Source organism: Aphelocoma coerulescens, chromosome 8 (assembly GCF_041296385.1).
Source record: "Aphelocoma coerulescens isolate FSJ_1873_10779 chromosome 8, UR_Acoe_1.0, whole genome shotgun sequence".
Lineage (NCBI taxonomy): Eukaryota > Metazoa > Chordata > Aves > Passeriformes > Corvidae > Aphelocoma > Aphelocoma coerulescens.
Genome location: NC_091022.1, coordinates 8,784,993 through 8,845,940, shown reverse-complemented (window position 1 = coordinate 8,845,940; position 60,948 = coordinate 8,784,993). Strand labels below are relative to the sequence as shown.

The 60,948-nt window shown below is 51.5% G+C and overlaps 1 protein-coding gene across 3 annotated transcripts; it reads right to left on the bottom strand.

Moving 5' to 3' along the window:
- Window positions 1–6,618: 6,618 nt before the first annotated feature.
- TMEM121 (transmembrane protein 121) lies at window positions 6,619–41,047 on the bottom strand. Of its 3 annotated transcripts, none has more exons than XM_069022843.1 (2): window positions 40,949–41,047; window positions 6,619–8,607 (listed from the first exon to the last, which is right to left on the bottom strand). In XM_069022843.1, exon 2 carries the CDS (start codon window positions 7,970–7,972, stop codon window positions 7,034–7,036), a length of 939 nt encoding a protein of 312 aa, XP_068878944.1. In that variant the 5' UTR covers window positions 7,973–8,607; window positions 40,949–41,047; the 3' UTR covers window positions 6,619–7,033. The 3 variants fall into 3 exon arrangements, with proteins under 3 accessions (XP_068878944.1, XP_068878945.1, XP_068878946.1); XM_069022844.1 differs by lacking the exon at window positions 40,949–41,047 and adding an exon at window positions 15,387–15,610; XM_069022845.1 differs by lacking the exon at window positions 40,949–41,047 and adding an exon at window positions 14,092–14,279.
- Between the last annotated feature and the right edge of the window lie 19,901 nt (window positions 41,048–60,948).

Genomic DNA, 60,948 nt, shown 5'->3' with positions numbered 1-60,948 from the left:
TCTGCTGCACCAAAGCAAGGAATGCCCAAATAAATTTCAAAATCCCCTGCCAGGAAGGACACTCTGGATGCTATTTCTACATCAAGCTGTTCAAGACTTGCTAAATCATCCTTCTCCTTTCCAAACATTTTTCAGAGCTGTCCTGCCTCAGGGAGGTGGCTTTGGTGGCTGTGTCCCACTTGTAGGAGTGTGATGGTACATGCTGGAGCTTCACGGTGCTCCTGCACAGCCGGTCCAGCTTCTTCTGGGAGAAGAATGAAACAGAAACCACACCGTGTCCAAAGCAGCTGGCTGGGATCAGGCAGGGATCTGCAAGCTGGCAGTTCTTGTGAACCAGTTTGCTCCTGAGCAGGCAGCACCATTTAAAGTTTTTGGACATTTCCTGAGATGTCCAATGGAAAGGCGGTTCCCCCATAACACCTGCAGACTGCTGAAGGCCCTTGTGCTGCCCCATCTCCTGCTGAAATCTCTTCCACCAAGGATCCATCTCCTCCAAAAGTTGATGTCCTCTTACCAGGAGAGATCAGGAGGAAAATTTTATGAGGATTTCTTCTTTATTTGCTGTTTGTGACTCTCCCATTATAACATGCTTTCTGATGATGGCCTGTTCCTGTTTCCTACTATGTGCAGGTAAAGATTTATGCAATTCCAGGTGCCAGCCTCACTTGAGAGATTAATGAGAGATAATGTCTTACAAAGAGGTTTATTGAGTTCTCCGAGTTCATTCACCAGCTGTGAAGTGAAACATCTGAAAACAGTTTTTGAATACTAAGTTCTCCCTGGCACCAGCACAGGAAAGGGAAACAGTGCCTTTTTCTGCTCGAGGTACTTACTCTGCTGAGCAGAGGTGGCTTCACATGCAGAGCCCTGGGAGCTGGGATGCTGGGTTATTATCTGCCTGCTGGCCTGGCCCACCTGGGGTGCAGGAGGATGTGCCTGACGTGCTCAAGGTGCTGCACTCTGGTTCTCAGCATCCTCAGCCTTGTGAGCGATGAGGTGCTATTTTCATGGCAGATTTGAAGAAGCAGGGGAGCCCAGAGAGCAAGGCAAGGGTGATCACTCACCTACAGCCATGTAAAGGCACTAGGAAATGCATTTGTGGCTACAGAACCCTGCAGACCTCGTGTCTGCTGGCTTTATGGCACGGAATTGATTTGCTGTCATGGAAATATCTCTTCAAGGGTGGAGAAGGAAGGTCCTTCCCTGGACCTCACTCAGTGCAGGTCACCCCATTGGATGTGTTTTGTTGACTTGCTTCTTGCAACACCAGGAAGCTTCTTGGCCCTTCCCTCTGCCCTACCCAAAAGCCAAGCAGGAGCCCAGTGCTGGCTTGTGCACCTGCACACTGGGCTGGTGCATCATCCAGCAGCACATCTCGTGGCCATGCAGGTAGAGGTGCTGCTGCTTTGCTGCAGCTGGTTTTCTTCCTTGGTGCATGGCTTCTTTGAACAGAAGGCACCCCTGCCTGGGCTGGAGGAAATGGGTTGCAATTACTCTCCAAAAAAAATCCTCCCATCAGCTGTTGGGCAGGTGGCTGTGCAGGGGCCTCCTGGGGGCATCTCTGTATGCAAATGTTGGCCATGAGGAGATAATTATGCTGCTCTCCCATCTCAAGAACATTTCTACCTTGCCAATGGATTATTCAACTAATTTTTATCTCTGTTTCACTTAGCATAACATGCCCACAATGCGTTTGTGTTTTCACACAGACACTGGGGTACATTAGCTCTCCATGGGGAAACCCACAGCTCTGAGGACAGATTTTGGCAAATGATTTACCCTTTCCTTCAACATGTTACAGCGAGGCATGAGGGCTTTTCCTCTGGGGTACACCAGTGGGAAGACCTGGGCATCTTCATCACTTATTTATTTATTTACACTTTGACATCCCTTCCTTGGAGGTGACTTTTCTGCTATCTGCAGAATTTTTCCTTTAAAATCACCCCCCTAACAACAACCCAGCAACATGACTGCTGCTTCTTCATGTCCTGATGAAGAGCTTGCAGAGATTTGTTTGCAAATGCCTTTTGTTGTAACATCGGGGAAGCTCACATAAAAACAAAATACAGTATTCGCTCTTCCCTGTGGCTGGTCTTTGTCTTCAAGCAGCTATAAAAGAGGGCAATCAATAAACCTTGCCAGGGTCTTTTTAATGCTTTTTGAGCCATTATGGTCATAATGTTTCTTCAGGCTGCCGTGTCAATACACTGAAGACACTGAATATGTCAAAACCACATAAAATCTTTATTAAGATGAAATTAAATGAGCAAGCCCAAATCAGTAATTTAAATTGATATTATACTTCAAGGATGCCAGACCTAAAAACCAGACACAACTGAAGAATTCAGGGCATCCAGTTAGGATTAAATTGGTGTGAAACTCAAACTTTTGCCACTTTTTCCTGGGCAGGAGGAATTTGGGAGGATGGGAATTGCTGTCAAGGTGGTCTGGACACCTGCCCTTTGTTTTCTGTTGCAGCATTGGCCTGAGCTAAAAAAGTGCAGGAAATCTGGGGCAGGTGGGAGGAAAACAGTTATTGGCGTGAAAGTTCAGTCTGTCTCTGCTCATCAAACTAACCCAGACTGATTAAAAGGAAAATAAATCCCTTATTTATTTATGGTTCCAGGTTACAGTGCATGGAGCTGCAGTGGATGGCACTGCAGAGGGTCTTGCATGGCCATCCTTGTGCTGCATTGCCCTGCTGGGTGTATTTCTTCTCCCAAATCCTCCCAAGCACTTCTGGACCCTGCAAGGCCACCAGTGCCATGCTCACATGGAGAATCTGGCGGCAGGAACGGAGGGCGCTTTCAGCTTGGTGACTGCCACTCTCCCCCAGTCCTGTACAGAGGCTGCAGCACCAGACACTTTCACCTGCCAAAAGGAGGTGAGGACAAGCAGGACTTGTGAGAGCTGCCAGGACCTTGGGAAAGGAAAGCTACAGCTCGAGCCCCACTCAGCACCCTTGGCTGTGGAGCAGGCCAGCGCACAGGTGAATGCAGCAGCAAGAGGCTTGGGCTGCTGTGGGCTGGATGTGAGCTCCCAGGAGGGTAAAATATCTGTGAATCAGCCCAGAGCAGGAAGGAGGTACTGCAGGTACCATGAGGCTCTTGGGGCACAAGAGCTGGGTCCAGGCTCTTCTCACAGAGGGTGTCAGGCACACAGCAGTTCAAGCCCATTGCTGCATCTTCGTCCAAATTTTTGACAGGGGGACAGAACCCAGATGGATTTGTCTGGGCTTGATGCATTCTAGCAGCCTGCATGGCTTACTTTGCTCCACTTGTGATCTCCTGCTTCACAGCTCCACAATGCCTGGGACACGAGTGAGTACAGCCAGCCCTTTGCTGCTGCCCAGCAAACGATCAGAGATCTTCTGTGCCCATGCAAGACTGGGGCAATTTGCTGACCCTCGGGACCCGCCTGACAGAAGGACTCAGAAGGGCTCGGGTTTTGCATCTCCAGAGGCTGCCATGACTCTGATGTTCCCTGCAAGCTACAGGGTGGAGCTGGCTCCTCCAGGGCTGGTCACTCAAAAGGAGGCGTAGCGTCAGCACTGCCCAGTGGGTTGGGAATAGGTAGGACAGCACCAGTTGGGTCCCTGAAGCACCACCAGCCTTCCCCTGCCAAGGGCACGGGCTCCCTTGTGCTCGTGGCCTGGTTCCGAATGGCAGCAAGGGATACCACCTCCATGGATTTTCCACTGGAGCACAGAGAATTTGCATCCCTTCTGCATTTTAATTGTGCAGCTTTTGCTTCATCAGGTGGGATTCTACAGCTTGCCAGGAGGATTTCACTGTTCACAAAGGAGCTCTTTTTCTTCTCAGCAGAAAGCTGAAAAATTGCTCGGTTCCAGCCTATTTAGTTCTAATTGTTTCCTTTAGTTCTCATTGCCCACAGCAAAATATCACCTTCCCCTAACAACCAGCCAGGCTGGGAGCCAGTCACCCTGCCCAGCCACTGTGCCATCCCTCCTGCTGCTCCCATGGCTCCCAGGGGTCTTTGCTGGATTTTAGGGCAGAGGCATCACCCTCAGCAAGCCCCGGGCAGGGAACAGCTGCAGTGCTGCCACTGCTGGGCTGTCCCCATGGCCCCAAGGTCTTCGCTGGCTGCTCTGGTTCTCCCCTCTGCTTGCAGACACCCGCCTTTCCCAGCTAGCTCAGCTCTCCCCTGCTTCCCAGCCTTCCTCTGGCAGCTGCTGAGGAGGGGCCAGCTCATAATTCTTGCCTCCAAGGTGGCTTTGAAGAGAAAGGGCTGCATTGCTGAGGCCTGCACGCTGAGCCCTGAGGATGATGAACAGCAGAAGATGAGAAAAGCCTCTTCTCCCTCCCTTCACCAGAGTGGGCTTTGAGCACCTGTGGCTTTTTGGGAATGATGTGGTGCACTGCATCCCAGGTGAGCATCACCTCCAGGACCTCTGCTCCTGCTCCAGCTCCTAATGCAGCCCTTCCACAGGGACACCCCACTCCACAAAGACAAAAACCTCATGTCAGCAGTGGAAAGCAGGGTCTTGCAACCTCAAGAAAAACTTGTGGGGACTCCTAAACCTTCTTGGAAGTTATGAGACCAGGAGGACAAAGCAATATTCCCTTCCCATGCCGCCTGTGTTCAGGGAGCACAGCCAGACATCCCCCAAGCAACCTTAGCAATAGATCTGGCTCAAGGGAATATTAACTTATTCCAACATAAGGTAAGGATGCAGAGCTAGTTATGAGGGTGAGCCAGAACAAAAACACACCCAACCTGTCAGAGTAACCCACAAAATCACTGATTTTATCCCCAGGATAAAAGATCTCTGCATCAGCATTCAGCCTGATGCTGGGCACTGCCTCAGCTGGCACATCCCAGCCCCCAGGGTTCACAGCACCATGCCAGAGGTTTTCCTGAAGGTTTTCGTGAAGGTTTTCCTCTGCTCAGTCCTGGGGAAGAACTATAAAACAAAGGCTCATAAATTAATTACCTAAAAGAGCAGCAGAATGTTATTAGATACTTGGGAGTTAATTGCACTGATGCTAATCGCATGTATTTTAAAGGCACCAGCAGAGATGTAATATGTAATTCCATAGGTATTCCAGAATAATTTAGCATTTTAATTAATTTCTGCTAATACCTTTTAAATCACCTGCCCACTTCCTCTCATGTTCCCTGAGGGCAAGGGGGAAGAAACTTTTCCAGTTGGCTAAATCTGTTGCAAACTCACTTTTGTTGGCAAAGATACTGTTTTATTTCTCAGTGGATTTAATTAACATTAGAGTTATCACTGGGTGACAGGGTGGCCAAGCAAGACTGCGAGTGCCTGGTCCTAAAATTGGAAGTCTGGAGCAGGGATGGCTGAAATGTTTTGAACAGATTGTGATGGGCTGAGAAGATGAAAACTGAAATGATTTGTGGATTTAGGTCAAATTCGGTGAGCAGAACCAGAGGAAAATGTGGAAGAGAAATGTAAACAGCACCAGGCATTTTATTCCATCTCCTCAAAATGAAATATTTTGTTTAAAAAAAGCAAAAAATACCCAGTTTCAGCATGTTTGAGATGCAGGTTTTCTGCTTGTCTCCTTGTGCCTCCCTCCAGGGTCAGGCAGCAGAGGCGCACCCAGCCCTGGGGCAGCATTTCGGCTGGAACAATGATTTATTTCCTTTCTGCGCCCACAGCTCAGTGACTGCAGGGCACAGAACCTCGGGACGGCACTTGCGAGTCCAGGCGAGGTGGATAGAAGAGGAGACAAGTGATTTGGGCTGTATGAGAGCTGATCCCCTCGCTCCCCACGCTGGCAGAAAAGAGACCACCAGAAGCCATTGCTCTCACGGGGCTTTTATTGTCCGGCTGGCCCTCGCCTCCACCCCTGCTGCCCGTGGCTGAGCCCCTCACCACCACCCACGCCTGCAGAGGAGACCCCAGCCCAGCTCAAAGCCCAGCCACCTGCCCAGGGCAGCACATCCTTCCCAGTTCAGCCCAGCTGCCTACCCAGGGCAGCACATTCTTCCCGGCTCTTTTGGGGGGTTGTTCCCCCCCCCCCCCCCCCCCCCGTTTTTTTTTTGGTTTTTTGTTTTTTTTTTTAATATTTATTTTAAAAATATAGTAGCTGTGGAAAGCAGCCCTCTTTATAAACGCTCGATGCCGGAGTGAAATGCATCATCGCCATCCTTGTTCCTAATCCCTCCTGGGGGCCCGTGCCTGCCAGCAGCAGTGCCAGGGGCTGGGGAGGCTGCTCCGGCTGCTGCAGGCAGGGAGGCTCTCGATGGCAGGGAGAGAGGGAGAGAGAGGGACCCTTCTAAAAATAGAAACATTGTGCTGAGTCGTTTGGAGTGAACGAATTACGTAAAACACCAGCATTAGATTAGCTTTAGCTTGTCAAATATTGCTCCCGGCAGAGTCGGCGCAGTGCGCTGGTGGAGGCTCAGTCCCCCTCGGCCCGGGGCAGGGCAGCCACGCCATCCCCCAGCCCTGCTCCCCACTGCAGGGCTCCCTACTCTTGCCCACCACAAGGACATCGGTCCCCAGGGCAGCCTGAGAGTCCCCGGAGCCGATATAAATAGGAAACTGTAAACACAACCATTGGGGATAAGAGACATCCACGATCACAGGGTTTACTGCTTCAAACGTCCCACCCTCCCCCCCCCCAGTCCACACCCCTGTGCCCCTGTCCCTGCTCCGTAAAAAGGTCTCCAGTAACAAAATCTTCGATCCAGGCTTGGAGTAAAGGTGAGGTGCTCGGGGAGTAAAAAGGGACATTGCAACCTTAGCAGTCTTTGCTCGGGAGGGGAGACGGTGGCAGGACAGGGAGAGAGGGTCAGCTGGTTCAGGTCCTTTGCAAGTCCATTTGGTTTGTCTGGAGGACTCCTAGGGCTATACCTGAGATGAAGACGTCTAGAGGACACTCCATAGCTCAATTAAAACGCGGTTGGTGTTTTTGTGCCTAGAAGAGCCCTCACTGCCGGGATTTGTCTGTCGCGCTTGCACCGGGCAGCAAGAAAGCAGCATCATCCCTCTTCCACTCGGCACGGGGCCGTCTGAACCAATGCTTGGCTGGAGGATCCCTCATGTGTCCAGGATCTCGCTGGTGGGCGACGGCTCGTGGGGGATGCCCTGTGCGCTGTGGATGGTCTGGTTGTGCGAGAGGGAGTTCTGCTGGAGCTCCAGGGCGATGGCGTTCTGCGGGAACTCCTTCACCTGCCGCTTGTACTCCAGGAAGGTGCACGCCTTGGTGGCGATCGCGATGATGTTCTTGCCAATAAAGATGGTGGAGACCCTGCTGTCCTGGAACAAGATCATGTTGATGGCCCGGATGAAGATGGTGACGATGTTAATGGTGACCAGGCTGAGGACAGGGTAGAGCATCATTTTTTGTGGGGCAATGTGCTCCCCTTGCATGCTGATCTCACTGAGGGACACGCAAGGCAGGATCAGGAGGAGTATGTAGCAGTAGAAGAACATGAGCCCCTCTGCCCAGATGGGCAGGCCGGTCCTGTGTGGCTCCCACAGGTTGGCCTGGATGTCCAAGATATCCAGCAGGTCGAGGGCCACCCAGAAGAGGCGTCCCCGCAAGTCCTCTTTCTTCCGAAAGGTCCGTATGTACTCCATGCTGTCCAAGGCCACCAGCACCAGGTAGAGCCCCGGCACACAGATGGAGAGCAGGAGGGTCAGAGCTTTCCTGGCCACTGTCTCCAGATTCTTCTTGTCTGCTTTGTAATTCTGAAAGATGAAATACAGCTTGATCTCCAGCACGAAGATGTAGAGAAACCACAGGATCATGGCGTAGCCCCGCTTGGCCGTCTTCACCTCGGCCCCCACCCACACGGCCACGTAGCGCAGCACGATGAGGAAGCAGATGTCCCCCACCAGCACGATGATGCAGACGCCGATCTTGCGGGGCCCCTGGTTCTGCTCCACCAGGTAGGCATCCATGAAGGCCATGCTGGTCATGATGACGATGGTGGTCAGGCAGACGTGGCGCTTGTCGGGCGGCGGCAGCACCATGGTGAGACGGGCGGCCCTCCGTGCCTCCGCGCCGGCACTAGGGGAGCGGTCCCGCCGGCGCTGCGCGGGGGCACATCCGCGGCGAGCCCAGGTACCGAGGGCCGCTCTGTCCCCCACTGCCACCCCAGGAAGAGGTGCCTGGAGGAGCAGTGGCTCAGCTGGCAGCCCCGCTGTCCCAGGGCTCGGGGCTGCCCCTGCAGCCCCCGCCCCAGCCCTTCGCCCCTCAGTGGCTGTGCCCTGCAAGCACCGCGGCTCTGCCCCCAGCCCAGGGCTGGCTGAGCAGCCCAGCCCCAGGCACCCTCCACCACCAGCAGCCAGGGCTCACGGGTGTGCAGGGCCTCCTGGAGGAATGTCCCTCCTCTGTGGCGGGTCCCCCATCGCTGCCAGGCTCTCCAGCAATCCTATGGCACTAATACGCCTCCAGGCACCAAGCCCCAAATCCTGGTATAGATCCCTGGAAACACGGCAGGTGACAGGGCAGCAGGGGAGCTTTCCCTCTTCCCAGCGAGACCCTACGTTCCTCCAGGGTCTGGGGGGCTCCTGCTGTGTCCTCACAGGGAATCACCTTCACGCCTATCCCCACAGGGCTGTGCTGGTCTCCTGCTGCTGCCAGCTGTACATGCATCCCTCCATTCCTGGAACAGATAGCAGAGAACAAGTGTTAGGGTCCCTCTGTGTGCTCACCATGGAATGGTGGCAGTGACAGCCCCCTCAGCTCCCAGCACACATGAGCTGGGCTCCCACCAGGTACCATCCCACCCCTGGGGTATCCATCACCACGCCCTGTGCATGACGATGCAAGAAGAGCTTTTTACGGAGTACAAACACAGCACGGGGTGTCCCACACGGAAACACAGCCTGCTGCCCTTACACGGGTGCTCCCTGTCCAGAACTCCTCAGCAAGCTCATGCCCTGGGTGCTTCTGCTCTTTCTGCAGCACAGACACAAAACCACAGCCCCGGTGGGGACACAGAGTTCACAGCATTCCCAGCTCCAGGTATCCCAGCCTAGCTGGTGTCTCGGCTCCAGCAGGGAGACAGACCCATGTGCTCTGCAGAGGTCCCAGCCTGGGGAAGGTTCTGCTTAACTATGGCCATGAGATTTCACCAGTTACAGAGCAGCTCACAGGGTGTGGGGTACGTCCCTCTTCAAGTAGGGTGAGGTTAGGACTGGCACAGCTGTCCCCAGGGCGTCATGAGGTCCCAGCAGCTTTCTGGACTGGTTCAGCTGCTCATGGCCACAGCTCCTCCTCACCATGCTGTGCTTGCCTAATTAATTTGTTAATCTTTTCTGGGCGGGGAATGCACTCCCAGAAACGAACAGGTAGGTCCCAGTGCACTCAAAAACGTCATTGAACTGCTTACATGGAGACAGACCGTGATCGCAGCCACAGAGGCTGAGGGGAAGAAGCCAAGCCCAAGGAGGTGTAAGCCGTTAAAAACCTGCCCTACTTTGCAGCTGTTTATGTTTATAGGGCCTCGTTTAAATAAAAGCTGGATTCTCTCCTGGTTCAGGGAGACAAGAAGAACAAAGAAGAGAAAGTGGGAAGCAGATGAGTCAGAGCCAGCCCTGCCTTGTGCCTGAGTAGGTGGACAGCAGGGATGCGTGTACCTGTGCCCTGGTTTCCAAAGGATGTGGCAGGCAAGGATGTGGTGCTCAGCAAACGTTAGCAAGGGACTTAAAGGTGCTGCCCCACCCAGGACCCTCAGGATGCTCTTCTGAGTCTGCTGCCAGCAAGGAAAACTGGCATGTTAAAATAATTTCTCAAGCAGGAGTTGCTCAGAAAGAAACCAAGAAGGTGTGGTGGGAACTCATGAGAACTGCTACATGGTGCTTCCCAGGCAAGGCAGTCCCTGCAGCCCGGCTCTCACCAGTGTGGCTCTCTGCAACAACTCAGAGCTGCCGTTTGGGGCTTCAATTTGTTCTTTCTCGAGGTTTTGGATAAAAATATACAGTCATTGCTGTAACTGCCTTAAAACTCGTGCCAAGTTTTGCAGGGGATTTATAGCCAAGGATAGATAATTCCAGATAAATTAGGTCTTTCAGGAGAGAATGGTGGCTTTTTTTCTTTCACCCTGTAAGTATTTATGCCTTCAAAAGACAGCGGTTATTTAAAGGGCAGTGGGTTGCATCACAGCACAGTAAGGTTAGGAAGCAGCTTGCTTGTAAATCCTGCCCCCCTGCCCTGTAAGTTAATCGTGTGGTCAGGGGAGCTTGGGGAAGGCACAGCTCCCAGCCCAGGCTCTCCTCACGCCTGCGTGAAACCAGACAGAAAACCCTTTCCTGCCTCCTGGTGAACACCCGGGGCACCGAAAGGTGTTAACTCACGGTGTTTACAACAGCAGCCAACAAGTCTTTAACCACCGGTGCTGAGCAGATCGTTTTCAGCAAAAGAAATGTGCCCAAAGGGCAGATCCTTCCCTGGCACCTGCCCCTGAAGGGCTCACGGCAGCCCGGGCTGGGTTTGACAGATGTGTTCATTTGCTCTGACCTTTCAGAGTGGAGGAAGGGGACTGCGGGGCTGAATCACACGGCTCGAGCTCTGCGTCCTCCCAGGTCAAATCACGCATTACCCACGGTGAGTACCTCTCTTGCCTTTTGGAAATTGTTTCCAAGCACTTGCTGCAGTGCAAGCGCTTTTCCTTATGTTCCAATAGCTGGTGTTTTCCCTACCCATTGCAGCCCCGCTGCTGTATGGAAATACGGAGTTCTTTGCAGATCCACGGAGCAGAGCTTGCCAATTTGAGTGATCCCTGACCATCCTATCAGGGAGAGGGCACATAAAACTCTCCTTGGAGGACTATTAGAGAAATGCAGGTAGTTTTTAAACAACCATTACTTCATAACTTTTAAATGACCGCATCTGACAGTACTTTCAGAAACTGCCTGAGAACTGTGCTGAGTAAACAACACAATAAGCATGTCAGAGAGCCACAAGTGCACACCTGAGGCAAATATTTGTTTTGACAAGTATTCACAAAACTTTCTTCCTGCAGGAATTCTTGTAAATAAAAGGCAGCCCACCTGAACACAATGAGCTTGGAGCGTTATGGATGTCAGTGAGCCAGGCTGGCAGTTTCCTATGGGAAGGGATCTAACAGCGTTTGCATCCCTTTTGGTGCCAGGACTCCCACGAGTAAGTACTGAAGCGATGCTTCAGTCTTGGCAACTCCGGGCCTCCTTACCAGGACAAAATGCAATCCCTAATTGCTTATTCTCCTCTACTTCTGCCCTACACAAACAGCTCCTTTGCACTGGAGTGAGCGAATGCCCTTGGTAATGCCCGCAGCACCATGTCCCCTCTGCATCTCTGGGGTGTGCTTGGGGATACCCCATTTCCCAGCCCAGCCTGCCCTTTCCCAGCTTCCCTGCAGGATGGGAGAGGCTTCAGTGGGAATGGAGGGGGCTGCTGATTTCCTGGAGAGATTCAGGGGTCTTGCAGATGAGTCCAAACCCAACTGAAGGGCAGGGTTTGCACTCTCACCTCTGCCCTGCTTCCTCTGGTACCGAGGGAAAGGGAGCAGCTCTGGTGCAGCCAGCCCTTGCCCTGTTCCTCTGGTGCCTCTTCTCTGTCTGAGAAGTTATTTCTTGGTCTTGCACCTCTTCTTCTGGCCCTCCCAGATGCTATAAAGCACTTGTGGTTACCCAAGGATGTGTGGTCACAGCCTTGCTCCACCACCAGCCCAGGCAGTTTAGAAGAAAATTAAACAGTGTTTTTCCCTGTGCCTGAGTGATGCCGGTGGCTCGTTTCCATAATTAGCACTAGCTCTGCCCTTTCCGGCGCCTGCAGCCCGCAGCCACCCATCACAGTGCCCTCCTGCCCCTCTCCTGCCTCTGCTCAGCGCCTGTGCCCGGCACCTCCTGGCACAGCAGCTGGCACCACACCCAGGAGCCGTGCGGATGCAGGAGCTGCCGGTACCCCCCCCACACCCCATCGCCCACGCCTGCGGACCCAGCGGCTGCAGACAAACCTGGAGGGCTCGTGGAGCCATTGGCAAAACACAGCCTCATTAACGCCAGCAGGCGCTTCCCAAAGCCCAGCTCTACCTGGCAAATTAATTTAAATTATTTATGTAATTTGAACTCTGTCTATTTAAAAAAAGGGAGTGAGGCAGAAGCATACACAACGCGCTTCCCAGGTAATTAGGATGCCTCATTGTTTAAAGCTTCATTTGCACTTTAATTGCTTTGATTTATTCCAGTTTTCCTGAGTGTAAATCCAAAGCTCCCCCTCACTTAGTCCTTCAGCCCCTCAGGAGCTGCTGCTCCACCAAGCAGTGCCCACACTGTCTCCAGTGTGGGGACACCCACCTTTGCTGGGGACTTCAGGGCAGCTGTGGCAGAGCCACCCAGGTGATGGCATCACTCCCTGGCAGCTGGCTGTGCTCCATGGAGCCACTGAAGTGCAGCCAAGTGACCTGCTCTTGGCAGAGGCCAGGGACAGCAAGTGGCTGTTCATTGCTTACATGATTTGTGACCCCTGGAATTACCTGTGACTGTGCACCACATAAGGATGGGGCTTGCAGGCAGGGCAAACTCTGCTTTGACTGAGAAAAGCTCTAAATCAGGTCATCTCCAAGCCATTGCACGTTCCTGCCTCACTTCAGTGTCAGTCGGTGCCTGTGTGTGTCCAGCTCAGCCTCACTGACCTGCAGGCTGAGGTTTCACCTTCCCTGCCCCGGGCAGTCCCTGGGGGCTAAGGAGGGAGGGAGGATGCTCCTACCCTGTGGAATAGGGAAGGTTGCTCTGGGCAGGGGCTGTGCCCTGCCTCCTCCAAGGCAGTACCGGGCTCTCAAGTGCATCCTGTCAAGGAAATGAGATTGAGGAAGATTTTTCCGGACCCTGCCCACTAATTGTGTCTGAAGGAGGAAGCAGCCCACTTGCTAATGATTACAGATAATTTACTGTGTAGGCACATCAAGAAACGGGGAAAGAGATGCAAACTCTTCCTAGAACCTGCTCAAAATAAACAATGCAATGTCAGATGAAACCAGCTCCTGCTTATACCAGTGAGCGCATCAACTGCACTCACATGCTGCAAACCCCCTCAGTCTCCTCTGGGGTTCATTTCAGCCCCCTTTCCCAGGAACAAACACAGGCAGAAGGTATCAGAACTGTTGCCAGAATAGGAAAAAAAATAAAACCACCTCCTCAGTTACATCACTTTGGTGATAGGGTGGGGAAAGGCTGCTTGCCCAAAGCACAGTCCTGCATGGGCTGGCTGGCTGGCCTTTTTGTTCCCAGTCCTGTCCCCCACAGCCATCCTGGTCAGGGTTTTCCTGCTGGCGCAGGCAGCTGCAGCTGCCGGGAATATCTCCCCATTCACAAACACACTGAGTTTGATGATATTTGACAGACGTGTCAAAAAGAAAAAAAAAGCCTCTTCAGATGTTTCGGGTGTTTAAAAATAGTTAAAGAAGGTAAATGATTCATTTTGACTTGTACATAAAACGTGAAATTATAATACTACATTTTGATTCTACCAAAACAATTCACCATTTTCCCAGCAAACTGTTTCTGCAGAGGAATTTCTTGGCGTTTCCAAGTCGGGTGCATTTTCAAGATTTTGATCTAATCTGGACCAAACCCCAGATATAAAAGCATTAAAATCCCCCACAGTTTGTTGCCAAAAAGAGCACATTTGGCAAACATCTGTCTGAATGTATGTTTGCCACGGTGGGAGATGCATGTGGAACTCCATGGAATGTAGGTTCTGCTCACAGAGCTCTATCCCCACCCTCCTCTCACTATTGCAGGCTCCTTGCACCCTTTATCACTCTTCAGCAGAGCTTTCCCCACTGGTCCTGGGGCATTTCTCTCTCTGCTACCTCGGGGGTCCTCCTGGGCCTGCTGCTCCTCTGCCAGATCATCAGCATTTTCCCTATCCCCCTGTCCTCCCAGTCCCAGTGGTCCTGCAAGTGCTGGGCTCAGCACCGGCTCTCCCAGCTGTGTCAGGACCTGCCCCTGCTAGGGGAATTTCACCCAACTATACTCTCCTTTTTGTTTGTTGCTTTGGGGTTTTTTTTGGTTGCTTTGTTTTGTTTTCCAGGATTTCCCCCCCCCTTCTTTGGACATGCTGTTGGATTTTATGTGTTTCCTCCAGCATGCTCCCAGCTCACCCCAAAGCGTGCTGTCAGTAGGTATAACCAACATCCTCACTGGTCCCGTCTGCTGCCTAGGAAACTGTTTTGCTTTCATCTGAAGGAGTTGTGCCGTCCTTGTGCTGGGAACAAAAGTACTTCCTGCCCCAGGCACGGCAGGGCTGACAGCGCACCTGCAACTCGCAGTTGAGCAAGTCATCTCACTAAAATACAGCAGCACACCACCAGCTCTGACCTCTGCTGGTCCTTCCTGGAGAGGAAGGCCTCACACAAGTGGTCAACAAGTTTCACCTGCACACAAAGACCACAGCTTGGATTTTTCCTGTGCCATCAATAGGCATGAATGCAAACACCAGGAGCAAGCCAGGCCAGGAGCATAAAACTTGGATCTGACTTCAGTAGCCTGAGGATGTACTTTTGTGTGTGACTCACAACCATGTCCTCAAATAACCTCACACTGTCAGTACTGGGGGAAAGGAAATCATGGAGGCAGAGCAGAGTCCTCACACAGATGCTTTCCCCTACTGCCTGCTGGAAATCCCTACAGATGGAGGATGGAAAACTCCCTGCTCTTGCTCATCGTTGTCCTCAGTCTCCTGGGTGCTGGCACAGAGGCACAAACTTTCCTGAGTGCTGTTCCCAGCATCCCCATCCAATTCACTAGGTGCCTGAGAGCCAGGTGGGAGAGGGAATCAGCTAATTAAAATAAAATGAAAACTGGAGTGTGAGGCTATAAATAGGAGAGTGCTGGGAGTTTCCTGATGCTAAAACATGCTTGTGGGGAAGGAGGTGCTGGAAGCTCTGGGGCAGAACTCTGGAGATCTACCAGGGAAGATGCATCTGAGATCTGCAGGCACCTCCCGCGTGTGAGAGGGTGTTCAGACAAGGATGACTCTGCACTACTGGCTGGAAGGATGAGGGGCTGGCTTGCAGGCTCTTGTAGAGACCTGGGAGAGAGTCACCTGCTGATTGCTCTGACCTGGGGCCAGGCTGGTTCTCAGACTTAAAGCAGCAGGTGAGGCACCTCTCCTCTTCTCTCCTCCCTCACCCACAAAATGCAAGGAAAGGCTGTGGGCAGGAAAGGCCTAATGCAAGCAGAGCAGGGCAAGCTGCAAAAGGAAGAGTTGGGAGGGCAAAGGGGTCTGACTCTCAAACGACAATCCCGGAGATCTCTGCTCTACTTGATGGTGAGGGTGTTGAGCACTTTCTGCATTTAAGTAGCTTTTGGGAGGTGCTGCACCAGCCCTATGTTGGGGCGGCAGGACAGCAAGAATGACCATGTGTGTCCTGCTGTCACAAAAACACTTACTCACCTTGAGTCCCCAGTCGAGCAGAGGGCCCAGGTCCTCGAGGAGAGGAGTTGGCTTCAGCATCACATGGCTAGGGAGATGCCTCTGGAGGCCAATCAGCTCCCACACAAAGCAAGTGGCATCTCTGCCCTCCCTGGGAGCTGTCTCCAGCTTGTCCCTGCTGCCAGGCTGGGGCGGCACACTGCAGCCAGGAAGAAATTGCACAGAAACATTTATGCCCCTGTTATTCCCTCTGCCCGGAGCACAGGGTTAGTAGAGGTGGGATGAGCTCAGCAGGCTGCTATTGCTGCCATCAGTCTGGCCTTTGATTAAGAGTGATTGTTCTGCTCTTAATTAACAGGAGCCAGCTGCTGGATGTTCTGGTGGAATGGAGCAGCAGAGCCCAGTGGCTGTGATAAAAGGAGGTTGTGTCTGCTGGTTCCACTGAGCCTGGCAAGGCCACTCCCTGCCCAGCCACACAGCTAATCTGTGGGCCATGTCACTGGGGACCCTGAGCCCAGAGAGGGGGATGCAGCCCCACCAGCACTGCTGGGGTTCAGCCTCTGCACGAACCAGCAACAGACACGGGGGATCCAGATAATCCCTGGGGTGATTTTGCTGCTCTCTGTTCTCCCAAGCCACCCTGAGGTGGTACTGCTGGCAATGCCTGACTGGTTCCCCCACGGTTTAATTCCTGGTCTGCTCCTCAGAGACCTGCCTGAGGCAGAGCCTCTCTTGTGACAGCAGGTCTCATCCTCTGGTGACATCTGGCATGCTGCTGCTCCTCGCCCAGGTTTAAGGCAGCCATCTACCCTGCACGAGGCTGCCCTAGGAGCAGGCATGCTGCTGCTCAGCCTGTTGTACTGACAGCTGAGCCAGCTCCCCAGGAGATGAGAAGGCATCTCAGCTGTTTCTGCTCCGCAGGGCAGTGACTCTTGAGCAGACAGCAGGATGTATCCCAGTAAAAGCTTCACCAAGAACATCACACCATTTTTCTGAGTAGAAAGCTCACCTCAAACCTTTGTAATGCAGGGACAGCACACAAGACAGAAGTGACAGGTAACTTGTAAAATCAAGGGACCTTTGCCTTGCCATACAACTGCTGAATTTATTTTGGCAAGGCTGGTCCAACGTTAATTATTGATGACAGTAGCTCGATGCTGGTTGTCATGAACCCTTAGCAGCGTGAGAACTCTGCTGGGGGTGGTGCTCCCCCCCAGCAGACAGTCATTAACTTGTCTGAAATCACAGTTGAGTCATGGTAGGGGCTGGTGGTGCCACAGGCTGGAGATGGCCCTCAGTGGATTCTGCTCTACACTTGCTCTCCATCATCTAAGTCCATGCCACTGCCAGTTCCTTCTGGAACAGCTCTGTGGCACTAATCTCAAGGTCATCCTCCTCATCCTGCACAGCCTCAGCCTCTGGGATGGGGGCAACACTGGCATCTGCCACTCTGGCATCACCTGGGAGATGAATGCTGCACCCATCTAACACAGTGCAAGAAAAATAATGCCAGCCCAGAGGTCGCTGGGGAGACACTTCCCTTCCTCTGGTTTCTAGCCTTCTCTCTACCAGCCATCTAATAAATCTAATAAAAATCTGTCTTGTTGATGTCTAATTCAATTCCAGCACCCAGAGACCAGGCTCCTTATATCACTCAAAAACCTAACCAGCTCCATCTTTGGCACATGAGCCAGGCCAAGGGGCTGCTGCAGGCTACTCCAGAGGAGGGCAATTACCTGGGATCAGGACTCACTCTCCCAATAAATTATATGTTTATTGGTTTTCCTCAGGTCACACCTAATTGAATTTTTAGGTGCTTGAACACTGTGGTCAGAGGCAGCCGATGACTTCTAGGCTGAAGTCTGGGAACTAAATGAGGTGCCCTGAGTGTCACCTCAAAGACAAGTCACCACAGCACCTCCTGTTCATACATGACACAGCATCAGCAACCTGCAGTGTGTTCAGCCTAATGCCATCTTCAGTGAGCAGCTGGCCTTTGATCCCTGCTCTAAAGGGAAATTACTTCCAAGGTCCTCATATTTGCTGGAGCACTGGAAGCACCAGGGCAGGATGGTGGCTCTGCTCCATGGCTCATTTTCTGGTTGCTGACCTCAGTCACAGAGTCAGGGCTGCAAATGCCTTGATCTGAGCTTCAAGAAGTGTGTCTGATGAAGGCTTCTGGCACCATCACCAGGAGGATTACCCATGCTGTGTCACAAGCTGCTCAGGAACCACAGCAGAATTCCCAGAGGAGGGATTTGGGTTTCCACAGCGCTGCCCTCCCAAAGATCCTCCATCCACCTTCCAGGGATGCTCCAAGCTGTCTGGGAGCCAGACTGGAGTGGTACTGGGAAGTGCCATAGCCCCTTGCACATGTGCCAGCCAGCATGCAGCAGAAAGGGGTTGGGGTGGCTGAGATGAGCATGACCCAGGAGATTTGAAGTTATAACTTGTGTATTCCAGTATTCCCTCTCCTTTTCATCCATCCCCAGCCAGGTGGGGACGCTTCCATGCCCCCCATGCAGCTCAGACCACCTGCAGGTGCCCCTGCTGCTGGTTAGACAGCACCCCAAGGTGCAGGGGTGTGTGCTGCTTCTTGGGACTAAGCCATTTGTTTGCACAAACTGTTGGTTTTTCAGGCTTTCCTTGCTAATGAAATTCTTTCCCTCCTTCAAAAAAAAATAACCAGGAGCAGGGGCCATGCCCATGGTGTGGGAAGCTCCCAGATTCCTCACTGCCAGGTCCCAGGCGAGGAGGGAGCTCAGCATGGAGGCAGCACGGAAATTGGGTGGCTTCCCCATCCGACAGCGTGAGCAGGCGTCCTCTCCCCCAGGAGGATGCGACAATTTGCTGTGCTGGAGCTTACTGCCAAAGAGATAAAATATTTATGGCTGCTCTCTCTAGCTTCCCATTTCCAGCCACGGTGACTTATTTGTTACAAATTTACATGCATGTTTAAAGACATCTTTATGTTCCTTCTAAGTATAAAAGGTATATTTCTCCATGTAGCATTTTGCCAGTCAGAATCAGCCGCCCCATCTACTATGTGACTGCATTTGTGCCCGGCCTCAGTGCTCATTTTCCTCTTGGTAATGATTATCATTATATGAAGAAAAATGGGTCATTTACAGCGGTTTCTCCCCAAATGAAAGGCTGTGGGATACAGGATATCATTAAAATTCTAAACGTGACTTCCAACCTCAAAAGCAGGCTCTTGCTATTCGGGGCTCTCTACGGAGGGAGGGAGGAGGGGAGGTGGGAGAAGGCGCACGATGAATGTGCTTTGGCCATGAAATCACTGGCTGACATCTGCACTGGCATTAACCCGGGCTGAGGTTATCCCTGCTGCTGACACACGGACACCCCGGCTGGCCCTGGAGGGCAGAGGCTGCCTCCCAGTCTCTCCAAGACTTTCTCCTGGCCAGCACATCCCCAGGGCTCTGGTTCCAGCCACACTGTGTGTGGGACAGTGCAGCCAGAGCAGGTGACGGGAGTTAATTCCTACCATAAAAAGAGCAATTTAGCTCCTGCCAGAAGGATGTGGCCGGGTGAGGTCCCCTGCAGAAGGGGAAGCTGGCGAGCTTAAAAACTGGTGCTTGGACAAGGAAGAGAGCAGGATGAAGTCCTCAGACATGGTACCCCTGGAGGCAGCACTTGCCTTGCCCTTACCCACTGCTAGGGCTTGAACATCCCCCCTGTGAGAGTGTCGCTGCTGTCCCACAGGCCAGCTGGCCAGGACCTGCCACCAGCCCCTCCAACACCCCTGTATCCACCACTGCAGGTGTCTGGGGATGGATGAGATGCTTGCCAAAGGACTCTGCCCACCTCCTCAGCCCTGGATCCAGGCTTCCAGCACCAGGGTCCTCACTAGGCTTCGGCTTGACTCCTTCCCTCCTCATTCCTGATGACAGGAAAACATGTCCTGCCCACATTCAGTGCCAGCTTTTTATGTGGGAGCAGATCTCCCACCTCCTGGTGTTCTCCACTCCCTGCTCCCCAGCTCCCCAGAGTCTCATTTCTATCTCCTGGTATGCCCAGAAGGGGCTTCATGGGAAATGTTTTGCTTGGAAAGGCTATGCAACTTCTGTGCAAGCCTGAAATTGCTGTGTACAGAGCTGTAAGGCAAAGCTAATCCGTTTTGCAGCTTAGCCGGCTGCTGAAAGCTGCTATTTAAGAGTGAGGAACTGCTAACTGTTTTTCTCCCCTCCATGAAATGGGAGGGACAAGGGATATTCAGAGGATGAGAGATGGAGACTGACCCAAAATGGCTAATTTAGAAACATCTTTTAAAAAAGGAGACTTGCCCCGAATTGTTAACTTTTGAAGTCATTCCTTTCTAAATGTGCTCAGAACAGACTTATTTTTCATTCTCTTTTCCTTCATTTTAAATCAAACCGTGCACAGAAAGCTCTCTTGCTGCTGATCCCAGCCAAGCCAACATGCCATGGCTAATGCCAAGCCTCATCATGGGGCTCGGGAACAACCACACCAGCCACGGAGTTACGAATGTGCTTCCAGGCTGGCCCTGCCCAGCTGGGCAGCCCTCCAGGTGAGGGTCCCCAGGCACCCAAAAATCATGGCAAAGATGGAGACAGGGAAGCACAGGTGGGATTTGGGGTATCCCTAAGGCAGGACAGGGCAGGGAGAGCATCTCTCCTCCTTGGGGCTGGTCTCTGTTAGGGGTGTCAGGATGACAAGTTACTTTTGGTCTGGCAGACAGGCTGAAAACCCAATATAAATTATTTCTGTTTGGCAGTCATTTAATTGTTTTCACTTGGGGTTTTGAGCAAAATAAAAATACTACAAAGAACGGCTAGGAGCAATCCTGGGATGCTTTGTTCAGCCTCAGAAATATGTCCTTTCTCTCTGGGGTCATTTTACCCTCCTCCTTCCCTCCCCTCTGCTGATAACTTCAGATTTAGTTTAAAGTAGCAAATGGTTTGGACTTTTCAGGAACAATGAATGTGGTTTGCTAGAAAACATAGATTTGAGGGAAGAGGATTCAAACCTCATTCCCAGCTGATGCCAGACAAAGGGAAGAGCAATAAAACTCCTTTCTATCCACTAATGGCCACAAAATCATCACTCACTGGGAGGGAAGCTCATGCCTGGGAAAGTGGGGATAAAATGTGGAATGAAACAGACATTTCCCAGTTTTCCAGAGAAAACCTGAAATGTGGTAAATGGCAGGTGTTTCTCACTGAATTTGCAACTGTATGAGGCACGGGAAAATTGGTGTTTGCAGGGCATCCCTCCAGTACAAAACAGGCAATGATGAAACCCTGCTAAGGATGAGATTTGGGGAGGTTGGGGGAGACTGGGGGCTGTGGCAGCCAGGGCCACTGCTGGGCTGGCAGAAAACCCACCTGGCTGCAGAGGCACAGTGAGTGCACTCGCAATCAGCTGCAATTTTAATTTGCATTCTGAAACTGCTCCTGGAAGCCCTCCCTAAGCACTACACCAACATCTTGCACTGACTTTTGCACCACCATTTTCCCTCTCCCACCCTTGCTCAGCCTTATCCTTTTCCACCCTCTGGCTGAGACCACCAATGCTCTCCCATAGAATCCACCGTGGCCTCATTAGGCAACCATTTCTCATTAGGATTCCTGGAAGCCCACATCCCCCTGGAAGCATGGGAGACCTGGGGGATCCTGCACTACCACAGCTCCAGGGGTGCCTGTCTGCTCTGTGTCCCTGTGCATTACAGCTCTTCTCTGTATTTACACACTTGCATGAAGTGAGGATGGCCCCGATCTGGGTGCTTAATTCCTGTGTAATTAGGTAGCCAGTACCTGCCACATCAAGCCTGCACCTTGTAGCCACCACCACGCTCAGCTCCTCCCTGTAGGGATGTCCCTATGTCCTGTGAAGCCCAGAGAGGCTGGGTATGAGCACAGAGGCCAAATATGGGACAGAAAATCATGAATTTCTGTGATCTGAGGGATGCAGCAGGAATTGTGCAACTGAGGGGGGGGATCCTCACAGCCCCTGGGCTGCTTTTGGCTGACACCACAGCACTTGTGCCTCCTTCCCCATTAGTGCCATTAGCTCTGTCCCACCCTGCTGCTCTCCCTGACAAGCGCTGGCCCAGGGATGGGGCATCACTCAGAGGTGATCTTGGCCAGCAGGGATGTATCCCTGCTTCAGGGAGATGCTCTTTGGCCTGCTTCCCTCAGCATTTTGCTTCAGCTCAATTTTGAGGGTTTCTTCCTGCCTTGGGAGCACTTCCCTGAACTCCCTTCTTTCCATACCTCTCTTCCTGGCCCCTTTGTGTGCCGCAGATATCACCCAACTCCTGTGTGATGGCTGGGGCTGGTGGCTGTCCACCTTGCCTGTCGTGCCAGATGGGGTTTTCCAACCACATCACTAAACCCTGACGTCCTGCTGGAGAAACAGAGGGATGTCCTGCCAGAGTGAGCTGGCCCAGCAGGACATGTTTTCCACCTCCTGGACTTGTTTGCCCACAAGAAGCGAAGGCAGCTCCAGCTTGCAGTGTGAGCTGAGGGGAGTACAACCCCCTCCAGTGCTCAGCCCTGCCTTGTGATGGGGTGGGGGTTCCTCTGACCCTCCAAACCTCCCTGGTCCTGGGCGGATGAGGAGCACACTGGTTTGAGTGTTCCTACAAGAATACTGAGCTACCTACGGCTTTTTGGGTGCATCTTTGTGTTCTCTTCCCGTGGAAAGCCGATTTCTTTGTGCTGCACTCCAAAACAGCTCAAGTACACTTGTAGGAGAGACTGCAGAGAGCTTGCTTTTCTCTCCTGTGAGCTGGAACACGAGTGACATTGTGCATGATGTTTGTGTGAGCTACACCCTGCAGGATACCCTGTAAGCCTCGGGGCCCGGGCTGTGGCAGGATGGGGAGAGCACAGCTAGATTCAGACTTGCACTAATTTGATCTCAGTTCAGCTTTGAACTGATTAGGACACACACAGTGCAATGTTGAATCACTCCAGTTTATGCCTAAATAATAACTATATACAGATTTCTGCTGAATGAATTACACATGTACAAACACACCCATTCTGTAAATTCAAACAAGGTCTTGAAACACAACTAACCATTCATCACCACACAAATCTGCCACTTCAGACTGCTGCTAATGCTGGGATTCCCCTTCTCTGCTGAGCAACAAGCCAGCCCTCCAGTTCGTACATGGCTCGGCCTACAGCAGCCAGCTGAGCATCAGCAGCAAGAAAACAATGCAGATAAGCAGGAAGGAAAGAAGGAACCTTGTACAATAAACACAGGGCACATCTGTCCCCTCCCTGCCACCTGATAGACATGCCACAGCAAACAGCAGCTCCTAGGAAGTCATCACTTATCCATGTCCTGCTAGACAGCATCTGCTGCAGGCAAGATTATGGATGGCCTGTTAGAAGGGGTCGTAGATGGTAGGTGTCATTTCTTCTGTCAACACATGGAGAGCTTGTATCTGCAGCTCCTGTTTGGCAATGGTGAGCTCCAGGGACAGGGAGGCTCCTCGATGTCAAGCAATACACATTTCTGTGGGCTGGAGATAACCCACAGCAGCAGGGAGCATTTTGGGATCCTGCAGCAAGAAACAGCATTACTCATTTTGGGCAGTCCCTGGAAAAGTCTACATTTTTGGTACAAACACTACGTATCAGGAACATGGAAGTGATTCATGAAGTCTAAGCTGAGCAAGGCCACTCCACCTTCCCTTCCTCTACTGCAGTGAAAGTAATAGAAAACAGATTTTTTTCTTTTTTTCATTATCTAGCTGGAAAAAAAACCCCAAAACTAAACAGTCCATGCTAGGGTCCTGTTCAGCTGTGGGCCCTGAACCTGACTCTTGCACTGCATCCCCAATTTACCCAGGAACCAGCTCATTGCCTGAGAGCACCCAGCAGCCAACAGGGTTTTGCTGGCAGCTGCTGCCTTCAGTTCTCTATATCCCTGCATACTAATATGAAATAAAATGGGATGGTAATTTAATCCTATGCCACTAGAAGCAAAGCATCACACAAGCCTGCTCATCCTCTCCTCTAAGTTTAGCCCAACAGTGTATTAAAAAGCTGCTACTGGATTCTTGCCAGCCCCTACTTAGCTAAACTACCTGACTCTGCAGAATAGCAGAAAATTCTCCACTCTGTGTTATTTTTGATCCTTGGGAGAACGACCCACATCTATCAGGGAACTTGACCCCCCACGGGGCCTGCAGGAAGCCAGTGTAATTTGGAAAAATGTGTGGAGTGACGAAGGCTTTCTTGTGACATTGGGCATGTTTCCTGCTGCCTGGAGCTGAGCTGCTGGAATCTCAGCTTGGAGCTCCTTCCATGCCTCCACTGCAAGCCCATACACAGTAATGAATAAATCTGTCCCTGCTCACTTATAAATAGTTTATAAAAGGTTCATAAATAATTTCTAGATGTTTTAATGAATAGTTAATCAATTGTTGCCGGGCCAAACAGGTCAGCAGATTTCTTATATCCATCCATTACAATGGCTGCTGATGAGCTTATAAGCATCAGTAGGACACCACAGATGTCTGTGATGGGCTTGTAGTGTCTATAAAGGGTTAATAAATAATTAATAAAGGATGTGGGTGCTCTTTTAATTAAAAGCCATAGAAGGCCATTGCAAAATGCATTCTTGGAAAGCCACGGGCAACACAGCAAGCAAACATCTGGACCTGGTTTTGTATCCCTGCCTCTGAGGAGCAAAGCTGGCAAAGAGGTGCCAGCCTGGCCCAGCAGGCAACCCGGCTGCCTGAAGTGCAGCAAATTTCCTTTGTTCAAGGCAATCCAGCTGATTCCAGACAAGCATGGGCTGTTCCTGATCCCCTCTTTGAGCCTGGATCCTGCACCAGGGAGCTCATCCCCCTCATCTCCAGCTGCTACAGAAGCATTCTCCATGCTCTGGCTGCCATGGGCAAGGTACCAGAAAGGCGGGGGACATGGATGCTTGGGAAAACAAGACAATTCCCATTTTGTGGGGCTCTGGCCTTGCACCTGTGCTCTTCCCTCCTCGGGGGTTTGGGGTGAGCTGCTTCTCCCCTGGCCTCAGCATCCCCTCTGCCCAGGGGGTGGGTGACACACGAAATGCCACACCGAGGAGCTGTGCTCTGGAGCACCACAAGGCAATTACATACTTGTGGTGTTTGGCCTCTTTAGCAGAGGCTCTTTATTATCATTAAGCACTGAATATTTCTGGATGATAAAAGCAATTAAGTGTAAAAAAAGGTAATGATCCATCCCATATTGCATCCAAAAGATATGAAAATCCCTCATAAAATTATCACCCTAGCACAGAATGGGACATAAGTATCTTTATAATGTAAGACAGAGAACTTTGCTTACAGTCAGAACATTTATAAGGCATTCAATTAGCCACTGGAGGGTTTCTTAGTATTACCCAATTCTCCACGAGCACGGAGGCAATTACAGGAGATTCTAACTTTTTAAAAGAAAGACAAAAGACAGGAGAATTTGGATAAAACCTGTTCCCAGGTTCACCCTGGAACACACATGCAGAGGAAATTTCATGCAGATCAGGCTTAATTTACTGCACAATTTAGCTCAGAGCCAGAGTGAGACTGTTCCTACTCCTTTGCTGGAAGATCCTTCTGCATGGCAAGGGGACCAGTACATGATGTACTGTGCTGTGAACTGGTCCTGAGGATGCTGGGGCAGGGTGCCATCCCTCATCCCACCACCTTTGCAATGTCCTCAAGCCCTTCAGCGGGGTCCCAATGCCAGCTGCTCTGGAGTATCCATCATGGGGACCCCCATCTCCTGTTCCTGGTCTGTGGGTGCTGGCAGTGGGTGTCTGTGCCTTCAGCCTGTGCTGGCCCAGGGTCACTCAGCCCCTGCACACTCCCCCATGCATGACTGTGCGATGCTGCCGTGTCCAGGGACTCATTTAGGTTGGAAATAAGGTGTGTATCTGTAACGGGCAGTTAATGGTGAGGGTAATCAATCACAGCAGCAGATTAGCCAGGGACATGATGGATTTCCTGATTCTGACACCTTTAAATCACGATCAGTTTCTCCTTCCAGAACTGCTCGGGCTGAGCCAGAAGTGATGGGCTCAGTGATGCATCACCCAGTCAAACCTCCCCACAAACTGGTGCTGTGGTGGGAGCCCCCCTTCACATCCACCTGCCACAGGGTACTGGGGCTCTCCTGCCCTGGGAGAGGGCAGCAGCAGGAGGAGAAACTCTCCCTGCACCAGGGGCTTTGGGCGCTTCCTCCTGATTTATATTTTGAGAACATTTCAATGGATCAAGGTGTCAGGTCTGTAGTGCTGCCAGGAAACACTATTTTCTTTTAATAAGGAGAGAGCAGCAGGTCATTTTATCTGCTCTGCTCCTCCAGTGGGGAGGTAGGGCTGCACATTTCCAGCACCAGCACCTCTCTTCTCCTTTCAGGGTGGCTGTGACAGCCCTTTCCCCCTCACCAGGAAGGCTGCAGCATCCCAGCACAGCCCCTTCCCTGCAGCTTCTGAGGATCTACAGCCCCCTACACATTCCTGTGGGTGCTTACTTCTCCAGAGCTGCTCCACACCACCATGGCCTCACACAAGCACCAGTGGCTGCTCCCAAGCAGTTGTGCTCCCCATGACAGACGTGTTGTGAGTGGCTTCACCATCAAGGCAATACTCTCTAAAGGGATCCAAAGCCATGCCTTTCACTTTGCTTTTGGCTTCCGAGCCTGCAAGCCTGGCTTGGCTCACAGGCAGAGCCTTGTCTCCAGCCACCAGCGCCAGACACTCCTCACTGGCTGCCAGTGCAAGCCAAAATCCTCCCGCAGCCGCACGTCAGCCTGGTGCCTTCCAAGGCAGCAGGGACCACAAGGCTCCTGGTGCAACCATGGGGGCCACCAGTCCCACACTCACATCCCAAAGGTTGCGGGCAGGCAGAAGCATCACGGGGAGCAGCTGTGAGAGCCCCAGCGTGGCTGTGGTTGTGGGGTGTCCTCAGGGCCCCTCACAGCCGGCTGGCACAGGCCGCTGTGAATCACTGCATGGTTGGGAAGGAATGAGACAGGCTCCTGCTGACACCACCCTGCTGCTGCACATCCAAACTCTTCCTATAAAACCAGCCCTGGTGGAGGAGTCTGGGCTGTTCCTAGGATAAAGTGTGCGGGGGAAGGAAGCAGCACGAAAAGGTGAAGTGAAAGTTAATACAGCTGCATAAATGAACTCGGACACCACACAGGGAGGATGCAGGAAAGCATAATGCCAGAAAGGACTTTTATTTTTTTCCTGAAAAGCAAAGCTCTTCACTACTTTTTCCAAACACTTGGAAAGCCTGAGCATACCATGACTCCCTTAGGGCATTCCCTCACAACCTCTGACATTCTCCACTCTCTCTCTCCGAGGGTATCAGACAAAGGGCGTGCACACTGGTGAATCCCATGCTGCAGAGCATTTTGATGCTGCTGTTTTGCCAGCACTGAGATCACTACAGCAGGGCCAGCTGTGGCCAGTGAGGGAGGCAGGGCTGCGGGCAGCATCCCCTGCCAGCATCCCCAGGGCCTGACACCCATCAGCATTTCATTCTATCCAGTTGATCCCAGTCAGCACTAAAGCCATGCTTTGGCATTTCTTAGCTGCTGCTGCCCAGACAAATCACTCTGTGTGTAATACAGCAGGGCTGGGTGCCCGTGCTGCCTTCCCTGTGCTCAGGTGAGGGAGGGAAGGATTGTGAGTGTGCAGAGAGATTCCCCACTGAGACAGCAAGTTCTGCCTCTTGGGGCACTTGCATTCAGAAAAAAAATAGGGGGGGAAAGAGTATGTTTACAAATATATATATTCATACCTATATGTATGTCATTATGCTAACTCATGGTGAGACAAAGTGGATTGGCCACAGTCTTGACGCGCTAAAATTAGGTTTTATGTAAAATAAGTATTTGCTTCATGTAGGGCATGTTGGTATTAAGATTTATTTTCATCCTGGCTTGTATTACTGCTTGGTATGATTGGGCAAAGCCTAGGGCACATGCATATCGTTTCCATTCATAACATCTACATGGATTCATGACCTTGCTAGTGAGCTGAATTGCCTTGCAATCTTTTTTCCACTGCAGAAAGCTTAACAACCGTATAAGTCTTAGAGCAAAAAGAGACCCCATGTATTTGCTCTGCAAGAAGAGCTCTTGAATGGAGTTGTAGGAAGCAGGGAAAGCATCACAACAACACCCTAACACTCATTACCCATGTGGGCTCATTTCCACGAGTAGGTCCCCTCGTGTCTGTGGGACTAACAGTGGATGCCAGGGCAGCAAATGTTAGTGGAGTGCTTGCAGAAGCTCCAGGACAGCCCCTGACTTTCCCAGGGAAAAAAAATTCCAGTGAGTTTATTTACTTCAACTCTTTAACTAAATGCCTTTGGCAAAGGCACTTCACCGTTATGAAGAAAGCATAAATTGAATGCTTACAAACGTGTGTGTGAGGGCCCCCGTGCTCCTGCAGCAATAGAAATGCTATTGCCATCAACAGGTGGAAACAGTGAGTTAAATAATGACTTTTATGTCCCCTGGGGCTTTCCTGAGGAACGTTCCCTCGCTGTGGCTGTCGTGGGGATACAGCGTTTACCTCATGGAAACAAAAGGTCCAGCGCTAACAGCAGCCAGGAACTAAGGCTGCCCATGGGGAGCAAGGAGAGGAGACAAGAACAGCATGGGAAGAAGCACCTGCTTATCTGCATAGGATGGGAGAACAGGCACAGTTTGGTTCCTGCTGCAGAGGAGCAGGGATGATGAGATGCACTGTGAGCACCAGGACACTGCTGAGAAACGAAACAGCTCCCTTCAAGAGACTTCTGCTCATCCTTAAGAGAAAAAACTCCTGACTACAGATGGGAAAGTCACAGTTAGTTTAGTAGAAGGAAGATGTAGGTTTATAGAAGGCTCAGACAGGGAGAGAGATGCATGAAGGACTGGCTAAAGCCCTAGGTTTCTGGGGTCAAGGCTGAACTGTGACACCCTGATGCAGGTGAGCCACTGAAAAAGCCTGGCCCAGCATTTGGAAGAACTGGGATCACTGGCTCAGCTGAGAGACCAGGAAGTTTGTAATAAAAGGACCACACTGAGGGTTTGTTATACTTCTCCCTGAGAGTCATTTTGGAGCACTGCTGCTGGAGACAGCAGTGCTGCTGGGAGTGGTAAGAGTTTTGCAACGGGCTGCTTTCCAGGCGGAGACTGAGGTGCAGATGCTCAAACCAGCTCTGCTTGGATGTGGCTGGAGCAGGATTTTTATGTGCCAGTTACAGAACTGACATGAGGAAATGCTGCTGTTGTTTGCTTTTTAAGAAGAAAGAATGTTATAAGAAAAGCCAGCTGTAGAAAGTAAGCTTCTCTTGGATGCTTGTGGAGCAATCACCACTGGCTTCATTATAATTAAACAGAAAGGTAGGAAAAACAGGCTGGTAAGTGAGGGCTTCATCCTGAAGAGGAGAAACCACATGAAGGGATCTCCAGCCTCTTCCACATGAGTACTTTTGTCTGCTTTGGCTTATTCCCCACTTCCCCAAGGAGATGCCAGGATGCAGCACCCAGGGCACCAGAGATATGGGCTCTACAACCCCAGAAGCCTTAGGCCACAGACCTGCTATTGCCTGCCATGTCCCCTTCCCCTCACCCCACTGTCCTGGGGCTGGGGGCTCCCTGCAGGACACTGTGCCCTTGCCTCCCAACTCCGCTGGAACACATAAGCACCGCTTCATCTCATACACGTGGCTTTCTAAAAACATACGTGGTGTTCCCTCACAAGTGTCAGTATCGACCTTCACAGCTGCCATGGTGATGAGCACCACAGAGAAGCCTATAAATAACATCAGTGTGCCACACACTGGCCCTTTTATGAGCCCCACTCTTCTTGATTTACTTATATGTAAGATATTTTACAGGACAGCCCAATTAAGCATGACAGATGGCTGACGACGAATTCCCAGTGATGACTTGCAAACACTTTGTTTTAAACCAAATAAAAGGATGCAGGAGACCAGTAGAAGCTACTGGTGTGATTTTGTACTACCCTACAACCTCCCACTGGAGAATACCCCAGTGGAGGAGGTGGGCAGAGCTCACCAGGCTGCACCAGGCTGAAAGTTTAGGAGGGTTCCTTAACTCCCCTGCGGCGTGCGTAGGGCAAGCACTCAGGGCAAGCACTCCCAGGGAGTTTCTAGGATGCTACAAGAACCCTGCTGCCTGATCACACACATTTTGTCTACAACTTGATCTGAGCAGGTGGCTCTGCTGTCGATGGAATGCAAAAGTGTGGTCGGTCACCCTGTGCTGTACAGTGGCCATGAATTTTATGGGGGGCCACTGTGGAACTGAAAGTCCTTGCTCAGGGGTACTGTGGTGGCATCAGCACTCACTGTGCATCCAAACTCAGTCATTTTGCCTGCAGCCAGGCTGCTCATCCAGGCTTCCACCACTTCTTCCAAGATACGCACTCCTCACCCAGCATCCACTGAAAGTAATGCTTTGCTTGGCAGTTTTCACCTGACACTCTGCCATCCCAGGCAGTAGTTTCTATATTCCAGATAAGCAACCGAGATCTAAAACAGAAGACCCAGGGCTTGCATGGCATGTCTCTCTCAGCCCCTGACGAGTCATAGCTATCCTGGGAAAGCCTCTTTCACTCTCTGGACCCGCTTCCATTTTCTCTCCCGAACAAATGAACAGCCATGATAGACGACCCTCATCCCACAGCTACTCGAGCCAGACAATTTTCCCAGCTTGATGGCATCTTTCTTATGCTCCTCCTGTGCACTCCTGTACCTCCAGGTCAGGGGAGAGCATTCCCAGCAGATACAGGTGAAAAAAAGTTATTCACTGTAGAAATTATTGAAGTTGCTTTCTATGTTGCTCTCTGGGCAAGGCAGTGACTGGATCCTGCCTGAGTTCTCTGTGAGGCAGGGGCAAGAAAGGCCCCATGGCACATGGGGAAAAATACAGGTTCCTCACTTACAAATAAACACAACAGCATTTTTTCAGCTCTTTATGGCTGGAGCCCAGAACTTGATTCAGGCCCAAATATCCATTTTCCAATTTTTGATACTGGATGATTTAACAATATTGAGGAAGGCAGAGATCTCATAAAATCACATTCAGTCACCTGAAAATGCAATTTCCCCACAATTTTTCAAACAGAGGAAGTTTTGATCGGCTGTGGTTTGATGTTGAGTTGACACCTGAACCCAGGTGGCTGGAAGGTTAATGAAGAGCAATGAGTCCCAGTAGTCACCTATACTACCCAGGCTCTGTGATTACTTGGCTTCAGGTTTATAAATTCCCCCCAAGTCCACATTAAGGCTGTCAATTCTCCAGTCCCATTCAGCATTTTATCCTTTTATGTCTGCAGCATTTTTCTCCATTCTTTACTCCCTTTTCCCTGCATGGTTTTATTTTTCTTGGCATTTTCCTTTTCCAAGGAAATGGAGCATAATGCAACTTCACAAAGTTCTTTTGCAACTATAAATTTCCTATACTCCCCCTGCTAGACTTGGTGTGAAGGAGTTCAAAGCAATGCTACTCTCGTGAAGTTCCCGTGAATTTGAGGCAAGATCCATTTAGGACTGCAAGGATTCATTGCCAAAGCCTGCTTATAAGGAGGACAGAATTAATTATGAGGTTATTAGCCCCACCATGACCTCCACCCTGAGCGAGAGAGGCACAAGCAATGCCCAGGGTCTAAGGGCACATGATGCTACCTGAGGTGAAAAACTGCTGGTTATTAGTTTGGATGAGTTGTGTAGCTGCAGAAAATGTGGGAAGATCAGAAAACCAAGAAATCAAAGGAGGAACCAAAGAAAACACGAGATTGATTTCTGTCACGGAAATAAGAACTGAACAAACCAGTGATTATATTGCTGTAACTAGCAGAGGGATGGGGAGGAGTGGAAGGAAGAGATTCCCATTACCAGGGAGCCCAAGGTGGTTTGCTGCTGCGCTGCACACTGAAAACCAGCAGTCATGCTCCCCGAAATTTAAGACACGTCAAGGGAACTCAAACAAGAGTAAATGAGAAGCTGGATATTTCACAAAGCAATTAAAAGAAAGCTTCAAAACAGGAGCCAGTAGCTCCACAGGTAAATTAATTACATGGAAGCTACCCAGGAAAAGGATGTGTAGCAGCAGCATAAACTTCAGTAGCACCCCTGGTGAGCGGTACCAGCAGACTGAGGAGCCAAAGTGCACAGGGCAAGGGGAGGTGCTGCTCAGCAGAGCCACGATGCAGCAGGTTCTCTTGGAAATGCAGAAAACCAGGGAAGCTGTTGCCAGCCAGGATCTTGCTTGCAAAGGCAAACTTCAGCAGGAGCTTAAAATCCAGCTCCAGAAGAGAATCACGAGGTTACAGTCCACAGCAGGGAGCGCTCGCTTGGACACAGAACTTGACCAGCCTTAGCATGAGGTGCTGCTGGCACATCTACAGGAATTTCCTTTGCTTTTTAAATGCAGGCATGCAAGTCCACAAGGGGCAACCCAGGCTGTCCTACCTTTAATAACTCAAGAACTCAGGACCTTTAATAATAAAGTTGATTTCGGACTACAATTTAACCTTGCTGGGTAAATGATGGGCAAGGGCAAGGCGTGGCTATAAAAAAAGCAAACCTGCATCTCCTGGCTCTGCTGTTGTTGCAGAAATGAACCCACAGGGAACAGAAAAGTCATCCCAGGGCAGCAGCAGTGGCAGCTGGAGCTATTTGCTAATTGCTAAGGACAACCATGGACCTGCCATTTGCTTGCTGCCTTGCTGTGTCTGGTGTGTGGGAAGGGTGAGGGCACGCTCGCACTCCGCCTGGTTTGCAAACAGCACAGGGGGAAAAGTTCAGCTGGAATTCTTCAGCTGGAAAAAAGCAGCTACATATGAGGATTAGTAACACAGCTTTCTTCTTAACTGGAGCTACTAGCAAGACTCCAGAGATGTGCTTGCCTAAGCAAGTAATGCTATGAGCCATTTAATGGTGCTGGCCCAAAAGCACCTGGAGCCTGTAACATGCTGGGGAGTGAGCAAGGCCAGAGTGCCTCCGGCACACACAGCCCCTGCTCCCAGCTATTCCAGCAGGGTATAAACACCAGGAATATGGCATGGCCTGAAAACACATGTGTCCCCATCTACTTGTTCAACAGCCAGTGCAGTGCTGGGACATGGAGAGGCTTCTTTCATTGGGGGGGGCACAGTGTTCCTCTGAACCTTCCAGCCCTGAGACCATAAGAAGTCTGCATGTTTCCAAGTTGCTCATCTGTTTGTTCACTCCAGCCTCACAACCTGAGCGACCCACTTTGTCCCAGGGAAGCTGAGGATTTGTTCCCTCCCTGGGTGCAAGGACCTGGATCCGCATCCAGATGCTTCCTATGGGAGAACACAAATGTGTGATGGGCTCATGAGAAGCAACAAAGATTTCCTTATGTATCCCAAACATCAAATCCATGTTCAAAGCAGGTTCTCTGTGGATGCTCTGCACAGCTGGACTCTCACATGGGTTTGTCTGCAGAGCTGTCACAGTCTGAGCCTCTGCTTTGCAGCCAGATTTTTGTATTCTGTGCTGATTTCCCAAGGGTCTTCATTTGGGCTTATCATCCCCACAGGGATCAATAGGACTGCAGCTGCTGTCCTAGCATCTGCAGCCAGCTTTGCTGAGCAGCAGTGTGGTCTGCTGGATAAAGCAGGGGCTGGGAGCCAGGAGCACTGAAAGCCAGCCCAGCTCTGCCAGGAGCCCCTGCCGAGGGCTCAGTCAAGCCAATCGGTGTCCTCAGAGACATCCAAGGCATGTCCCAGCTGGGCATTGACACCGGTGACCTCGTGTCTGCCTGATCAGCAGGGAGAGCACTGAGGAGCCCCATGGGCCCAGCAGGCAGAGGAGAGCAGGCAGTGGTCTACTCCCTCCACATCCCACCCCAACTCTTCCCTTGGCTCTGACTTGTTGTGAGTCTGAGTGCTGAAAGTCTGCAGCATCCATGGCCAGGATCAAGTGAGAGGAATGTAATTAAAACAGCCAGTGTAGGCCTGCATTGTGGCAATGGGCAGGTGGCTGGAGATACCTCCTCTGCCCCAACTCCACAGCCAGTGACACGCTTGGGAAGGAGTCCTGCAGAGAAGCCTGGTGGCTGCAGAGCCAAGTGCTGCTCGCTAACAGAGCCCTTCCAATCCCCCTGAGTGCCTCTGGCCTTTGCCAACCTCTTCCTCGAATTACAATTCCATGGAATTACAGGTCCAACAGCAGGCTGGAACAGCCATACCAGAGACCAGTAGCCATCTAAGATGATGCGGACCCATAACTCTGGGTTAAAATCTTGATTAGCATCAGCTGCATTCCTTTTTGTGGTGATCCTGTGATCCACAACTGGTGCACACTTCATGTTTTGAACACCACCTTCTAAATATCTGTATTAATGCCTGCTTGTCCTCCTTCACTCTCTGCTTCGTGGTCACTGTGCTCGGACATGCAATACAGGCATTGCCCAGCACAGGGATTCAAGCCTGAATAGCAGCAACAAAAGCTCTGTTAATACAACCAGATAACGATGCCATCCTAACCCCTTCGATCTGGAGGAGCCAGACCCACAGGAAAGTACCCTCATCCCCCTGATCACTGCACAGAGCCACAAGCTCAACATCACCTGTGGTGCCACTGGAGCCAGGCTGACCGGCACATTTCCCTGCTACCACGCTCCTTCAGCTGTAATAACACTCCAGTGGAAAAATTATGGATGTACTTTGCCAGGTGCCTGTGTTTGCAGTGATGGATTCTGCATCTGGTTATTAGCCTCTTGCAAAAGCTCAGTGTTATCTTGCATGGAATTAATATGAAGTTAAACAGCTGTTGATAACTTATCTCCCATTATCCACAACTTCATTCAAGGCCAAAATTTACTCACATTCCAGAAGCATTGCTGTTTTCCCAATGACACTGTTTGTGGAGTCAAATGAGAGCAATTTTTAATAGGTCTTAGGTATTTAGAGGGCGGTGTTACCCAAGTGCCTCCTAATCCTGAATGTGAGACACAAGAAAACTCTGCAGGAGTCCAAGGCCTGGACATGGTGCACAATCTGCAGAGGAAACCTAATCTGGAGGAAGAAACCTGACTGGGGGAGGAAACCCAGCTTGGGGAGCATCTCCTGCAGGTACACAGGTGCTGGCCCAAACTTCCCACCTCCTGCATTCTGCACCCACCACTTGCCATGCTGCTGTTTCTCATCCTTCCTCCCTCAGAAGGCAGATCAGCCATAGGCTAGCAGGTACCAAAAGGTCCCAGCCATCAGTGTGACCCTTTCCCTTCCCTTTTTCATCCTCTGATTCAATCAAGGCATCAGAAGAGACATCCCCTGCCGCTTCACTCCATCATTCAGACTCCTGTAGGTAGGCTACTCTCAGCTGAAAAAAAAAATTCTCTGGGTTTTCACTGTGGACACTGCCAGGAGTGTGTCAGTGGTTTGCTTCGTGGTATTTTTCCAGGGAGTCCATTCTCTTCTTTATTACTTTTACTGATGCTATAACAGTATGGTAAAGCCTTAGGCAGACTGAGACCCTGCTGTGCCGGACATGGCAGAAGCAATGATCAGAGAGCAGAATTTGCATCCGAAAAAATAAGATCTCTGCAGTATAACTTTTCCCACCTCTATCAAAAGGACTGGGGTGGAGACTGCACATTCTAGGAGGAGTTCCCAAGCACTTCCCATCTGCACAGGACCTGCCATGCACACAGCTCCTGCTGTCCCTGCCTCAAGTTATCAGGTGTGAAGGCAGTTTCCCCGTGAGCTACACAGCCTGGGCTCCGCTCACAACCTCTCCTCTCCTCCACACCACCGCTGGTCCACACTGTAATGAGTAATTAGACCTTGGCGACCACTGGGCTGTTTTACGATGCCACTGGAGTTGGTGGAGTCAGCAGAGCTGAACCCCTGATCTGTAAACAAGTGGCAGCCCTTGGAATGGCCAAGGACTGGCAAGAGACCACAGCTAATGCTAAGTCTAAGCTGCAAGTGGCAGGTACATTTTAAGTGTGTCCCCTGACTCAGTACCCAGCTGCGGTGAGTTTATAGCCTTTGATACTGTTACATTAATCATAAGGAATCTCCCAGTTCCTTGGAAACACAGCGACAAGCTCTCCAGGGCTGGTTTCAGTGGTTTTATTCCTAGGTAATAGCCCTCTCCCTCATTTATAGCTATGTCTAGACACATAGTGAGGAAGGTGCTATAAACACTTGATGGAAAAACCCTGTCTACCTCCTAATTCCTGCATTTCACATCCCGACCATGCACTGAGTACATGGTTGTAAAGTCTGTGCTCACACAACTTCCCATGCCACCAGCCCTGTGCAACAGCAGCTTGCTGTCCCTGGCACGGGAACACACAACTGGCCCAGCCCGGAGGGTTCCCAGGGGCTGTTTGCTCAAGTCCTACAGTCTGCCTCAAGAAAATGGCCAGGTGGGAAGGCAAGAAGGAAGAGGTGCTGCAAATCCCCTTGGGAAGCTGCAGTAGGGGCAGCACTGCTGCTCGTGGCATTTCTCAGCAGTGCCCTTCCAAGCACTCTCTGACCAGGCAGGACAGTGTGAAGAGGGAGAAATCAAACTCACACACAAACAAGAGGAAAGAGAGGACGTGTCTATTCCTTTGGGGAGGAATGCTAATTCCTTATCAATCAAAACCAAGAAAATTAACATAATGGGATGAAATCCTATCATGTTCAAGGCCTCTATGAAAGTCAAAAAAGTGTTTACTAAGTTTAAAGACTGTGTTTAATTCCAGTGGCACTGCTCCAGTTATACCTTGTACAGAGGGACCCTGACTACCTATTTTACATCTCCCCGGGGCACTTGAAATAACTGAGGCCTCTGAGGAGGGTGAGAGTGGCCAGGGTGAGTATATGCTGAAGCCTGGGGTTGACCCATTGTCACATCACAGGGAAGGAGAATTCAATCACAGCCCCGTGGCTGTGATGTTGACCAGGACCAAGCACACAGGGGAAGGGGCTTGGGAAGGGGCTGATAAGCAACATCACACCTCAGCCATGGAATCATAGAAGCATAGAATCATTTAGACTGGAAAAAGCTGCTAAAATTGTAGAGTCCAACCACTAACCTGACACTGCCAAATTCACCACTATGAAGTCCCTAAGAGCCACATCTACATATCTTTTAAATCCCTCCAGGATGGTGACTCAACCACTTCCCTGGGCAGCTGTTCCAGTGCTTGACAATCCTTTCCATGAAGAAGTTTTCCCTAATATCCAACCCAAACCTCCCCTGGCAAACCTTGAGGCCATTTGCTCTTGCCCTGTCACTTATTACCTGGAAGAACTGGGCAACTCCCACCTTTTCACATCCTCTTTTCAGGTGGTTGTAGAGAGCCATAAGGTCCCCCCTGAGCCTCCCTTTCTCCAGGCTGAGCCCCGCAACTCCCTCAGCTGGTCCTCATCAGACTTGTGCTCCAGACCCTTCATCAGCTTTGCTGCCCTTCTCTGGACTTGCTCCTGCACCTCAATGTCCTTCTTCAAGTGAGTGGCCCAAAAATGAATCCAGACAAAGCAGAGAGGCAGCCAGGGACCAATGGTGAGTGAGCCAGTGACCTGCCTGGGGTGACTCTCCTGCCAGCAAAGGTGGTGATGCCAGTTGTTGTTGATTATTTTTCAGCTCTTGTGTGCACGCACTGCACAGCACTTGGAGCCTTCAAGATAAAAGGTACTTTCACCAGCACTTCAGTGGCTTGTTTCCTATTATAGGTCTGGTTTTGACACTCCCCCACCCTCTTATCTAACTTTCTCTACAAAGCTTTTCTCACTTTTTCATCTCTCTTCTGTGGTCCCTAGCCAGGGAAAAAGCAAAACAACAAAAACAATACCAAAACCGTATTTATTTCCTTTTTGGAAAGCTTGAGTTTAGTCAGACAGTGATCTGGAGACAGGAGACTTTCATAAAGGTGATTCTATAACAAAGAAATATGCATACTTTGCTATAAACTCCTCTCTTCAAAATGGCTTGGTACTTAAGGAAAAAAGGCCTTTGTTTTTTCTTTTTTTGTTTTTAACGAGCCGAGTGAATGTTTTAATTAAGTTGGATAGAAATTTTCACAGTTTCTTGATGTGAAAATGTGAGCCTGTAAGAGTCGCCTTTGATGCTTGAGTTACGTTTTAAACACTTGATGAGTCCTGCAGAGCTGTTAATCCTTTTAGCATAGCTAATAGCTGTTGCTGGAGTGCTCCTGAAATCCTGCTTTGTTTGTGTCTTCTGGGCTGGAGGCTCCCTCCGGAATGGCAGCAGTCCACCCTGGAGCTGTTTGCAGGAGCTCCCCACACCACTGAGGACACCTGAAAACCCCAGGGCTGGTGGGTGGATCTTTGATGGGAGCCACGGGAGTCTTCCCACGTATATAACAGGGTGATGCTGGACAGCTCCAGCATCCACTTGCAGGAATGCAGAAAACCCAGTGTCATTCCGGAGTTGTGCCAGGGGGAGGTCAGAGGAATTTATGAGCCCCACTCCTCCCCATCACCCTTCTGGATGGGTCACCTGCATGAAGTGGTGCAGCAGGAGCTCAGGAATGGCGCCCCGACCCTGCACTCAATAGTGGAGCACACACCGCAGTCTGTGTGTGCCATCCCCTGCTGTGTTCAGTGTTGCTACCTTAAAATAAGGCTTTTCATTATCAAATATTTTGTGTTCAGCTCTCTCCAGATTTGGCAAGCCACCCCACACCTTGTAAACAGGCTTTCCTCTGCTCTCTAGCTCTGGATTTGCTTGAAGGATAGGTAGCAAACGGACTTTGGGGAAATGCAAATGCCTTCCACAAAGGATGCTGCAGGGAGAGATGAAAGCCAACTCCATTTGCATTAGTTCTGTAACTGGATGTTTTCCCTCTCCCGTTTAGACTGTAGTTCACACACACACACATTTTTGCCACTAAGCTATTTGTTGTCAGCTGCTCCTCCCAGGAGTTTTGAAGAAATCCCCATTTACACACAAAGTTACTTGTCAGGGCACCAGCAGTGAGCTGCACAGGTAAAAGGAGCACCCCTGGAGCTGGGATTCAGCAGAGCCCTGCCATGGCCTTTTGGGCCAGTGCCACCTTGCTCTATACCCCTGTGCACAAAGGAGGACACCCCAAGCCTGCAGCAGGACCCGCAGGACCCTCCTGCCACCACCCCCAGGCAGCATTGCTGTCAGGATAGCTACAACAAAACCAGCAGGTTGATGAGCTCCAACTCCATGCACAGGACGTGCTTTTAGGTGTCCCACAGCAAAATAGCAATCCGTTCATTAAAACACTAAAGCAGACACAGGAAAGCACTCTCTCTCTGGGTCCATGTGCTAAAGAACAGAATAAGCAGGGCTGTCTCCCAGGTGGGTGTGTGTACACAGCACTCCTGGGGATGGGTATTCATCCCACTGTTGCTGCTGCCTCTCCACAGCAAGGGCCCAGAATCTCCACCGGGTTTCCTCTGAAGAGCTCCTTGGAGAGCCTGCAGTGCACAGCAAGGCACCCAGAGCCGGATGAGGACACGGGGAAGCAGCACTGGGGACTCAGCGCCAGACTAGAGCTCCAGCTGAGACGCTGTGCCAAGCCATGCTCACTTCCCTCAGCACATCACTCTGAGACCCTCCTCCACCATTTGCACGGATTTTTGTATATATTTCCCTTATTATCTTTTAAAGGGAGCAGGGGAAACCTCGCTGGCAGCAACCAGAGGAGTTTAAGAACAGTTATGCTCAGGCAGCCTTTGAAGCCACTGAGGTAAATGGGATGGGGCTGGAGATCCTAGTATGGCTAGCATCCTAACCAGAGGCATTTCTGGCTTAAACAGGCAGCCAAACATCTGTTTTCATTCTAACAGCAAGAGCTTTGCATTGGGAAACAGATAAAAACCCAGGGAAACCGATAAAAATCTGGTTTATATTCAGCCCCGTCTACTGTTGGTTGCGGCAAAACCCATAGAGAGCCCTAAAACTGCAGAATCTGTGCTTATTTCACCTTATGTCAGTGATGCTCGGGAGAAGGGGATTTCTGGAGGAGGATTTTTGCACACAGCAATCAGACTCTTGTACTCACATCCATTCTTGCAGATAAACCCAGGGCACCCTTTGCCACACAACAGGCACCTGGGGGAAGCCCAGTGCCACCTGTGATCTGTAGCCACAAGGTGGGCACCCCGCAGGCAGGATGCAGCCCGACTCAGCACCAGTGCTGGCAGAGCAAGGAGCTGTGCAGGACCCGTGGGGCACAGCAAGCCTGGGAGATGTGGAGGGGATCGTACTGGGACTTGTGGGCATCACTGCGGGCCTCTGTGAAGGGGGCTCACAGCTAGAGGCATCCAAATTCCTGGCATAAATCACGACGGGACACCTAAAACCTCGTGCCAGCTGCCCGGCTGCCCAACGAGAAGTGTGACAACGGCATGTCCAGAGCGAGGACTCCAGATCTGACATCTCTCCAGAGCAGGAGCACAGGACCGGGCTCCTCAGGCGATGCACTCGGCTGAGCACACCTTTCCTTTCGCAAGGCAGAGCCACAGATCGATGCCCCCACGCCCATGGGAAGTCACAGCTCAGCCGCACAGCCCGTCTGCACGACCGATGGTGACAGTCTGCCACCGTGCAGGGAAAAGAGGGAAGAGGCTGCAAACAGGGATCTTCCACGCACAGGGAAGCACCCCGGTAAAATCCGCCCCCGACAGCAGCGGCAAGGCAGGACCCCCAGCAGTACCCACGTCCCCTGGTGCACATCAGGGCTGCAGGTGGGCAGCGCCCCTGCCACCGGGCTAGGAGAGGGAAAGTCTCTCTCAGAACATGTTTGGCACTCAGGGAAACCTGCCCCCTCCTCATGGCCCCGGCTGTGCCACCTCGCCCATGGGCTATGTCCCCTCTCCCACACTCGCGTTCTGAGGTCGACTGCAAAGGGGACGTGTTTCCAAGGTGGAAACGGGAGCATCTCGAGCCTCCCCAACACTTAGCCCTGCCAGGAGGCTGGAAGGAATCCCCGTTCCCTGCGGAGAACCGAGCTCCAGCACGATGCTCATCCTCCAGCCAAGGCCTAGCGGGGAGCATCCCCGGGAGCGGGACGGACCCCGCGGGGCGAGACACCCGCACCCTGAGCAGCGGCAGGCTCCGGGTATGCCCTTCGGGGCTCCCCCGTCCCACGGGTCCCTCTCGGAGCTCCCATCCCGAGGCCAGGCTCCCCGAAGCCAAGTTTGGTCCAAGAGCAACAGAAGCTTCTCCCACACCAGCCCGAGCAGCCGGCTCCGCTCTCCCCTCACCCCTGGCTGCGTACCCCGGCTCCTCGCCACTGCGGCCGGTCCCGAGCGGGATCCCGGCCCTCGCCGTTGTCCCGCCGGAGGGCTCGGCGGGTTCGGGCGCAGCGGGGAGCGGAGGGGAGGACGAGCGGCCGGCGGAGGGGCGCAGCCGGGGGCAGCCCCATCCCTGCAGCATCCGCTGGCGGAGCGGCGAGGGGGCGAAAGCGGGAAGCCGGTGCCCGGTGGGACCGCAACGGGGGAAACTTGCGCCGCGTCCAGAGCCCGGCGAGACGATACCGCGGCGGAGGAGGGGGGATGCTCGGCGCCGCGCGGCGGGGGCGGCGAGGCCCCCGGGTGCCGCCGGCGTGCCTTACCTGCCGGGCCGCTCCGGAGGCTGCAGTCCGCGCCGTAAATCCGTGTGCCGGCTGCGGAGCCGGGTGCGGCGCCGGGCGGGCGGGCGGGTGCCCCCACCGGGGCCGAGGAGCCCCGGCCGCCCGGCGCTCAGCCCCGCGGCGCCCGCCGCCCCCGCCGCGCTGCCCGCCGCCCCGCCTCGCCGCCCGCCGCCCCGCCTCGCCGCATCGCCGCCGCTGCCGTCGGGGGCTGCGGCCGCCCCGCCGCCGCTCGCCGCCCCGCGCCGGCCCCGCGGCCCCGCGCCGCGCTCCGCCGTCCGCGGGAGGCGCGCTGGGGGCGGGCGGGGGGCGGCGCGGCGAGGGGGCCGTGCCCACCGCCCCTCCGCCCCGCGCCGCCGCCGCCGCCGCTGCGGGCACCGGGAGCCGCCGGGAGGGGCCGGCGCCACCCCCGAGCCCGTCGCTCCGGCCGCAGCACCCGGGCGCAGCCCCGTCCCCCGGGACCCCCTATGCCGGGAACCGGGGGTTCTTCCACCGCCATCCTGCAGCCGGGGTCCCCCATCCCCGCTCTTGGCACCCGGGAGAAAACCCGTCCTCCGGAATCCCGTTCTTTTGTCGCTGGGTCAGGGACTTGTCCAAGACCTCAGGATAGCCGAACCCATCCCTGGGACCAAAGAGCGGCATCAGAATCCAGAACCCTTGCCTTCTTCCTCCTGCTTCCATCCCTGGACGCTGCGGTCGGTCCCTGAACCCCGGAGTCCTCAGCGCCGACCTCTGGAGCTGATGCCGCTCCCAGAGCCCAGGACTCCCTGTCACTGCCCTGGGGAGCTGTCCGCCACAGAGCCCAGGACGCTGGACGTCTCCTGGCTGTGCCCCAGGTGTGCCTCAGCAGCTCTAAGGGGAAATGGGAAGGGGGCTGCCCAGACTTTTCCCACACCACATAGCCTGCCCCACATCCCCCATGGCAGAGGTCCCACAGCATCTCACGGGTAGCCCAAGTCAGGCTCAAGTATCCATTCTGCAGTGCCCCTCCTGCCACAGCTCTGAACTTCCTACCTCTCCCAGCCCGGCCCAGGCACAGGTACGATGCTTCACCGGCAGCATTGCTGCAGCAGCTCCAACCTCAGAGGCACTGAAACCACCCTGTCATAGGTGGGCTTTGCATGTGGGTGACGGGGATGGGAACTGATGCTGCAGGAAATCTCTTAACTCCACAGATTTGGGCTTTTGACAGCACTGACTGAAGAGTGGAGAGCCCTGTCCTAAACATCCAGCTTCAGTTTGAGTGTTTTCCTGGAGTGCAAAACCAGTGATCCAGGAGAATTGACTCCTTGGTTAGCTGTCCTCATCACCAGGATGTGCAGCACTGAAAAGTGAGCAGAGGGACGCCAGCCTGAGCCCTGCTCGCATCCTCTCACCCACAGGCTCACAGCCCTTCACTGAGAGGGAACCACTTCACCTTCACACCTTACAGAGGGAAGAACTGTCCCTTCATGGCAGCAGTGGGAGACCCTTCTGGGATGCAGAATTGTCTGGCCCAGAGGCTCCCACTCCTCCCAAGCTGCAGCTGCCCCTGTCGTAGCTGACTGCCCCAGCTCCCTGATGTGGCTGCAGTTCTGGGATTCCAACTACTGGGATGCACTGGGATGCTAACTATGGGAGAATTAGCAAACCCAGAGAAACCAAGCACTCCTGGAGGTAAGGCTGGGAGACTGCTCTGCACCAGGTCACCAGACAGAAGGAGAGTGTCTTCACAGCCTCTTTCCTGTAGCTGAAGCTGCTCCAAATGAACAAACCCTCTGGAGTTATGGATGGGACTTTGTGAGAAGGGAGCCCTCCCAGGCAGAGGGATGAAAGCAGATTAAGGCTGCAAGTGTTCTTAGATGAATATGAGCTTAATCCACTAACCAGATCAATCAAAGCTGCAAGTGATGCTTTTCCCCTGGAGTGTCTTGCTGTTCCTGTGCCTGATCACTGCAGGAAAAGAAGCTCTGCCTGGCATGTACAGCAGCTGCCCTCCTACATCTGGACTTGCTTTATCTGTGCAAGCCAGCCACAACCCGAATTTCCAACCATATTAACAAGCACTGCTGTAGATTGCCATGAGGGACCTGTGTCCATGCCAAATATGGCAGGCAGGCCTCACTTTTGAGTTGGAGCACCAGCATGGTTGGAATGGGAAGTGTTGCAAAGCAGGGCAATTGGGAGATATCTCTGCAGTTCTGGTCACTTATCACACTTATGCTGAGTTATGCTTCACTTACATGAACTCTAATGATGTTACTCCAGTGAGGCAAAGCCAGCTCTTATGCTAATTTGACTATTTGTTAGTCTAATAACTCTTACTTACATTTACTGTGCAGCTTAATATTGTCAACACTTCTTAATTTTGGTGTGAGAGTGCTTTTATGGTGAATTATAACAGTAGAGGTTAAATTGCATAAATGCAACTTCCCAACTGTGGAGTTTACAGCTGAAGAGATTTGTACATCATCACACCTGACCTTATGCACATCACTGGTTACTTCTGCATCAGGCCTTGTGTTTGACTTGATCATGTCTACTAATTTATTCATCAAGGAGCACGTCTGTGTTTCCAGATCACTTGTGAGCCCTGCTGAACCCCCTGAGACCGTGTCTCTCCATGCCCTTTGCCCACAGGTCTACTCTGCCTCACCTCCCAACTGCGCTGAGTGACAGGAGACTTTACAGAGCAGGCAGCACACAGGGCATGAGCTCAGAGAGTTTAACTGTGAGTCACAGCTCTGGGTCATTTGAGCCAGTCCAGAACAAGGTTTATGGATCTTAAGGGTCCCTGTTTGGAAACACACATTATTTGGTTGTCTGTGTCATAAATCTCCCCATTTATCCCGCTCGAGCTGGATGAATAATTGGAGAGAGGTTTGTGGCTAATTGATTTGCTGATCAGTGGAAAGGAGTCATGAATAATTTATTTGATGACTATTCCTCAGCCATCCGTAAAGCTGGTCAGTTACTGAAAATAATTAGTTGCAAACACTCAATTTTTCAGCCAATGGCTTCGTTCATTTGCAAGAGCACCTCACAGTTCTTGTCCTCCAGAGTGGGTCCCCACGGATTTCTCCTGGGCTTCGTGCAGAGGCTGTTCTTCAAAACAATTTGAGGACTTCACCATGGCTGTTCTGTCCATCTACTACTTTGTAGCTCACATTACAAAGCTCCCTTTTCCTCCCCATGTCCTTGCAGGTACCAGTCCTCCAGAGTGCACAGAACTTTCAAAGTGGGATTCCACTAACACCCTCCACCTGGGATCAGGACATTGAGCAGTTTTGCCTTGGAAGATGCAGATGCATATGTCTGTGACACCATCAGCTCCTGGCTCTTTCTGCGTGGCACTTTTGCTGTGTTGGATTAGTCCCATACAAATCACCTGTGAAGCCAACCTTTGGAGCAGAGATACTGCCTCTCACCCACATGGCTGGGCCAGCTAAGGGATGGAGCAAAGGGCTGGGACAAGCACAACAGAGGAGGAATATCCTACACCAGCCAAGCCCTAATTCCTTTCTTTAAGCATAAACCCTTAAGCAGACCACCTGCTTACCCTTAAGCGTGTCATTTTTCCTGTATCTGCACGAGTCCTGGTCCTCCCTTTGCAGGCATCCTTGCAGCACCTGGCACAGTAAATCAGGCAAGACCTGCATGGCTGCTTCTTCTGGGTTCTAAAAAAAAGGAGGAAAAAAGAGACTCTTTGGTTTCTCTAAAATCACTGTTTATTTGCCAGTTCTTGCATGTTAAGATTTCTGAGAAAACAAACAATCTCCAGGGGCTTCTTGATGTTATTTGCCTTCTAGCAGAAATCCTATCAGCTTCTCCTGTGGTTCTCAGATCTGGCAGGGGCAGCTCCCCTCCCTCCTCTTTTTTCACCCCTAAGCAGCACGCAGACACCCTCCCCGTTGAATTAACATCATCTTTCCCCTGCAATATCATGTTGGAGTGACTTCCTTGGCTCACAGTTGCAAATTTGTTCTCTCCCGTGCTGGGGATTCCGAGCAGCAGGAGTCAGGAGCTGCCTGGAGTGTATGCAATCCTGTGCCAGGCTGCACTTGTTCGGGAATGAGAATCTCCTCTTCCCGTTGAACGGGGTTGATTCAGAAACCCCTACAGAAGTCCTGCTGTGTTTAAGTTTAATGGGAATAGGACACTTGAGAGCACATGAGCTGTCCCTGGTCGGGCGGGGAGAGCTCCCTCCCTGTCGGAAACCCATGAGTTTGTGCCAGCATCCGCAAGCCTTGTGTGGTTTTGGGGGGCGGTGATTTTTGTGGGAACTCAGCAGCTGCCCAGTCTTGAGAGGGCTGGTGAATGTCCCGGAAGCTGAGCTGGCACTGCTGCGGGAGCCTCGGAGGGCTGCTGGTGCTGCCGCGGGCTGTGCCCGCCTGCTCGGCAGGAAGTCCACCGCCTGGGACCGAGGGGCTAATTTCATTATGCAATCTTTGTAGCCAGAGTCAGGACTTTAATTATGTCTTTCCTCTCCTTGCTGGCTCTCGGCAAAGTCACGTCGGCTCTGCTCTGTGCGATGCTCAGCCATGCCTGTGAGAAAGTGGGATTGTTACACAGCGGGGAGGTGGGGACGGAGGCTGCACATCCAAGGGTTTGCAGCTTGAGTCCCTGCTTCGGGTGCTTACCCCGGTCACTGGTCACTGACGCCGGGCTTGGAATTTGCATGTGCTCCTTATGACCCAGAGAGAGGGGATGTGCGCAGCCCTGTGCCTCTGGGACCGCAGCTTCCTCTCGGAGCATCCCCCGCGCTAGGCTGCAGCAGCTCTGTTGCTGTGTGCGGCACACAAGGGTCGGGATGCAGCCCGGGACGCATCCCCACTCGCAGCAGGTGCCAGGGGACCAGCCAACACCCCTTCTCCTTCCTTCTCTCGGGGCTGTCCTCCCCCGGGACTCTTGTTGCTTCCAGGGATGGCCAAACCCTGGCTGCTGGGGAGGAGGGCTGCCGGGGCTGCTCTACCACCTGGATTTACGGGGCTTTAATGTATTCCTCCCTTCCCCTTGCAGCAGATGCTCCGTGTAAATCAGCGCCGCAGATGAGTCGCGTCGTTCTGCACCAGCTGGGACTTTTGGCCCTGGAAGACTTTGCTGTGGCCTCCAAAAAATACACCAAGACATCAACCCGGGCTGAGCAGGGAGGGCGGTAGCTTCCTGCCGGCACACCCCACACACCCAGAGAGGATCCTGCAGCCTGTGCCAGGGTTGGGCGAGCCAGGGTGGTCCCCAGAGCAACGGAGAGGAGCTGTCTCCTGTGTGTGCATCCTTCTTGGGGGGAAAAGGGCTCTGAGAGAGACGTCCTGGATGCCCACCCTGCCTTGTCGCCTTTATCTTTGCAGCACTTTGGAGAGAGCTTGCCTGGAAGCAAAGCACTGATGCGTGGGTATTTTTCACCTTCAGATTTGCTGTTGAGCTTGTTTAGGTGGAGGATGGGCTTAATGGTCCAGGCTTAGCAGAAAGAAAGGGGAAAGTTTGCTCAAGACAACCTAATTGATCTTAATGAGACAGGAAGGGCTTTGTGCTGCAAACACCAGTGTTTGTTTTGTGAGTTTAATGCATTTTCTGTCTGGGTTTGATTACCCTGGGGAAGTCCTCTGGCCTAATAAACGGAGCCATAGGGAATTAGAACTGATAATTTCAGTTGCTGCTCTCAGCCCAAAACAGCGCAGCCTTCCAGGGGGGAAACAGAACTGGGGAAAAGGTAATTGGTATGGATTCAATTAGCTCCCAATTACCAGCCAGCTTTGGCTCTGGTGGGTGAGCAGCAGCCAGGGCTGGGTGCCCAGGGACAGGGCACATCGAGTGGTGTCCTCCAGTGGGGTGACACCGAGCCCACTTGGGCATCCAATAGTAGAGCTCTCAAAGAGCCAGGAAACTTTGGATTTGCTGCTAATGATGAAAACAGTTGTTGTCAGAGGGAAAATTCTATTTCAAACCCTGGGCATTTGGATCGTGACTTTCCTAGAAAATGGTGTGATTTCTGCTTTCCTCTACACTGAAAAATGGAGCCACAATGTGGTTTTGTGCTTTTTATTGGTATCTCCTTAAATGGAAGGGGGAAAAATGACTTTGCATCTCACAGCTGCTGCTGAAAAGGTGGGTCTCTAGAGAGCAATGTTTCCACGGAGAGATTTCTTCATGCCTGTTAACATCTGCCTATCCCCATGGGTTTCCTGGGGGGAAACCATATCCAAATCTGTCCCAAGCAAGAACTGGGACAAGGAGGTGCTGAACTCATGCTAGTGATGCACCTTGCTGCTGCAGCCACGGCTGAGAAATGCCCCTGGAGATACCAAGACCTGGCATGTTCTTGGTCAGAACAGGGCCATGCCATTCCTGGTACCAGTCACTTCACTCTGGCTGAAGAACTCCATGCTTGTTCCCCTGGGCATGGCTGGCATGGGTCAGCAAGGACAGACCCTGCAAGTGAGGGACAGGCAAGGCAAGGCAAGGGAGGGATTGGCAAGGCAGGACAGGGGAGCGGTAGGGGAGTCAAAGCACAGCAAGGAGGGGGAGGCAAGGCAAAGCAAGGCAAGGCAAAGCAGTGGAGGGGCAGGCAAGGAATGGTGCCGGAGGAAGGCAGACACAGCTTCCACAACATCCCTCCAGCCACTGGAGTCAAGTGAGGCCTTCTTATGGCAAGGGAAGGAGTTGGTGGAAACGCAGCAGCTTCTTAGTGCTTCCCTTCTACACAAGCAAAACATGGAGACAAATCACTGCAAGCTCTGCTCACTTCCATCAGTAGGAGGGAAAAGAAAATGCCCATTTGTCTTCTTTTCTTCCCTTTCCTTCTTCTGTTTTTTACCTTTGCAAACAAAGCTCACTTAAAGGGCCTCCCTCCCTGAAGCTCCTTCCCCTTGCTCCAAATCCATCCCTGTGGGATGCAGCATGTGGCCAGTCCACAGCTCTGCACAGATGTAGGGACAAGGCAAAGCCACCTCCCCATTGTCCCCAGCCTGTCCTCGCTGCTCATCCACCTGGCAGAGACATGCCAGCACCCCAGGGATAGGGAGAGTCCCAGGGACAGGGGCTGAGCAGTGCCGAGGGGCTGAGTCACAGGGACGCCATGCCTCTGCATCCCAGGGAACGTCATGGGAAGAGCAGAGAGGGAGAGGAAGATTATTTATAGCTGCAAGAGCAATTATACGGAGCTGGTGTAGAGGAGCTGGCAGGCTGCTGGCTGTGCAGGCACAGTCAGAGCAGTGGGATGGGGGGCTGGGAGCTCATGGTGGGATGGAGGGCAGGGCTGTTCCTGACAGGTCATACTTGACCAACTGGCTGGCTGCACTCTGTAGAAAAAGCAGGCATAGTCACTCTCCATCTCTGCCTTTTTCAGAGTACAGCTCTGGGTTCCAGTCCCCAGCGTCCCATCGCTCAACTTCCTTCAGAGCTTGGAAAATCCCCTTTGCTGCTTTCTTGCCCCCTTGGACCAGAGATTTGTTCTGCTCATCGCTTCTGCTTCCCAGATCAATTTGCCGCTTTTTGCATTGCTTGCTGTTTATTTTCCCCCTCTGCCTGTTGGTGGATTTGGGGTTTTTATTGCTAATTACTCTTCCTTCTCCTCTGCTGGGGGAAATACTTCCCAGTCCATTTTTAACTGATGTTAAGGGCATTAAACAATATTTATTACAGATAAACATTTTTAAATCAGTCCGTCTGGACAGGCTGCTTTAGCTTGCAGCCCTTGTCAGAGGCTAGTGATGCCCTGAAATACTGTCTTGTACCCAAACCTGTCAAGGCTGAGACAAGGCACAGTCTCACTGTGCAATTTATGGTTGGAGACCAAATGGCTGTATAGGGAATGCATGGCTGGATACCGTGTGGGCGAGACAAAAGCTCCCTGCAGAAGCCCAGGCAGCTGCAAAGTTGGGCTATATTTAATTTCAAACTCCTGGAGGGTTCCCGTTTGATTTCTGGGAGGATTTCAGACTGAGAGCTAATAGGGATATAGTTGAGGTACATCTAAGGCTCTTTGCAAACAGCGTACAGGCCCCCGCTGAGCTTTTCAGGAGAAGCTGGGATGGTGCTGACTTCTCTGCTCAGCAAGGAGAAGTCCCAGGCAGGAGGAATGCCAGGGGAAGGGAGGTTGCAGAGGCCATGGTGACTCCAGCACCACGCAATCCCCAGGCAGGGCAGTGGGCACTTCAGTTCCGGCCAGACAAACTGCCCAGAACAGCTTTGGAGGCAACTGGTGGCCTTTTGATGCACTTTACAAAGAGACAGATGATTCAGGCCCAGAGCTGTTTGGATCACAAGAACTCCTCTTTGTGGAGGGAGATCCATCAGCTGAGGTTTATTAATCCAAAATCCTGGCTGAAGCTGTCAGGTCAGCCGAGCCCTGGAGCTGCTGGCCTTGCTCCTTGGTCAGCTTGGCGAGGCACAAGCCCAGGAAGGCTCTGCACATTATCACTCCTGTCCCTTGGGGGTTTTACAGTCATTGGAAAACTTTAAAAAAAGAGGTTGGGAAATCTCACCAAACTGTGTTAGAAGGTTGCAAGCCCAAGCATCAGAAATTAGGCAGGGCTAGTTTTATGCTAGTTGGTTTGACCTCTGTTCTGCCCCCCTCTACATTACCATGAAATGTTTAGTTAAATGATCACTTACTCCTTCCTCCTGGGGCTTTTCACTCGTTCCAGTGCACATGGAGCAAAATTAAAGTTGTGCAGGAACCACAAATCTGGCCTTTCCCAACATTTGAGTACTTATCTCACTGTCTGAGCAATGTTTTTTTAACAGAGCTTATTTGTCTGTAGGATCTTAAATAATTTGGTGTCAGTTCCATTCCCACTGAATTCACTGGATAATTAGCTCCTGGTTGTAAGTGAGGAGCACATGGCATCGTTACCTTGTCTCCCCAAATGCGAGGCTTTGTGTGTCATGGAGTTTTTCTATTAAAGCAGCCTGGCTGGTAAATGCCTCAAGAGGCTCTTGGTTCACATGCTGCAGACCAGGCTTCTACATTAAAAACCCATTTCAAGTTCCCCAGCAAAATGTGCAAGTCAGAAAAGTTAAATTGTGTTAATTCTGTCTCGAATGTCCCAAGGATAAGCAAGGCCAGGATGCTGCTCTCGGGTTCCATCCCCTGCTCCGTGCTAATGTGCACTAATTTTCCTGGGGAGCTGGAGATATCGCTGTCGAGCAGGGCTATTACAAATAGGTTGCTGGAGCCTTGTGCAGGGGAAAATGGGTTTATTTTCTGCAGAGAGAATGGTGAATTTGCATCTCAATGAATGCTTTTTCCTTGAAGGAATTTTCCATTATAGGAGAAATAAATTCTTCTTGTGGATAAACTGCTCCAACCACCTCACCTGTGGGATGTGTTTTCCCAGACCTTGCAGCCTCATCAAGGAGTTGCTGGCAGGGAAGCCCTGGCCTGGCCAGAAGGTGCTGTGAAGAGGGAGGGAGTGAAGCCAGCCCTCCATGCTCTGTGATCTGGCTGCACTGCACAAGTGGCTGGGCTGGAGATGACTTCTCTGATGGGCAAAGCTACCTGATGTCTACCTGAGGCTGAAAATATCACAGCAGCTGGAGCCATGGGGGGCCAGAGGGAGGGAGGTGGGAATTTTAGCTATGGCTCTGGAAAGGAGCAGATAATTGTGGTTGTGATGAACTGCATGAATCATTTAGAAGGATGTAATCTCGCGCCATATGTTATGTGTGAGTACGTGGAGAACCTGTCACATCCATTAGGACAATGATTGCACAGTTCATCTTTTTTTGGAAAAAAAAATTTCAAAAATCATTCCTAGACTCAGCAGCACTTGCCGGGCAGAGCTAGTGTTCCTGCAATGGAGAGACTGGATACTAAGGGCAGGCACCTGAGGAAGCATTAGGCTGTGTCAAAGAAGAAGAGAAAGAAACATCTGGGTGGGAAGGAGGGAGAGGAGAGGAAATACTGCTTCAGTAGGCCAAGAAGGCTAAATAAAACATGAACCTTTCCCTGGGCATCTTCAAGGAGGTCAGGATGGATGCCAAGCCCTGGGTGTAGAAAAGCCAAAGGCTTTGGAAGACTCACATCTTCCCCGTTTCCAGCCAGAAATGCTCCAGACTCTGAATTTTGTTAAGGCTCTTCTGTGAGATTAAAAGCACCCCTGCTGCTAGAGATGCCCCCCTTGCTAGGTAGGGCTCTGCAGCCATGAGGTGTTCCTGCCCTTCTGCAGCTCCCTGGAGCGCTGTGCTGGAGAGCCCTGGGGAGCAGGATGGGTGACACAGGCACAGCTCTGTCCCCAGAGGACCTCACGTGCTGTGGGGCAGTGTGTGGCTGGCAGCTCCTGTGGGCAGCGTGTCCAGCAGGGATGGCCACGCTTGTGGCCGAATTGCCTTCCCAAGGCGTGCTGGGTGCCAAGGCTCCGGCCAGGAATTAGTTTTCATTAGCAGTTTTCCAGGCTTTTAGGCAGCCAAGCAGCCATGCCTGAAAGACTCTGGGGTGAGCTGTCATTACTGCACAAAGGTAGCTAAGCTCCCAAATCCTATTAGTGCAGAGGAAAGAGACACTGAGAATGACCTGAGGCAAGGCAGAATCCAGCTGGGATGCCCGGGAAGGGCAGCATCTCCTTCCCTCACATCTCACCCCACACCAGCAAGGCTGATGGTTCTTTCTGCCTCAGGCAGCTGACCTGGTGCAGCCTGCATCCTTCCAAAACTACCTGACCTCTGTGGTACCCACCATCCACATTGGGACTGCCCTTACCACCCACCTCCTGACACCATTCCCCGGGCTCCTCTGCCTGCTCCTCCCTCCACAAGTGCCTTTATACATAGAGGCGCTAAAATCCAGCCCCAGGCTCCTCCACCAAGCAAAGTCGTGGCTCTCCTGCTGACTAACATTGGCTTGGCATGTGAAGGTTACTGTGCAAATTACCTATATTTAGCCCCCCAAGTTTTTGCAAGACACTTGATTCAAGCATTGCATGACATTTCTATTTTTAAAAATAATGCTGCCTTATATCAATGAAGCTTAAGTCAAGAGGCAGAAAAATTGGCCAGGCTGGAAATTGCCATGAGCAGGGAGTCATCACCCGTGGCTGCTGCCTCTGGGATGTCCCAAACCATGGACAGGGGGTGATGCCAGGCAGTGAGCAGTGCCCAGGATGGTCCTGTGGGCATGCACAGGCCCTCACACACACACAGAGAGATGCTCGATGGGTCAGGGCCACATTTTCACTCTCCAGGAGGCAGAAGGAGGGCTCTGGTGCACAGCCTCTCCTGTCTTGTGCTGCCCATCCCACTGCAGCAGCTTCCTGCCCTTTGTGCAAGTCCTGCCAACAGCACTCACTGAGATACTTCAGATTTCACAGGTCTAATTCATCCCCCCTCTCCTCCTGTCCAACAGCATAAGCCCATAAGGCTTTTTAAAGTGCTGCAGCATCAAGACACCTTCAAAGCAACACATTCCCTGCAGCGAGCAGACACCGGCTCCTCTTCCCAAAAATCACAGCAGTGAGAGATGCTGAATCCCTCCCAAAATCCCTCCCTGTGGGACAGGGCTCTGCTGAGCTCCCACACTGTCACCTTCCACTCTCCAGCACTGACTTTTAGGTCCAAAGGGCTGAAAACAGTCACGAAAAGGAATGGTGGGCTGACTTTTGTCTTCAAGCAGCTTTCATACTTCTCAGATTTCCTGCAGCGTCCCTTGGACCTTTAAGTGATAAACTGCCAAAAAAAAAAAGCTAGTGGGGTTAGCATTTTTGTTTCCCTCTTCATGGCAGAGCATTGCAAAGGGCTTAACAAGGCAGCCCACATGGCATAGTGGAGCAGTGTCTGCCCTGCATCTCAGCTCCTAAACTGGGGAGACTGGGAAACTTTTCATTCACCAGGAATTCCAGCAGAATTTTGAAGAAGAAAATGCCATTACCCAGGAGGGACCGTGGCTGGGACTGGAGATGTAGAGCAAGGACCAGCTGGGAAGTTGCCAAGGAATTGCTTGCTTGTCAGAGACATGCAGGGCTTTCTTTTGGGTCCAACACCAGACCAAGATTTTGGGGAGCAGATGCCAATATCACACCACCCAGAGCCCTTTAACTTTGCATTTCCCGCCTGACAGTGCAGTTGGGGCTGGAGAGGGGACGAAAAAAGCACGGCCACATCAAGTGAGCTTTCTGACACTTTCTGCATGTTATACTCTCTGTCAAGTGATTTTCACCCCCAGCAAGCTCGAGGCAGCGTGGTGTGCAGTGAAGAATACAATAAAATTGAATTATTCTGGCGCAAGAAATTTTCCTCCTCCCATTTGTCAAGCTTTCTGCATCTCATTCCAGAGCAAAGAAAAATCACCCAGCGATCCATCAGGAAGGGGAAAAAACATAAAACCTCCCCAGTTGGATGGCACTGCATCTGAGCAGTCCCTGGGGTGCTCAGGCTCCCTGCCAGGTTCCTGGATTTCCCCCAGCCCATCTCCCTGGAGTTGTGCCCCTCTGTCCCCAGTGCCAGGTGATTTCTGACAAAGTACTCTTCAGCAGAACAGCGGCTGAGTGATGCAGGACAGTCCCAGGTGAGGCTGTTTCTAGGGGCAGGTTTCCATTGCCCCAGGGGGACTGGAAGTAGGGTGGTTTTGCAGAGGTTGTGCTCTCTGAGCTCCCCCTCTGCATGCAGCGTGCCAGGGAACTCAGCTGCAAAGATGAATTTCATATTGATTTCTATAGCTCTGCCAAAATTCTTTATTAGGGAGCTGAGCAGCACACAGTGATGGAAAACTGCAAAGAATGGCTTGAACTGCTGAAGGATTTTCTGAAAATCCAGGAGAAACTGGAAAAGCCACTGAGGAGGAGGAAAGTGCTCTGCTCTAAAAGGGACAAATGGGGAGATAAAGAGTTTTGCAGGCTACGTGCTTCTTCTTTCTTCTGAAGGGAAATTATACCCAAGTTCACATCATCCTCCAGAAGCTTTTGATGAAATAGCAATTTTTGATTGAATGACTGCATTAAAAGGTGTCCCACCAACTCTATTCTTCTTTAGCACATCTGTTTTACCTGTGAACACAGACCAAGGACTTTCTTTCCACTCCCTTTTTATTTTTGGGGGACTAGAAAAGGTCAAACTCACAGTTTGTTTGAACTTCATAGAAGAAGCTGTATTGAACTTAGCAGAAGTCATCGGGGCGAAGGAAGCAGCAAGATGTGGCTCAGGGGCTGGATGGGTGAAGGGCTGGGGAACAGGACAATTCAGCCCTCAAGGCAGGGCCAGGAGTTGGACTCGATGATCCTTGTGGGTCCCTTCCAACTCAGGATATTCCACAATTCTGTGATTCTTTAAGTAGAATATCAGCGATGTCAGAAAACTTCATCCTTTCCTTGCAAAGGGCCAACTTTGCCTCCTAAGAGTTTTTTCCCTGCCCACCCTTCCAGCTCCCAGTGCCTCCTGCAGTGCAGTTCATCTCTCTTTGAGCCGAGGCTGCCTGCACTCTGCCAGCTGGCAGGAATTCCCTTTGACAGCCCAAATCTGTCAGCAGCCAAATACCTTGAACTCTGGAAGGTGTCGATATAGACATTAAAGAAAAATAAAGGGGCTGTCCTTTCAAAGAATTTATTTCCTTAAAAAAAAAAAAAAAGTCACAAGCCTTTTTTCTGTTAAAAAAAAAAAAAAAAGAGAGAATTTAAAATCAGTGCTTTTTGGTTTGGTCTGTGTAACGCTGTTCTTAAAAACTGCCTTTCAGAGAGGTGCTTTGCCCTCACCCAGTGATGGTACCCAGGGCTCTGCCTCAGCACCTCTTTGGTTTCTCTGGATGCAGAGCTGGACAAGTCAACAAATCTCTGCTCTTTTTCTCCTCTGATAATTTTGAAGAGTAGGAATGACCTGTCATGGTTATTTTGTGTCATCATCAACAAAACAGAACACTCCTTCTGCGGCTTGCAAATAGCAAATAACTTAATAATGTCATACCATTATGCAGCAAACCATTTCCTTGACTCTTAAATGAAAGAGGCTTTCCAACATGACCAGTTTGTCACTATGCTGTATGGTTTTCTTTGAATGAATTCTACTGCTTCCAGTTGAAAAAGAAAAACAAAAGATTATTGGGGGCAGGTGGAGGGACGGTGTCACTGAATGCTTCACTATTTTTTTCTCTTTTTTTGAGAAGCAGGAGGCAAATCCAACTTTCCAAATTGTCCTCCAAGACATTTGGCCAAAGGTTTCCCCTGCTCCCAGGCAGCATTGCTCAGGAACCCCTGGCTGGGAAAGCAGTACCAGGAGCTTTGCTGCTGCCTTCCATCCCCTCCATCCTCTCCCTCCTCTCTCCCAGACAGCTGTGGGGAACTGCTGCTGCTTCTTGGCAGTCACAGGCACACACAGCACAGGAACCTCTGTGCCCACCGAACCCGCTCTCAGATAAGCAAGAACTACACATTAATCTAATTATAAGTGTCCTGCAGGAGCAAATATTTAGCTAATGAAATCAAGGTAAGGAAAAAAAGAGCTTGTTCAAAATAGAGCTGACCAGGCTTTATACAAATGACATCCTTCCCAAAAGCAATGTCATTGTCTGAGCTTGTGGAGATGTCGTGTCCCCAGCCTGGCCCCTCTGGCTGGCCAGGCACCTCAGCCAGCTGGACACCGAGCATGAGGGGACTCAACACCCTTGTGCTCACAGAGCAGGACCAGTTAGGCCCACGTGCCAGAGGTGACATCTGGCAAGCACAAACCTTTCCAAGACTGCCACAGGCAGAGTGCCCCAGCCCCAAGAAGCCATGACCAGAGTCAGAAGGGGGTCTGCCCTGGTGCTCAGCCCCCAAGCATCACCCAGAGGTGCCAGCACCTCCCCTGAGGGTTATCCCTATTGGGCTGTGCTGGCTCAACTCATTAAGCTCAATGATTTCTCTGGGTATTTCATGTTTCTCTGCAACCCCAAATCACACCTCAGTGAGGATTAAAGAACTGTTTCTCTGCCACATTCCCTGCAGGTCCAGTTCTCTGCATTCCTCACAGACCCCAGGCAACAAATGAGAGGGACTGTCCATAGGGACAGCAAGAGCAAAGCCTTTCTTACAGAACTGGCCTTAACTGCACACTAAATTTGGGTTAATTATGAACACATGCTCCAAGATAAAACTTGAAGGAAGAGCTGAGCATCAAATACACAATGAATCTAATTAACGTGAACACAGCTAATTAGATTTGAATCTGTTCTCAATATTGCATGTGTGCTCGAAACTGCTGGCTTTATTGGAGTAATTAAAAAAGTTAAATAGGGTTGGATTCACAAATTCAGCAGCCCCAACGATTTCTTTTTAGGCATGTGGTCTTTCCATATATTGTTTTGTTTTATTTTATTTCTTGAAGAAACTATTATTTGTGGATCATTTGTTCCCCCAGAACTTGACAGATTTGAATTCCCAGAGCTGCTGCTGCTGCTGCTCTTGCACAGAGAGACAGGGATCTGCAGGAGGAGCCATTTGGCACATCCATTTAGGTGAAAAAAATGTCTCCTGCCTGGGAAATTGCCTGCAGAGAAGCAAGGGAAGGAGCCCAGCAGCTGTTTGGCCAGACAGCTTGGGATGGTCAGATCCAAACTTGGCTCCCAGGGGCTTCCCAAGGTTAGGAATGATGGAGCTCAAGGCCAGGCTATCCTCCCTGCCATGAGCCTGCCACACTCTGGAGGCTGGGCTGTGTCTGCTGAGCACATGTGGGCAGCACTGGGAGGCAGTGGAAGCATCCCAGGGCCAGCCCAAGTGATGGGAATTGGCATGGGGCAGCATTGCTGGGGGATAAAAGGCAGCTCCAGGCTCACAGGGATATTTTAGGGATGGGAGTTGGGTTGGGAATGTAGCACAGGCTCTCAGGAAGAATCAGCAGCTGCTGTAAGGTCCTCACACCAGCTCTGGGAGGCTGGAGGGGGAGAAGCTGGTGAATTTATGGCTGAAAACATGATGCTTTGCTACTTCCAGTGATACCTGAAATGGTGAGCACCTGTGTGTTAAGCAGCCTGCTGGGACAGCCCCTCTCCCCGGGAGGGAGCAACCAAGGGATGAAGCCTTTTGGAGCCCCTCTAGGCTGAGCCCACAGATGAGGGTGCTCCTGAAGAAGGGCTGTGTGGGATAGTCAGCAAATTCTACTCGTCCAGCCCAAAGCCCAGTGCAGCTCCTGAGGTCCCTTGCAGTCTGCTGCTAGCGATGGAGAGGGGCTCTGTACGCAGTGGAAGTACACGTGTTAAATACAATGTATCACATAGCGTAGAAAGGCCCAGCCCCCTGATGAAATTGGACTGAGTCCTTAAAGCTGTTTCTTTGACAATTTTTCTGTTTTTTCACATCAATTCTAAAGGTGAGACATTTTTAAAGGAATTGTGCTTTTGGTCTCTGTTTCATGCTTCTTACACCTGCTGCTGTTTTTCACTGCCACATAAAGACTGGTCTGGTTAAGGCTCCTGACAGTCTCTTTATAGCTGGAAATCCACTGCAGTGGATGCTGTTGGTTAAAGGTTGCCCTTGTGATCTCATCCTCTGGTGAGTGGATGCAGCCTGGACCAAAGCCCTGCACAAACAGTGTGCACAGTCCCTGATCTGCAGTTCATGCCCCATTCCTGCTGCCTCAGGAGCCTCCTGTCTGCTTCTGAGGACTGGTTTTGTTGTGTTGTACCTGGAGGAAAAATCATATTTTTTTTTCAAGCGCAGTGTTTACAAAGCAGAGGAAATGAACAGGGTGGGGGAGATGCAATGGAAACTTGCCTGGGAATTTTGGACACTAGCACACCCAGCAGAGGCAGTTGGCTTTACTTAATTAAAATGATCGTTGTGCTGAAATACCTAATTAGATTCAGGCACCTGTAGCCAGACAACCAGAGTATTATGCATTGGCTCTCGTGGCAGCGATGTGGCTGCTGCACTCAGCGGCTCCTGCCTGGCACCGTGTCAGATGGATGCTGTGGTTCACTGGGCTTCTGCATGTGGTGGGCCCTTCTCAGGGGCAGCCCTGCGGAGCAATTTTCCAGCTTGGAAAAAAAATGAGCTTGGACCTTTTGCGTGTGCCTTTCAGCCAAAGTGCTCGAGGGTTTAGCTGATAAAGAAAGGTCTTCAGTCACCACCCTGGTAGCAAACACTCAATGGCCACTGAGACAGGCCCTAGCAGCAGCCATGGGTTTCAGGGAAGTTGGGGTTTTAAAACTCCCAGCCCCAAGGTCAGAGGCTGAAAAGGTTGGATTCACAGGTTATGTGTCTTGTTGGGAATGCTCAGCTCATACAAACATCTCCAGGATGCAAGGAGCTGGGGCAGGCAGTGGTGTGTGTGCTGGGCTGGTCACACATGGTCCTGGGGATGGAGAGTGGTCTGAAGTGGCCACGGCACGTGGCTACATGCAGACCCTTGGGTTTGTGTTGCTGCCTGCCACCACAGTGCAGAGCTTCCTTCTGCCTCTGGCAGCAGATCCCAGGGCCTGCAAGCTGCAGCAGCAGCTGCCTGTGCGACCCTGTCATTGCACACAGACCTTCACAGCACCCTGCGTTGCAGCCTGCAGACCCTCCAGACCTCGCCCAAGCTGGGAGAGGGGTCTCCAGGGCCTGGTTTGAGTGGCTGAGCTCAGCCAGCTCTGTCAGGCCATGTGTGTGGGAGCTGGCTGGACTCAAGACCAGGAGATTGCCAAGTGCTGACATGCAGCTTTATCTTACAATTGATCTGGAGGCAGAGGGAGCTGGGAGTTAATGAAGCTGGCTGTGGATTTAGAACGGGTGAGGATTGCTTGTGTTCCCTTAATGGGCATGAATCACCAGTGATGGCTTCCCATTCCTTACTGTTGGAATGCAAAGGGCTCCACTGCAGCCCCCTGAAGCCCCTCATGAAGTGCCATAAGGTCGTGATGCAGCTTTTGGGCCTGGCATGCTGCTGCAAGGCGGACATCCCCATCTCTGGGGATGCTGCAGCAACCAGGGCACAATTTTGCGTGATGGGAAGGAGAGTGACACCCCTGAGCTGCTGGAACAATTTCATGAGTCACCACGTCCTGAATTTCACTCCAGCCCACCCATCTGTCATGACTTGGCTGCAAGACAGAGCGGTGAATGAGTGATCTTCCCACACGGAGCAGAGCAGAAACAGACGGGAATCCGCCCTGTATTTGCAAAGTGGAGGTTTTGATTACCACGGAGCACAATAACTGACAAGCGCACTGTGGAGTAATTATTGTTGTGAAAGTAAAACCACCACCACCACTTGCCTTTGCACGTGCTGCAAGCACTGCTTCGGCAGCATGAGGAGCCGCCCCAAAGGGGGGATGTCTGCACACAGCGGGGCAATGAATGCCTTCGGGGAGGAGGAACGTGGGGGCTAACGGGGAGAGGGAAGCGTGGCCATGGAGCATCGAAGCCTTTGTCTCCACAGGGCGTGTGAGCTCCTCCGGGAACACAGCCAGGATGTGGCAGGGCTCCAGCAAGAGATCCTGTAGATCATTGTAATGAGGCTGTGTCTTACAACCGCACAGTGTGCGCAAGAAAGGGGTGTCCAGATCAGCTGAGCTTTGTCCTTTCCGAGACTGGGAGTTGATCTATCTCCCTGCTGGAAGCCCTCTGACAGTGCAGTGATGCTCACAAGCCCTGATGCTGGCAGCAGTGCATGAGGAAGCTGTGGTTTGCCCCTCGTGCCCAGCCCTCTCCCTCCTGTCAGCTGTGTGAATTGGAGTTATTGCCACAGTATTTCCCAGTCTTCTTGGAGCCAAAAGCACATCAGTACTTATTTTGTTTAATTTACGCTTAGTTTCCTGCACGGAGCTTCTTGCAGTTCTATCCCCAAAAATACGTTCGGAGGAAAAGGTCAGCTCTTCAGGGCCCAGCACTCTATAAAGCCCATAGTAAGGGAACATAATATAGCAGATAGAGCAAAATTGGTTTCTCTGTTACTGAAAACCTCTCAGGTCACTGGCTTGTTTGCCAGGCTCTGAGTAAATAATTTCTCTCCATTTCAACTGTTTCCCAAAGTACTTCCCACGGGGTGCCCAGCACCTCCACTGCCCAGCTCAGAGCTGCAGGGTGCAAAAGCCTTGCTCCCAAGTCTGACAATAGGATATAACTGGGCTTGGAAATTGTATTTGACCCTCCTTGCTCACAAAGGCCTTGCTAGAGGCAAAGTGATATTTCTTTTCATTTCTTGGTGAACAGCTCACTCAGTCATTGTTACTGCTTGGGTAGTACCAGGCAATTTTGGAACCAGTCCTTGTCCAAAGTCCATTCCATTTCAGAGCAAATCAAACTCTGGCTGTTTTCTACCAATTGTGTTTCTGGCTTGTGAGGAGGCATTTCCAAACAGAGATCTTTCCCATGAATGCTGATGAATACTGGGTTTTACGGAGCCATCAGAGACCTTCCCAGAAGGTTCGATGTACTGGGCTTTTTTAAAGGGGGTGGGGGAGATATTTTTTTTCCTCTCCTAACTTAGGCATCCTTTTCAAACTAGCAGTGGGTAGGATGGCTCCCATCTCCCTGATGTTTCTGCACATCGTGCTGAGACACCCAAGGGCACCTTGCCTTTCCCAGGCAAAAGAAGCTGGTCCATCCTCCAGTGACTGCCAAGCTGGGGAGGGGTGTACAGGGAAGTTGACATGGACCTGTGTGGCTGGGGGAAAAACTGGTTGTCAGGCTGAGTCCTGTCTCCTGGGAGGCTGGGTAAAACCTTGAACTCGTATTCAAGAAGCATCCAAACACAGATATGTTATCAGCCAGCTTCCCTCCCTAAACTCATTTGCAGAAATTAATTTCAAGAAGCATTCTGGAAAAAAAGAAATTCTTACTGTTTCAGTGACCAGAGATGTGGTTAAAAAAAAAATTCTTATTTCACATTGAATGGAGCACTTGATTCAACTCATAAGCAAGCACATTGGTAAGTACTGCAGAACAAACCCATTCTCATTTAAATTTAGCTTGATTTCTAAATGAAACATTTCTAATAGATCGCTGGAGCCTCTCAGGATTGTTTCTATTTAACATTATGACTTAGCAACGACCACATTTGGTGAAAGGAAAAACACTTTGCCAAATGTACAGTCATTTAGGCGAGCCTGAAATGGTGAACAGCCTCTA

Bases quoted from the DNA above. Each gene is read 5' to 3' on its own strand.
- TMEM121 (XM_069022843.1), bottom strand. From the start codon at position 7,972: ATGGTGCTGCCGCCGCCCGACAAGCGCCACGTCTGCCTGACCACCATC.